General features: G+C 34.3%; 3 protein-coding genes, 1 long non-coding RNA gene and 4 pseudogenes across 4 annotated transcripts in view; 4 read left to right on the top strand and 4 right to left on the bottom strand.

Moving 5' to 3' along the window:
- The window catches only part of LOC120206562, a 1,400-nt gene extending 703 nt beyond the window's left edge, over positions 1–697 (bottom strand). The window contains exons 1-2 of the long non-coding RNA XR_005524128.1: positions 564–697; positions 358–479 (exon numbers count right to left, since the gene is read on the bottom strand). This is a non-coding gene — a long non-coding RNA (uncharacterized LOC120206562). The remainder of the gene's footprint in view (positions 1–357; positions 480–563) is intronic.
- Positions 698–12,854: 12,157 nt separating this feature from the next.
- Positions 12,855–18,731, top strand: LOC120206781 (ARM REPEAT PROTEIN INTERACTING WITH ABF2-like). Its single transcript, XM_039206375.1, has 19 exons — positions 12,855–13,115; positions 13,270–13,427; positions 13,835–14,007; positions 14,090–14,210; positions 14,293–14,367; positions 14,647–14,741; positions 14,883–14,958; positions 15,207–15,314; positions 15,900–16,028; positions 16,122–16,190; positions 16,352–16,411; positions 16,538–16,661; positions 16,802–16,947; positions 17,182–17,245; positions 17,360–17,439; positions 17,817–17,881; positions 17,972–18,089; positions 18,185–18,309; positions 18,396–18,731. Exons 1-19 carry the CDS (start codon positions 12,875–12,877, stop codon positions 18,487–18,489), a joined length of 2,121 nt encoding a protein of 706 aa, XP_039062306.1. The 5' UTR covers positions 12,855–12,874; the 3' UTR covers positions 18,490–18,731.
- A 5,426-nt stretch (positions 18,732–24,157) lies between these two features.
- Positions 24,158–25,427, bottom strand: LOC120206626 (annotated as a pseudogene).
- Positions 25,428–38,299: 12,872 nt separating this feature from the next.
- On the top strand, positions 38,300–39,288 carry LOC120206625 (2-hydroxyisoflavanone dehydratase-like). Its single transcript, XM_039206216.1, has one exon. It carries the CDS (start codon positions 38,300–38,302, stop codon positions 39,266–39,268), a length of 969 nt encoding a protein of 322 aa, XP_039062147.1. The 3' UTR covers positions 39,269–39,288.
- Positions 39,289–43,670: 4,382 nt separating this feature from the next.
- LOC120206780 (cold-regulated 413 plasma membrane protein 1-like) lies at positions 43,671–45,913 on the bottom strand. The gene is made up of 4 exons (XM_039206374.1): positions 45,713–45,913; positions 45,463–45,570; positions 45,310–45,380; positions 43,671–43,978 (listed from the first exon to the last, which is right to left on the bottom strand). Exons 1-4 carry the CDS (start codon positions 45,886–45,888, stop codon positions 43,725–43,727), a joined length of 609 nt encoding a protein of 202 aa, XP_039062305.1. The 5' UTR covers positions 45,889–45,913; the 3' UTR covers positions 43,671–43,724.
- Positions 45,914–58,418: 12,505 nt separating this feature from the next.
- Positions 58,419–59,336, top strand: LOC120206624 (annotated as a pseudogene).
- A 5,571-nt stretch (positions 59,337–64,907) lies between these two features.
- LOC120206623 lies at positions 64,908–67,118 on the top strand (annotated as a pseudogene).
- Positions 67,119–67,224: 106 nt separating this feature from the next.
- Positions 67,225–71,539, bottom strand: LOC120206622 (annotated as a pseudogene).
- Between the last annotated feature and the right edge of the window lie 550 nt (positions 71,540–72,089).

The raw sequence follows: 72,089 nt of genomic DNA, 5'->3' as shown, positions 1-72,089 counted from the left end.
TCGAGAAGAGCTGGTTTGAACAATCGAACGATCGGGCAAAACACGAGTACCTATCATAACCAAAGTCATAAATCAATCTTTGCCATTTTCCTCATTTTTCCACAACCAACTTAATTAAAATAACTATGCAATTTCAAGTTCAAGGGTCGATTCGAAGGTTTTAAGGTTAGAATTTGACAAAACGAATTTCAGATTCGGACTCATGACGTCGAAAAAATGAAATATGACATTTTCGAAAAAGTTTATTTCTTTTATCAAAATCAACAATCAACGTGTCAAAGTCAATGATTAAAGTCAACAGTAAACTCGGTTCGGTCTTTGTTTTCTTGACTGACTCTATCAAAGTTGACTCTTAACTCGATCGAGTTGACTTAGATTTCCAGAAGATTCGCAGGGACAAAGGCCACGCATCGCGGAGGCGCATGGCAGCACGTGTGGAGGGTGACAGGGACATGGACAACAGCAGAACGCTCGGAAGACTGTCAAACATGAAAATCAGTTACAACACCACCAAAATCAACCAAGATTTGGCTGAAATTAAATATAAAGCAACCAAAGCTTACCCCCAATGGTGGTCGTTGGAAACAACGGCGGGAAGGGACAAAACTGATTGGGTTTTTGTCGGAACAGGGCAGGGAACCTAACGGCGATGGCGGTGAGGTGAACAGAAATTGAGATCAGCACGAAATCGACAAAACCTTATGGAGAACCTTGTTTTCCGACGAATATTCAATGCGATCTCCACAGCGAACAACAGGGCCAAACGGAGAGATGGTGGTCAGGTTTTGGTCGCGATGGATGACGGACACAGTGGTGAGGGGGTACACGACACGGCAAACAGAGGCAACAGAATCGATAGTGGAAAGGACGACGAGATTTTTATAAAAAAAATTAGGATTTTGGTTCAAGTTTAGCAAAGAGCTATTTGGTTTTAGGATTTAAAATCCCAATCGAACTGTTTTAAAAAAATATTTTACAATAAACTAACACAAACATGACCTTAGCCTAGTGGTTCAAATCCTTCAACCACACTTATAAAAAAAATTCACCATTTCCTTATTTTCCTTTGCTGACGGATGATGGTCAATCCACACTTATGTCCTGAACTTTTAAGAAAATTCTAAAATTCTCTTAAAACTTCAAAAATTCATATTGGTCCAAAAATTAATTAAATAAATGATTTCAAATTGAATAAAAATTGAGGTGTGACATAAAATATATCATCTTTTCATTTAAGTACCTAAAGTTTTTTGTCAAAGTACTTAAAGTTTCATTTTGGTCAAACTAGGTACCTAAAATATATTTGTATGATAATTTATGTACTAAAGCATTCAATCTTTTTCATCTAATTTCTAAAAGTTGACACGTAACATTAATCAACAGTACTTATTTATGATATAAGCCCAAATTTAATGATCATTTTGTGATAGTTCGATAAATTTAATGACTATTTTGTACTTTTGAAAGTTCAATGACCAAAACAATCATTTAAGAATAGCTCAATGACCTGTGATATACTTCACCAAAAACCCGTAAAAGCACACCACCATACATGATTTTTCGGTCTATTTTTCACTATCTATCTTTGTACCAGTAAATTTTTTTAATTCCGTTTGTTTAACTTTAATGAACAAATGAACGAATACTAATAACTAAACGAATGTAATTAAAAATTTAGTTTATTCGCGTTTGTTCATGTTCGTTTTAAAATGATAAACAAACACAAATGAACGAACTAAACGAACACAAACAAACGAATATAAACGAATGTAAACGAACATAAACAAACAAACATAAATTAATTGAGTTTCTATTTGGGAAGAATTTTTTATTTCCAAATAATATTAGGATCAAATTTTCTTAATTGATTTGAGTATTTTTATTTGGGTTTAAAATTAATTGGGTTTTAAAATATTAATCAATTTAATGTTAAAATTTATTAGGTCTTGATATTTCAAACGGACTGGAGATTAGTCGAATATAAACGAACGACATAAATGAACGAACATAAACATACGGATTATCAAACGTTCATTAACGAAAATGAAAGAACGAACCATTTGTTTGTGTTCGTTCATTTGATTAAACGAACATAAAATTTTGTTCATATTCATTCGTTTAATAAATAAATGAACATAAATGATTTCCCACCGAACGATTTACAAAACAGATCGCCGAACGTCCTAGTAAATAAGTAAATATCCATAGTGAGACTCGTAAAAAATACATTGGAATGAGTTAGTGAAGTATGGCTAATGATTTGCAGGCTGAATATGGACAAACTATTCTAGTATAAAAATGGGAACTTGGCAATCAAACAGAAAAACATTGGTGAAACTTCCAGCAAATATCAGACCTAGATGATAGCTTTTATGCAGAATAAATTGACACACAGAACTGGTGAAATCTGGTATTTTGACCATTCCAGCAAATATAAGACCTAGATGTAAAGCTTGAAGTAAATAAGCTAAGAATGAGTGACATGACTAGTTTAAAATTATACTTACTCAAGATGTTCAGCAAGTGAAGGACCACAAACTATATGAAATAATAGCTGCTCCCTCAAATATATAGCACATATCACATGTCAATCGTACACAAATTTGACCGAAACGATTACTTGAACCGATTTACCTGAACCGATACCTAAAATAGATCGAATTATGACTCAAATTTGACCCGAAATCTGAAAAAAATCGAACCGAAACCAATCCGAATTTGAGCCAAACCGAAAGTAACCCGAATCGAAAGCAACTAAACCGAATATAACCTGAACCAAAATTAACCCGAATTCAATTTGCCCAAATCTGATCTTTTTTATAAAAAATATATCAATAATTCTATATATACTTGATTTAACTTATACCCAACTCAACCTGAATTAACTTGAGATCCAAAGTTGATCCAAACCGAAAATAATTGATCGGATACTGACCTAACCCAAAAACCAACCAGCCCGATTGATCAGACCCAAAATCTTCCTATCTGATTTGACCAGACATGATACCTAAACAGACCCAATTTAATATAGACCGAATAAAATCGAAACCCGAAATAACACGATCCGACCCAAACCTAACCCGAATTAAATCTAAACCAAAACGATCCGAATCGAACTCGAACAGAGTGATCCGTTTGCCACCTCTATACAGAAATCAATTTTTAAATCAAATGAGTTGGATAAACCAAGCAAGGCGAGCTCAGGTTGATTAGAAATTTTACGCTATATTAAACGAAAAAACGAGTTTCTATATGAAACTACAAGGATAGGGCAGTTCTAAATGAAATTAAAGATTTGGTTAATGTATAACCTTCAGAAATTCAACTGACACATTTAGTTTTACCCAAATCTCAGAAATTCCCTCCAGGGTTTCACTCCCCTTGAACTTAAAAGCTCAAGATAATATACATAGATTTTTTTACCTCACAAAGGTTTATTTTGGCAAAGAACCGGCCCCTACGAATAAAGGATCGATCTCTTCGGGTTTGGCAACCAAGGTAACCATTCTGTGAGAAAAATGATTGATCATTTTCGCAGCAGAAATCCTTTCCACAAAAATAAGAATTCTAAACAATTTTATCTTTGAAAATGGTGACTTTTTAACTTAAAAAGCATTTGACAGAAGATTATTTCTTTGAAAAATTTTGACAATTAATTTTTTCAATATGCTCAATCTAGCTATTAAGCTTAATGTTTTGTCATTTCAAAATGAGAATCAATTCAAAGATAACATTATGCAACTTGGCTCTATGAACAAGGATATTTTTCAGGTCATGCCATTCCCATTAATATAGGAAAGAAACCATGTGCAATAGACCTAGTACATGGGTCCAATAATAATAAGTTCAAGGGTCAGATAACGGGAAATTCATCAAAAAGGTCGATAAGACGCAACCTTTTAAGTCTACCACATTCATCTCCCACCATTTTATGAGGCAATCTAAAAAATTGCGTAGCACAAGTAGTATCAATCTGATTACTGCATTTACACATCTAATATACATGTCGGAACAAAATTTCTTTAACCAAATTTCTCCTGCAACCCTTGAACTAGTTTAGTTTTATTAATTAAGCCTCTATACTTTCACGGTACCCAAATAAACCTTATATCTCGATTTGGACTTAATTAACCTTATTTCAAATGAAATGTTGATTATATTAAGAATTTTGTTTAGGCATAAATTAAAGTTAGTGGCTTATTCAGATGCGAATTAAAGATTAAGTACTTATTTGGAAATAAGTTAAAGGTTGAGTTTATTTAGGTGTAATAAAAATATCAGGGCTCATAAAAATAAAGTGACAAAGTTCAAGGGCATATTTAGCATATTGGCCAAATAAGAATGACTTACAGTTCACGAAATCTTCCTATGTCTCCAAGGGATGATGGGATATCTCCATTTAGTTGATTGTCTTTCAAATGCCTTTAACAAAAAGAAGAGAAAAGAAAGTAGCATATCAAATGTAAGCAAAAAAACTGCATCTTAATTCACACGAATTCGTTCGCCCTCTGAACATGTAATTCCAGTCCATTAATAATAAGGGCCAGGCAAGGATCACCGTTCCAATCAAGTGGAGGGTTCCGCAGACTGTTTTGAAGTTCTCTAGAGCTCACTGCAACAAGAAATTAAGATCCTTTTCTTCTTCTTCTTCTTTTATTAATACGAGAAAAATACAAGATAATACATGTTCAAAGATAACTCTAAACTATTTAATATTGAACGTTCATACCCTTGACATTCCTTATTTTTGAAATCGATACCTCAAAGAATAACAATAATTTCTTTATTACGAAGTCGCTTAGTTCATGTATGGAATCCTTTTCAAATAAACAGGGGAAGGAATGAAAAGTTCAGACAAAATAACCGCTTGTTAACCCAATATAAAATTAGAGATAAAAGGTGCCGTGCAATCAGCAACAAACAATAACATATGACCAGTTGAAGCATTTTCCAAGAGAAAAAAACATCAGTTTGATTTCGGACAACAGCAGTAGAAATCGTTAGCAACATACCCTCCCTTGTATGAGGCCGTGCAGCACATCAAAAATGTACCCAGCATTGATTAAAGGGCCAATATTTGAATTGGCAGCAGGACTCTAAGTAATCTTAGTTGGACCGTGGCCATATGGTTGTGAAGACCGCAGCTCCAGCCGAAGTCACTCCCAAATTGCTTCAATACTTTACATCATTTATGCGTATGTCAAGCACTCTTGAGCTTGACCGGATTCAATCACTATATCGGCTAAGTACAAAGCAATGTAATAAGTTTGAGTTTGGAAGTGACACAGTCGGTCATCTCAGCTTCAGGGTTTCTAATCGATCCGTCGAAGGTGCTAGTTCAAATACTTTTGAAGGGGGGCAAATTCCACAACCCAGAAACAGGTGGAGTACTGTTGCTTGCTATAACATATACATTTTCTTCACATGGCTCCTAGTATCGATCAAATTGATCGTCAGGGTATATCATCATAGCACAAAACACTCATATTCAACAATAAAGAAAGTATCTAGAGAAAAAGAAAACTCCCACTTCAGACTTCAGAATTAATTTAGCCAATTTTATTTAATTCTGCCTACCATATGTTTTTGCTTTATGCTGTGCAAAACTAAGAAAAATCATAACAATAAAAAGAGCCTGCAAAAGGAATTGCTTAGGACTTACATAATAACGGGTCCCTTGATCCAAAACTGTGTCTAGCAACCAAACGCAAAGCATGAGAATCAAATTCGTAGTATTGTAAAGCGAATCCCCCAAAATAAGCATCTCCAAGCTCAAATAAACGGGTCGGGCTCCGTATACATCTTCAGAGCATCTTCAAAAACCGCTTCGTAGAACGACTGCCACCCCTTCTGATAATCCTCCGTCGTGTTCACCACCCTCCAAAACGTTCCATCCTCTATCTGATCGAAAACCGGAGACAAATGAAAACTCAATCCGTTGACTCTGCCGTAGTAGTTAATCGTCCCGACCATACCTCGCATCTCTGTAAACGCGTGCCACGTAGCAGAACTTACGGCACAGATTGTTTGAAGAGGGAATGATCGGACGGTGGACAGAGTGAGGAACAGGTCGGGAAACGTTAGGTTCTTCGATGTACCGATGGAGATGAATTCCCCGTCGGGAAGCCATTCTCGGCCGTCGAGTACGGTTCTCGTCGTCACGCCGTAATCAATCAAATATCCTACAAACATAATTTTTAGAAAATCGTTAGAAAAGGATAAAAATGGAAATATTGTAAAAAGGGATCGGGAGAAGATATGAATTACACATGTATGAGTGTGACAAAATCTGGTCTTCATAATCGAATTAATCAATTAAATCAAAATTTAATTCGATTAATCGTTATGATAATTTGATGTTGAGTTGATTAATAGTTAAGAATTTTTTTTAAATTTAATTCAATTTGAAATTAATTAATTAAATTAATTAAAAACATTGAATATATTATGTATATTAGATATATATTTGAAGTTTGAAGGTGGATTGTTACTTAAAAATCTTGTTGTTTGGAACAGAGCTTGCAGCTTATGAAGAACATCCTTGTAGGTGATTGCATGGATCAGGAAATACGTTTTGAAAGTTGTGGATTTCTAAGATGTTGAGTGTAAGATTTATTTCAGCTAAATTCTCAGGAAGTTATTGAAGCTGAAAGAGAAGGCTAAAAGATTGTTATGCCCTGGTGTTAATTGGGTGTAGATTACTAGAAGATGGATATGGGAGAATATTAAAGATAAAAAAGAGAAGGTTTCCTAGCATCGCATTGTTTGGTTTCATGACCATGTTCCTAAATTCTCTATTGTTGTTTGGATCGTTATCATCTATAGATTGCCAACCAATAACAAGCTAGTTCGGTTGGTATTATTACTGATGATGAGTATGGTATGTGTGGTGCTGGTTTGAAATCTCGTGATCATCTTTTTGCGGGGTGTTCCTATTCGATGAGTGTTTGTCTTGTGGATTGAGACATAGTCTTCTTGTTGGGAGGATGCTCTTTAGTGGCCAGTGTCTAACTTGAAGGGTAAGTCTCTTGTGGTGAACATTCTTGAATTGACCAGGATTGGTTTTTGTATTTTTTCTGGGAAGAGCGCAACGCAGGCTGTTCAGGAGTTGTACTCAGTCGATCGATGAGATTATTGAGTGTATAAAAGAGGCGGTTAGGATCAAAATGTATAAAAGTTGTATAGACATAGTAGATTGTGTTAATAGACAGTTGTATATTGATTGGTGATTGTAGGTGGTTGTCTGTTTTAACTTGTTGTTTCGTAGCAGTTGGCTACTCTCTTGGTGTTACTAAACCCGAACATGATATGACCCAAACCGAACTGAATTCAGATCGAAGGTAATTCTAACACGAAATAACCTGATCTAAAATGACCTAACCTGAACCTGATCCAACTGACCCGATTGTCACCTCTACTCTGAAAGTCTTTAGTGGTTTGAACCGTTTGCACTAGAATGTATGGTGACAATAACTACCCACTAATTGCCCCTAAGAACCTGCGCATGGAAACATTCCAAATGATGAGCTTACGAGCTCAGTGCCTCACTAATAATTATATTATACTACATGCATCCGCTAAATGAGATAGCTAGTGGCACAGGTTTGAACATGCAAAGCTACTGATTTTAACTATTGAGTAGGCATCATGTTGTGACTGAGGGTTCTGTATCTCAAAGCTTACACCCCTCTAGCTTTTTTGAGATACCCTTGGGTATCTAGGGTGAGATCCAGAGCTACATCAGAAACGTACACCCGTTAACTTACTCTATTGAGTCTTGGGGCGTTTGCACCCAGTTGGCTCCTGAAGTGCCTTGGCACTGACTTGGATATCCACTGACTGTCGTATTCTTCTAAAGAGGAACTCGGGAATCATGATTGTTTCCCAAGTATCAAACAAGGCTAATTTATGTAATCCTAATTGTTATTGTTTTATTGTTCGGATTTTAATTATTGTTCTTACTTGAAGTCTTATTTGTTGTTATCCTAAGTATATGGGGTACCTCGAATCTGATCCCTTAATCCTTGGGTTATTTATCCAAATATGTTTGTGGGTATCGATACTTGATTAAGGCAGTATCAATACCCTAGGATGAATATCGATACTGGTGATGGGGTATCGATACTTGACTAAGTATCGATACCAAATTTCAATTCGATGTTTTGAAAATACCTAGTATCGATACCCCTATAGGAGTATCAATGCTCCTGTCCAAGTATCGATACTCTTATGAATGAGTATCAATACTACCCCTTTAAAGTTGTCTAATTTTTTTCCATAATAGGTCTTAATACATGCTAAAACACCCAAATTATGAATATACCATGAAAATGCTTCAAGCTTATGCAACCTACCAAATCTCATCTAAATGAGCTACACATGGTATAATTGAGTTAGAAATGAGTTACTTGAGTATCTAGGTTACTGGAAGTGTCAATGGCTCAACCCAAGGTAAGATTTCCTTCCCTAGCTTTGGAGCTCTCTCCAACTTCTCTCACTAGACAAGAATCAAAGTAATGGTTACTAACTGAAATTTTAGGGTTAAGAAAAGTTTAAAAACACTTCTAAAGGTCTAAACTTCCTGGAAATCAGATTAAATCTCAAAGGTTTCTTAAACCCTCACAAACCTAATTTCTAAAACCATGGCCAAACCTTGTGTTTGGGAGCTTGAAATGAAGTGAGAGGTGAGAGGATGTTGATTCTTACCTTAACTTCTCCTTGCAACACTTGGAAATCTATAAAGTTATCTCTCTTAGATTGGCTTGAGGAAGAAGATGAAAAGAAGACAATGAGGCAAGAGTTGGTAAGAAAAAGAGGGAATGGGTTCAAAACATGAGATCATCTATTTTAATGGATATCAACTTTAATTTTTGAACCATGTTCTAAATACACTCTTGGTCCCCTGGTTTTAGTTGCGAACTAAAAACACCCTTTTTATCCATTATTGGGCTCAATCCAAGCCCAATTCCACTTGTTTTTGGGGCAAGTCTTCCTACAAGCTAAAGAATTAATTCAAGGCCCATCTCGGGTTAGCCCAAAACTCCTAACCCGGGATCCGAGGCATTACAAAAAAGATATATTTTAAGTTCAAATTCATTAAGAATCAAGACTCAACTATTTTTTAATTAAATTAGACTTATTAAACTTTTAGGATCCAATCAAATTTTAACTCAAAAAAAAAATAATATTTCTATTAAACTCAAAATAATCTAATAAAAAGAACTTGCAATAAATTTTGATTTCAAATATAGATCAGATTAGCTAAATTTTATTTGTTTCAACTAATATTTTAAAAAATAATATTAATTAACAATTAATAAGATTTTGATTAATTCAATTTTGACTAATTTAGTTTGATCAGTGAACGAAATAATCGATTAAACACTATGTATGTATTTATGTATTTATAAAGTTAAAATTAAATTTTATTAAATTAAATTAATAATATGATTTGAAGGTATTTATATATTTTAATTTTATAAAAAAAAATAAAATTATTATCCATCTCTTAAAACTTTCATTTGAATCAATAAACATATTTACTTTATTTTAAAAATAATTTTATTATGAATTTAATGTTTGATTTAGTTTTTTTTATTAATCTAATGCAAGAATAAGGTAGTATTTGTTCAAAGATAATTTTTAACATTTTGACATTAAACGTTTATGTCCCTAACATACATGGTGCATTTGTGCTCGAACCTAAGACTTTAAGGAATAACAATAATTCATATATCATTAAGATTGTTTTATTCGTGCTTAATACTAATCTTATGGTTTGTTTATTTCCATGTAATTGGTTTTTCAAAAAAATATTTTTCTCATTTTTCAGTGTTTGGTTGACGAAAAACAGATAGTTAACTTAATTTATTTTACTGGTCAACATATTTTCTTTTGTATTTTTTGAAAAATGACTTACCATATAATTTTTCGTAAGTCATTTTTTGAACTTTTCACTTTAAAGCATAAACGCTCAAAATAATAATTTTTTATGTATTAAATATATTATTTTAATATCATTTTAATAAAAATATTAATTATTAACATATATTTATTAACAATTTTAATAATATAATATTATATATTTAATATTAATTTAATATAATTTGATTATATTATAATAATATTCTTATTTTAATAATTAATAATTTAATAATCTCATTTTAATAAATAATTAATATAATTTTTAATATTTTTAATTTAATAAAATATGATATTCTTAATTTTTTATTTATGAAATTATAAAAATAACATTTTAATAATAATATAGACATAAATAATATTAAATAAATTATTTTAATATTTTAAAAATAATAATATTAATCTTTCTAATAAATAATATTATTTATTTTATTCAATATTTAAAATAAATAATTTCTTAAAAATTATCACTCAGAGAAAAATAATTTACACAACTTCATCCAAACACCTTAAACGATTTTTAGAAATTATTTTCCAAAAAATGTTATTCATTTTACAAGAATTATTTTTCGAAATTTGTTTTCTGTGAAACAAGCAGACTCTTAATGGTAAAAAGGAAGATTGTCTTTTTTTAAAGGATCCAAATTTGAGCATATGCATATATAAAATGTATATTTATGTGTTGTCAATAAGTTAATTTTTTTTGAATATATATTATTTTATAATCATCTTAGACTAATTCAATATATATATATATATATATTTAAATATCTAAAATAAATATATATATTTATTAAACAATATATTATTAAAAAAAAAAGATGAAACCACATTTAGTATCTATTTTTTCACAATAAAATCATGGTAAATAGTTAAAATCTAATAATCTTATTAGATTTTCTTTCAGCATGAAAAATTAAATGTTTAATATATTAATTGACCCTTGTATTTTAACAGCCACTTTGGTATTTAAATTTGACAATCGTTCTCAAAGCGGTGTCTATAATTAACGTTGTTTAATATTGTAATTTAACAATCATTTTCAAAGTGTTACCTAACCATTTTTTAATTACCATTTAATACTTAAGTTTCGAAATCTTTTTCAATTTGTTAGGTTAAACCTATCATAAATAAACGGTATTAGTCATAAATACCACTTTGAAAACGATTGTATGTATAATTCGGATACTGAAATGGTATAAGAAAAAAATATAAGGACCACTCTGAGAAATTTTATTAAGTCTAGGGGTTAATTAATATATTAAGCCAAAATAAAAATTAGGATTAGAAAATTACGTGGCTGCTGGCTTTAAACCAGACCTCTCCCGTAGATCGGACATGATTCGGTTTGTGCAAATATAAATATTTAATTAAACTGGTCCAGTGTAGTTCAATTTATTATTTTACTAATAAAAAGAGGGTATTAAAATTTAATTGTAAAATATTTTTGTCAATTAATATTTTAATTTAAGAATGATTATTTGTAGGCATATAAATGAACCGAGCGTTCAGCGAACCGATATTAAAATTACCTCAACCTCTTACCCTAACCCAAGTTGACTAATACTAAAATTAAAACACATATAGGTGAAATTTAAAAATATATGAAGAGAAATATTATTTTATAATTCCAGGTTTTATATATTTTCGTTTAATTATAAATGTTTTCATTTGTTTTATCATTTGAAAATAGTTTTATTCGGATCAAGAATATTATTTAAGCATATAAACAAAATAAATTAAGATTCATTTATATAGAGTTATATTTTTAAATTTTAAAAATCATTTTAATTATTTTTCTTAATAATGTGGGATGATTAGAAGGGCAATATCTGTTTATAATCTTTCTTAAATAATTAATATCACACGCTCTGCAGACACATTTATTTGAATCCAACATTTAAGATCTCAAGAGAAAATAACATTTTTTAATTATTGATGTCCCTTGATAAATTCAAAATTATTTAAATTATTAAATTAGTTTCGTTTTTTTACTAGATAAAGAATACTATATATATATAGCATTTTATATTATCTTTTTTAATAACATGATATGTTTATAAGATAATCTCTCTCAAAAAAGTAATCTATTAAATATTAATAATACATATTTACACCTATCAAACCCGAAACATTTAAAAAGAATAAAAATTCATTTTATAATTAATATCAATATATATATATATAACTTATATTTATTGTTATTAAATTTAAATGAATAAATAACTTAAATTTAATTAAATTTATAACTCATATATAAATATTTCTTTAATTCACAATAAACTAATATTTTTCCTTTTAGAGTTAATTTTTAAGATTTAAGGTTTTATGATTTGTGATTGGTAGTTTAAGGTTTATGATTTAAAGTTTTGGAATTAAATTATATGTTTTAGGGTTTGAGATTTAGAGGTTTAAGATTTAAGTTAAAAAGAGATATTATTTTACTGTGAGTTAAAAGATATTTATTTATGGTTTATAAATTCTAATTTAATTTAAGTCATTTTTTATTTAAATCTAATTTTTATAAATTAATATAAAATTTATTAATTTTATATAGTTTATGTGGATTATATATATATATATATATATACTCAAAGTTAGGGTCAAATTAGTCCTATAAAAGTCAAATCTTTTAAAATCGTCAACTTTAAAATATTTTCAAAGGCATTCAAATTAGGGTCAAATTTGTCATATGATGGTTATCTTTTGAAATTGATTAATCAAATAATAATAAAAAAATTAGAACAAGAAACCAGGAAATAATAATATGGCGGGCCGGTTTAATCTTTCATAAAGGGGGAAAATGAAGGAAAAGCTCTGTTTTTGTTAAATGCCCAAAATACCCTTGATCTAGTCTCTAGCTTTCTCTGTCAAATCACGTTTCCTATTTCTGATAAAATCTTCTCTCACCGTTTTTAGAGTCTTCATTTTCTTTCTTATTCACTATTTCTATATGGAGCTTCAGCGTCCGGAGGAAGAAGGCCTCCCAGAACGAAAGGGGCAAAAACGGAAACTAGAGGAAGAGATCCAAGAGGGCCGTGAAATCACCGTCCCCAACGGCGACTCACGCTGTGCACTCTTGGCCGAAGTAACCGCTCAGGTTAGCGTACTCGAATCCGCCTTCTCTTGGAGCGAATCAGATCGCACCTCTGCCAAGCGTGCAACTCACGTACTAGCTGAGCTCGCCAAGAACGGTAAAATTTTGAAAATCTTCAGTTGCAAATTCCGATCTCATTCTATTTTGAATTTTCTCGCCTTTATTTCGTGTTGTATTTTTACTGATTTTTTTCCCTTCTAAATTTCATGATTAACGGTAATGATCTATGTTTTTTTATTTATTTTTGGAAGAGGAAGTTGTTAATGTGATCGTTGAAGGTGGTGCGGTTCCGGCTTTAGTGAAGCATCTGCAAGCGCCGCCATGCGACTATGGTGACCTAAGTCCGAAGCCTTTAGAGCACGAAGTTGAAAAAGGAAGTGCTTTTGCACTGGGGCTTCTCGCTGTGAAGGTGATTTTAGTGAATATTTCTCCTTTTATAACCAAAAAAAAGAGTAAAGATGGTTGTTACTACCATACTTGTATTTTATATAATTTTGCGTAGTATGAGCTGTAGTTTACGTTTTAAAATTTGAATTATATATTAGAAGTTCACTTGTTTCGTGATATAGATAATTTGAGGAATAATGCTTGATGGCAGCACAAGTTAAACATGGAGAAATTCAAGTTATACTAATCTGTTAATATAGGGTAGAGATGATTTTATTGCTAAACCACTAAATCTTGGCTATATTTTGAATCTGGTATTTTTCTGGGTTTGCATGATTTATGTTCCTGGTATTAATGGAAATATGTTAGTTATTCACTCTTGTTAATCATTGGATCTGGTAAATTCTTTATTGCCTTTGCTGATAACAGCCAGAACATCAGCAACTTATAGTTGATTCTGGGGCCTTGTCACATCTCATGAATTTGTTGCGCCGGCACAAGGATAGTTCTATTTCTCGTGCTGTGATCAGCGTCATCAGAAGAGCTGCTGATGCTGTCACCAACCTTGCTCATGAGAATAGCAGCATTAAAACCCGTGTCAGGTTTGCTAAAATTGTGCAGTTTTAACAGAATTTATTTGCAGCTCCTTGTTTATTCTATTAATTATCTTGATTGGTTTGATAGAATGGAAGGTGGGATTCCACCTCTTGTTGAGTTGCTTGAGTTTACTGATACAAAGGTGCAAAGAGCAGCTGCTGGAGCATTACGAACCCTAGCTTTCAAAAATGATGAAAACAAGAATCAGGTAACAGATCTGCCTCTGGAAGGTGGTGTGGATAAAACTGCCTTAAGTGCTGGTTAATGGAGTGAATACTATGGCTTTGCAGATTGTTGAATGCAATGCTCTACCTACTCTCATCTTAATGCTAAGATCAGAGGATGCTGCTATACACTATGAAGCGGTAGGATTCTTGTTGTTTATGTTACTTAGCTTTGGGTGTGTGGTGTTGGACATGGGGATACGTCAATGCTAAATCTTTTCAAGATTTCCATGCATTTTGGGAGTCCTTCAAGGCTTATATCCTCATCATATCCATGTCCGATATGTGTAGGGCACGGGTGCTTCAAGACAAATAAGGAGTAGGAGTAACATAACTTGGATGCTTTTTAGGCTAATTCCATTGGGTTTTAATTTATTTTTTATCAGTTGTTCCATAAAAAAATTTCCAATTGGCTTGTAGGTTGGTGTGATTGGCAATCTGGTGCATTCATCGCCAAACATAAAAAAAGAAGTTATTGCTGCTGGAGCTCTGCAACCTGTCATTGGCTTGCTTAAGTATGTTTAATTTGGTTTCGTGTTTCTTTAACGTGTTTTACTTCTAACATAGGTTATAATTTTTTTTGGGCTGTTCTTTTGATTTGCATTTTATCAAGGTTTCTCCTTTTTATATTAATCGATTGTTTTATTGGAAAACAGCTCCTGCTGCCCGGAGAGCCAAAGGGAGGCAGCTTTATTGCTTGGACAATTTGCCGCAACTGATTCTGATTGCAAGGTGAAGACTGTCCATTCTCTTCATACTTAACTAGTCTTAAGATGCTTCTTCTTGGATCTATTTGTCAATTTATGATGAAATACAGTTATTGACTCTGGAATTACTGCCCTAGTATTTGTATGAATTTAGCTTTTCACGTGCTGCCCTTTTTCCTTGAGCATTGGTCTCTATGCTTATAATTTTCATTCCCTTCTCCTTAATTTATCCTCGTTTCTCCTTTTTGACACATGCTACTTTGGATTTTGCAGGTTCATATTGTACAAAGGGGTGCTGTTCGACCCTTGATTGAAATGCTTCACTCTCCTGATGTACAGCTGAAAGAGATGTCAGCCTTCGCTTTGGGGAGGTTGGCACAGGTTATTATTGCTATTTCCCTTGAACAATTTCAAGTTGTTATTACTGCTGTGAAAGATGCTTATTGGCCTTGGCCTTCAATCTAATGCTTATCCTTTTTTCTGTGATAATAATGTGATTAATTTTGTCTACTTAAAATATTTTCTTTTTAAATAAAATTTGAAGTTAATGTTGTTTATGAATTCCTGCTAGTTTCTAAGACTAAATTTCTTCCATTACCTGTCAATATACCTGCTTGTTATTTTGGTTTCACAATTGTTGCAAGTCATGTAATTATGATGGTTTTGTCAGATGCATCCCTTCCACTCTTCAAAATATCCTGCCTCTCACAATTTTCATCATGGCTCATGCATGTTTGCATATCATTTTTTTGGCTTGATATCTTAATAAAACTTTGTTCCTCAGCATTGAACAGAAAGGGCTTGTTCTATTGTCTTTGTTTTTTTTCTTGTTTCCGAGGTTTCTGCTTACTTGAAGAGGTCTTTATAGTTGCATCTGTGAAACTTAATAGTCTGCTAAATTTCCTTTCTTCATAAACTGGAATTAGTAGATAACTCTTTGTCAATAAAATATAATTTTGTTTGCAGGACCCACACAATCAAGCTGGTATTGTGCATAGTGGTGGTTTGGTTCCTTTGTTGAAGCTTCTAGATTCAAAGAATGGATCTTTGCAACACAATGCTGCCTTTGCTCTTTATGGTCTTGCAGATAATGAGGTATGGTAGAGTGTGGTAGTTGACAACCTTTAAAAAGTGCCTGGATTTATTTTTTGGTGTCGTGGTACACGTTAATATATTCTTCTCTTGTAGGATAATGTATCCGGTTTTATTAGGGTGGGGGGAGTCCAACGGCTGCAAGATGGAGAATTTATAGTTCAAGTACGTCAATCCTGTTAGATGTTGCCTTTTTACTCTTTTAGTTTCCATGCTACTAGTTTCTTAGTTGCTGCATGATATCCATAAGAAATCAAAACTTCACTAGCTCATTGCTTTGTCTTTAGTTTTCCTTGTTTAATATGATTGGTTTATGGTACTTTCAGGCAACAAAAGATTGTGTAGCCAAGACACTGAAAAGATTAGAGGAGAAGATTCATGGGCGAGTAAGCATTTTCATTCCTATAACTACCCTTTGCCTTTTATATCTTTATGAATTTGGACTGATGAAATGTCTGGCTGTCCAATGCTCTTTATGTTTTAGGTCTCATTTGATTTATTTATCTTTGTAGGTTTTGAACCATTTGCTGTATCTCATGCGTGTTGCAGAGAAGCCAGTCCAAAGACGAGTGGCTTTAGCTCTAGCTCATCTTTGTTCCCCTGATGACCATAGAACTATATTCATTGATTATAATGGTCATTTTCTTTACCGTTTCCCCAGTTACTCAAAATCAGTCATATTCTGTGTTTTGTGCAATTTAAAGCAGCATACTGCATAAATGGATCGCAAATGTTTTGTTGCTTTGAGGGGCTGATTGTTCTCTGTTTTCATGCAGGACTTGAACTGCTTCTTGGTCTTCTTGGTTCTACAAGTGCTAAACAGCAACTTGATGGTGCTGTAGCTCTGTACAAGTTATCCAACAAAGCTATGACACTTTCTCCTATGGATGCAGCTCCCCATCTCCAACACCACAAGGAGTTTGTAAATTGGTTAGAGCGTCATTCATTTCCATTGCCTGAATTAATATCATTCCGAGAAACCGGTGTTATGCCTGGCCATATACTGTTCCATAGTTATTGCAAGACTAATTGTTTCAAATTGCAAGGGTAGATCCACGACATTCTCAATTTCTCATAATTGGTTATGAGGAGGAGAATAGTTCATACTATGGATGTTCAATTTAAGTTCCTGTTATAATATACAACTTAAATGCAGGTCTATTTGGGGGAGCAATACGTGAACAACGCCACCTTATCTGATGTCACCTTCCTAGTTGAAGGTTATACGATTTGCTTACCTAAGGCTCTGATGCTTGCTATGTCAAAATAATTGGTTACATGTCAAAATATAGCTTTTGTTGCAAGTAAGATCCTTTATTTCTCTCCTCTTGCAGGTAGACGATTCTATGCTCACAGAATCTGCCTTCTTGCTTCTTCAGATGCATTTCGTGCTATGTTTGATGGTGGTTATCGGGTGATTTCCCTTTTGCATCCTTTTAATTTTCCAGTTGTCCGTCCCTTCTATTCTCAAGAGGGGGCCCAGGGCTATCTTCATCCTTGGTTTTGGGGCTGGAATTTTTATTCATGTACTTTCTAACAAATGGGAGAGTCCACATTGTATTGCTCAATTTCTGATGATTCTGGAAGAACTCTAAAACTCATTTTTTGGGACTTGGGCCTTTTCATTTATTCCTGGTAGCCTTATATCATTCTTTTTCAAAATACAGGATTTCAAGTACTCATTATCACTTTAGCTTTACACTTAGACCTATAGTTCTTGCTAGAGGACAGAGATGATGATGTCAAGCTACACGAGATTCTTTTAAAAATCCCTCTTGGCCTGTATTGCAGGAAAAAGATGCAAGGGATATTGAAATTCCGAACATTAAGTGGGAGGTTTTTGAGTTGATGATGAGGTATTGCAATTATTTGATCCCAATGTATATACATCGGATTTACATCAATGTATTCTTTTTTAGCATAATTCTTTTTACATCATTGTACAGATTCATATATACTGGATCAGTAGATGTTACATTGGATATCGCACAAGATCTGCTCAGAGCAGCTGATCAATATCTTTTGGAGGGACTTAAGCGACTTTGCGAATATACCATTGCACAGGTGAGCCGAAGAGGTTATCTGTAGATATTCTGAATCCTTTCGTTGCCCTTAAAATCTGGGATTGGCATCTGATCATCGCTATGTTTTCATTGAAGGATATATTGCTTGAAAATGTTTCGAGCATGTATGAGCTGTCTGAAGCTTTTCATGCCATATCGTTGAGGCACACTTGCATCATATTTATCTTGGAACATTTCGATGAATTGAGTGCAAGACCTGGGTATGTACTTAAGATTTTCCATGACCGTGCTCTTCTTTAGGAACTTAACTGTATGTACTTAAGTCGAGCTTCGCGTTGTGTTGCAGGCACTTGCATCTAGTCCAGCGGATAGTTCCCGAGATCCGTGATTACTTTGCGAAAGCACTTACAAGACCAAACACGCATAAGCTGCGGCTATAGAAGGCTGGTCTTTTTGTTAACTCCTGATCTCGAACCAGGTATGTTGTACAGAAAGTAGCAGATCTTATCGAATTTGAAGCCCGATTGATTACTCGTAGTTTGGTTCATAATCATTTGCACGTAGAGCAAAAAGTACTAGTTTCTTCTGATTCATTGTTTGTAGATGTTTGGAGAATATCTTGGATTGTGTTGGCTAGTAGATATCAATGTATCGAAAGTGTTATCGGAGTCGGTTCTCGGCAGTTGCACGTTTCTTTCAATAGCCTTGCCCTTCGAGCTCTTTTTCCAGAAATTACTTCGCGAATGTTATGTTTCCGATTCGGACAAAATTAGGGATGGGTACGGGCGGGGCTGGACTGGACGTGTTGGTTATTCGGCCGTACTGACCTCGACCCTAAACTTAAAACCTTCCACCCATCCTGGATCTGCTCGGAATTTTAGGGTAAAAGCCCATCCCTACATATTTTTTTTTTATTTTGTAAAATAGAGAGATAATTGGAAAAAAATAAAGACATTATAATAATTAAAATTACCTGTAGATATTTAAAAATTACATGTTATGTATGGTAGGGTAGGTGATTTTATTTTTGTGGAGACCATGAGGAAGAAAACGGAAATAATTCATCATATAAATACAAAAAATCATTTAATATGAAAAGGATGTCCACTAAATTATTAGGCGATATTATATTAAAAAACCCCATAATTATTTTTCTTGAAAAATACCCCTAATAGATTTGTTAGAAAAATACTCTTCAAAGTGTTCGCGTAGGATGATCTAAAAAGTATGATCAGATTTTCTGTTTTACGAAAAATGAGATTAGATATTGTGTTTTACAAAAAATGAGTTTTATGCATTTGTTATTGTTTCTAACTAAAATTAAATGATTTTATTTGAAAAAGTTGATAAGTCTTCCGACTTATAAAACAAACGCGAGGACAATTAAATGTGTTTTATAGGACCTGAGAGTAGAGGTGTACAAAAAATTCGAATATCCGATTTTGTGTAAAAAGTATCCGAAACTGGATTTGGGAAAAATCGGTTTTTTAAACCGGATCGGATATTTTAAAACCGGATAATATAACCGGTTTGGAAAAAAATTGGACGATCGGTTTTTTTACCAGATTAAAAACTGATTTGAAAAAAATCGGTTAAAAAATCGTTTTTTTATCCGAAAAAAACCGATATGGGTTTAAAAAACTCGGAAGTTTTTAAGTATTTAAATTTATCGAACTTGGAATTTTTAAGTATTTGAATTTATCGAATTTGAAAGTATTTAAGTATTTCAATTATCGTAAACTTTGTTGCAATTGATGACGATGCAATTTTAATAATATTAAAATCGGTTTTTAAAAAAAATCGGGTTTTTTCAAACAGAAACCGATTACACCATCCGACCCTCTAAATCAGTTAGGATTCGAACCGGTTTTTTATAAACCGGTTTTTTGGCTAGGTAAAAAAACTAGATCAATTTTTATCCGATCCGGATCAGATTTAAATCCGACTTTGTGCATGTCTGCCCGAGAGTCCTACGTAAATAGTTTGAAGTTGTTTTCTAACAAATCTGTTAAGACAACAACAACAACAACAACAAAACCCAATTCCCATATGTATGGGGTAAGGGGGAGGTAGGGTAGTAGGCTACCCCCAACGCCAGGTTGAGAGTAACTTCCGTGGAAGACCTCCGGCAGTCAGAAAATTAAAAATTTAGATAAAATGCAATGCATGTATAAATAAATACATAAATACATAGCTAAACAGTATTCATATGCAGTCATTAAAATCATATGTGCGTCTGTAACGGGAATTAATCCCTGCATAATTATCCCTGCGAAAGAATCTCTGCATATAGACATAAACATAAGATAAGATCCGGCTAAATTTAAAAGAGGAAACATGAAGAGAATGATACACAGAAGTCAACGTTAGCAAGCCCAGTTCTAATCCTTCATAAATACCAATAACAGAAACGTATAAAAAGTATAAGTCATGGAAAATACTACAAAGACATTAAAAGAAGACAGAGATGATACACCCTATAGATGTGACCCACACTACTCGACTACCCTAGTCTTTAGCCTCCATATTTTCCTATCAGAGGTCATGTCTTCGGTAAGGGCTAAATCCCTCAAATCAGATCTCAAGCAGTCTTCCCACTTTCGCCTTGGTCGTCCTTTCCTTCTGGCACCGTCGACTGTAATCGACTCTACCCTCCTTACCGCATCCGACGGTAGTCGCCTAAGGACATGCCCAAACCACCGTAGTCTTCCCTCCCTCAATTTTTCGGAAACAGACACCACCCCCAAGGACATCCTAATAGCAGAGTTTGTCGTCATATCCCTCAGAGTCTTACCACATGTCCATCGAAGCATTCTCATTTCTGCGGCCTCAATCCTCCTTACGTGATCCTTCTTGGTTGCCCAACATTCTGATCCATACAACAGCGCTGGTCTTATTGCCATTCTATAAAATTTTCCCTTAAGTTTTAGAGGGACCTTCTTGTCACACAGAACTCCAGTAGCGGCCCTCCACTTTAGCCATCCCGCCTTTATACGGTGTGTAACGTCATCATCTACACCCCCATCTTTATGTATCATAGACCCTAGGTACTTGAAACAATCCTTTGAGGGAGAACGTGTCCTTCTATGCATACTTCTACATCTTCATCGTTTTGGTTCCCATTGAAGTTTGAACATAAATACTCTGTCTTTTCAATATTGATCCTTAAACCTTTTTCTTCCAAAGCAGTCTTCCAGGTAGCCAGTCTACTATTCAACTCAGATTTTGTTTCAGCAACTAAGACAATGTCGTCAGCGAAAAGCATACACCATGGTACACCGTCTGGTGTCGCACAATAGATGTCGTCCATGATCAAGGCGAAGATGTAAGGGCTAAGAGCCGACCCCTGGTGGAGTCCGATTTCCACCGGGAATGCCTCGGTGTCGCCAACTGTAGTCCTGACGTAAGTAGTAGATCTACAGTACATATCACGAATCGCCCGGATATAAGCAGTTGGGATCCGTCTCGTTTCCAAAGTCTTCCAGATCGTATCGCGGGGAACACTATCATAAGCCTTCTCAAGGTCAATGAACGCCATGTGAAGATCTCTAGACTTTTCCCTATATTTCTCCATAAGCCGTCGAAGTAGATGAATCGCCTCCGTGGTAGACCTGCCTGGCATAAAGCCAAATTGGTTTTCCGAAACCCTAGTAACTTGTCTCAACCTAGCCTCTATCACCCTTTCCCATAGCTTCATGGTATGGCTGAGGAGTTTAATACCTCTGTAGTTACCACAACGTTGGGATCTCCTTTATTTTTATAGATTGGTATCACCGTAGACTCTCTCCACTCCTCTGGCATCTTGGCAGTCTCTAGAATAATATTAAAGATGTTGGTCAACCACTTAACTCCCTCTTCTCCTAGGGCCAACCACACAGTGATAGGAATTTGATCAGGACCGACAGCTTTGTCCCTTCCCATCTTTCTAAGAGCCATTTTGACTTCCTCAAACCCAATCCTACTTGTAGGGCAGTCATTGGCCGTAGTATGATAGTCGGCTAACCCATCAACGATACTATCTCTACATGGAGAGGCACCGTCATTAAATAAGCTAAAGAAGTAACTACCCCAAACCCTCTTAATATCGTGATCTTTCGCTAAAAGAACACCATTGTTGTCCTTAATAAACCTAATGTTACCTAGATCCTTTTTCCTAATCTCCCTAGATTTTGCAAGTCTGAAGATGCCATTTTGTCCTTCCTTGGTGTCTAATCTCTTGTACATTTCCTCGTATGCCTTATCCTTTGCTTTAGCTACCGTTTTCTTGGCTTCCCGCTTTGCCTCCTGGTATCTTTGTTTAGCTCTCGACCTTTCTTCGTCGTCATTGCATTGTAGAAACTCCTTGAAGCAAGTTTGTTTTGTCTTCACCTTAGTTTGGACTTCGTCGTTCCACCACCACGATTCTTTATGTTCCTTGGCCTTCCCCGTCGACAACCCAAGGGTATTTTTGCCAACATCTCTGATGGAATTTGCCATATTTTTCCATAACATATCTGCATTTTTTGAGTTTGTAGTTTCAAAACTTGTATTAGACAAAACCTTACTCCTAAAGTCATCAGTTGTCGCTCCATGTAAGTTCTTCCAGAGGATCCTAGGTTTACCAAGTTTAGCCCTCCTATGAGTGCTCCGCCCGTGGGGTACGCGATACACCAAAACCAACAATTTGTTGTGATGCACATGCCTCTTCAGGGAACACCTTACAGTCAATGCAAGCCCATCGTTCCTGATTTCTAATTAAGATGTAGTCGATTTGGGTACAATGTCCCCGCTATGAAACGTAATCAAGTTCGCATCTCTCTTATTAAAGAAGGAGTTAGTGATCACCAATCGTGAGCAGTAGCAAAATCAAGCAACGTACGCCCCCCATCGTTCCTGCTACCATAACCGAAACCCCCATGAACACCGTCATACCCGTCGGTTGCACTTCCTATATGGCCATTGAAGTCTCCCCCTATGAAAACTCTTTGGTCCTCCGGAATGCTCCTAAGTATATCATCTAACTGATCCCAGAAGCAACGTTTCTCCCCCTCCCCTAGGCCAACGTGTGGGGCGTACACTGAAAGGACATTCACTACTTCCTCTTCTATAATAACCTTAATCATCATGATCCTATCCCGGTATCTGCAAACTTCAACTACATTTTCCTTGTGCCTAGAGGATGCCAAGATACCCACCCCATTTCTAGCGTTATCTACGCCTGAATACCACAACTTGTACCCATTACACTCTCTTGCGCGAGACCCTTTCCACCTAGTCTCCTGAATACATGCAAAATCTATTTTTCTATTATTAAGTACGCCGGTTAGCTCCAGCAGCCTAGCATTTAATGTGCCTACATTCAGCGAGCAAACTCTTAATCTAGTCTCCTTGTCACCACTCTGTCGAGCCCTCCCCCTATACGCCCCATGGGATCTAAAAGAATGACATGACCTCAAGTAATCATCTGTAACCGAAGCTATGAGGAACTATGAAAAAAGAATCCAAATAAGACAGAAGATGCACTAATAAAATGCTAGAGAATTGAGGAGTACTAAAAATCCTAGTTGGTTACTTAATAGGATTTTAAGAAAATTCTTACGCCACAAAAACAAATATTTTATTTGATAATGCAAAATTCTTTAAAAACACTAACAAATCTGTTAAGAGATACTCTTTAAAAAAATTTATGGATTTTTTATATAATAATGCAAAATTCTTACGCCACAAAAACAAATATTTTAATATGGAAATAACATCCAAGTTTTTAGTATAATATTCAAATATCTATAATTTCTTTAAATCAAATCAATTGTAATTAAATGAATTCGAATTCCCAAATTATCAAAATATACCAATTGAATTATGATTCAATTGTCCATTAAAGTTTTGATGCATAATGGTATTATAAAGGAAAATTTGCCATTTAGACCTGATCTAAATTTGGTCTAATTTTATTTGATCATCAAAATTTGAATCATTGAATTTAAATGGACTCGATTTAGATTTAAATTTAAATGGTTGAAATGATTATTCTTAATAATTCGAAATGGAAATGATACAACATAAAATATCACAAACTCAAAGCTTATGATGATGTGGGAGCATAATTGAACCGATTTCTCTCCCATGTTTTTGTGGACATTAAACAAGGAAAGAAGGTAGGCGTTGGATGTGTTTCATAATATTCTCGGATTCATAAACCAAAATATGAAAGCCATGATCTTCTCCTTCAACATCCATCAACTCCAATTCCCCTTCCCACCTACTTTCCTTCACTGCATCATAGCACATAATCCCTCTATCCATCAATAAATCCTTCTCAGCGACACTAACAAGTAGCCTCGAACATTCAAGTCCGGCCAAGCTCGGAGCTCCGGCAACCACCGGATTCATCATCGGATTATCGAAACCCCCGGAAGCCTCCTGATACACCAAGTGCCATATGGTGTACATCGCCAGCTTCTCCCGTTCTTCCACATCCTTAGTCTCGGACCCCACCGGGCTTGAACCCCTGAAATAAGGGTGTGTTTGAAAAGCTCCCTTGATGTTAACACCACCGCGGAGGCCTCTTATCCTGCTCTCATCAGTGTGTTATGAGCAAGGTTGGCACCGGAACTGTCACCGCCGACGTAAAGTCGATCGAAATCGGTGTAAGTGGATAACCAAGGCTCCTTGTTGGAAACGCCGTTGGAACTATGAGAAACAACCCATTGTAGAGCAGTCCAGCAATCATGATAAGCAATGGGGAGAGGGTGGTCGGGGGCTAGCCTATACTCGATCGAGATGACAAGAGCATTGGCTAAACAAGACAAGCAGTTCATGAACTTGGTTTCGGCGAAACAGAAAGCTGATTTGAAGGAAAAGCCGCCGCCATGGAAGTAGACTAAAAGGGGGAGCTTTAGGTGAAGTGGGTGCTTTGGGAGGTAAATTCTGGCTTAGAGTGGTGGGTTTTCGGAGATGATTATGTCCTTTAAGGAGACGTCGGTTTCAGGGTCGGGGGTAAAAGGTGGAACGATGGGAGAGCCGGGCAATCTGTCCAGTGAACCATCTTTGTAAACTCGGATGTAAGAGAGGAGCTCGGCAATTACTTCCTTGCCATTGGAACCATCCTTTTGAAACTGGAGCCCAGCATCCTGAAATTGAGTTGGTTTTGTTCAGTGCAATTAGCGTAAGGCTGTAAGCTGGGCCCTATGAAACTCAATTTATAGGCCGAGTTGATTACTTACTCCCAAACAACCCCGTTTTAGATTCCTATAGAACCTATTTTTCCTTTTTCTCCTTTTTTTTGTTTTGTTTCTTCTTTTTCTTCATCACTTCACAAATCTAGTACTGAACATTTTAGTTTGCTACAGCTCGAGCGAACATATGTTGCTCCTCCTCTGTTGAAGTATAGTTGCATGTCTACAAGCTACGTGCATGGTTGGCAGTTGCAGCTAGTGTACGTGTGTGTTGTGTGAGTTAGCTAGTGATTAGTTAGGTTGACTAAGGCTGTTAGAGGTTGGTTATGAGTTTGTTAAATAAGTCTTTTAAGTTTGCTATACAAGTTCTCTTGTATAAATGTGTTGATGTACTCCTTTGATGAAAATAAGTTTTAGCCTCTTTTCTTAATATTTTGTTAAGTTCTGGTATGAATTACAACATGGTATCAGATGCTGGTGATCTGGTGGCGTGGTAAAAATCTGCTCATTCTTCAGCTGAGCGTACATTAGTGATATGACGCCTCTGATTTCTCCACTCCCTGGTGGTGATGTGAGCAGTTCTGACTGCTTGGGACTTGCTCCGAAAGGGTTCACCAATAAACGATTGAGCGTTGTTTTAGACGATCGGAACTTTCTGTTGGGGAAACAACAAGTGATGTTAACGGTGAGAAGTCATCATCTTGAGAAGTTGTTATCTGGCTCGATTACTCTTCCGCCTGTGACGGTTGTACTTGATGATGGAACGATTGCTGAGAATGAAGATCATGAGGTCTTTGTGGCTCAAGACAATGCCTTGGCCTCGTGGTTGTTGTCTACGGTTAATCCGTCCTTGCTGCCACATCTAATGGAGGCAGAAATGGTTGCTCAGTTATGGAATACCATAAACAAGATCTTTACCTGTAAATCGACGACGGCAGTGATGAATTTGCATTATCAACTCAAAGCAGTTCATCAGGGTGACTTAGGGATGCTCATGTACATCTCTCAAGTTAAAGAGATATGTGATGCTTTAGCATCATGTGGCAACCCGGTGTCCGATCTTGAACATATTGCCACGATCTTGAATGGCTTGTCAGCAGAATATAGGTCGGTCGTCATTGTATTATCAACCAGTTGTGATGCCTTGACATTGAAAGGAGTAGTCTCGGTGCTTATTGATATTGAGACTCAATAGAAGAATTTCACTCGCTTTGACAATATGGTTGTTGCTGCTAATGTAGCACAGGTGAAGAATGTTATGGATGATAGGTGTGATCGGTATACTCGTCAAGATCAAGTCAAGACTGACATGCATGCAACATATAATAATCAGGCTGGTCGGGGTCAAGGGCGTGCCAAGGTTCAGTGTCAATTGTGTGGGAAAAATGATCTCCTTGTCAATTGATGTTGGTACAAGTTTGACAAGTCATTTTCTGGTGTAGATGAGTCAGATGTGAGAAGCTCATACAAGGAGCGATCGCTTACAGCTAATGTGTGTCACTACAATTCCATTGTCTATGCTTGTGGAAGCAAACCGAGTGTACGTGCAGCAAGTCTGGATAGTCAAGATCGACTCAGACCACTTGCAAATATAGCTGTAACAAATTTTTCCCCTGCCTCGTGGTTTGTAGATTCAGGAGCTACTTATCACATTACTTCTGATGCTGCAGAAGTTGTAGATGGTTCAGATTACACAGGTGCTGGTAAGGCAATGGTACTGGTCTTTCAATTGTTAAAGTTGGTTGAGCTTCTGTTCATATCGCATCTCATTCTTTAATGTTAAGTGATTTACTGCATGTACCTTTAATAACTAAGAAGTTGATATCGGTGTCCAAACTTGCTAGGGATAATAAAGTGTTTTTGGAATTTCATGTTGATCATTGTGTGGTTCGAGATGAAAAATATGGTGTTGTGCTGCTGCGAGGAAGAGAGGCTAGTGGCTTATATGAGTGGCAATTTTCTGGCTGGTTGTGGTAGAAATACTTAAGAAAATTTGGCTTATAAGTCTAGTAGTAGTAGTTGTGTACTATGTCATGATCGTTTAGGTCATCCATCTTATAAAGTGTTGTTTCAAGTTTGTAAACAATGTAATGTTCCTTTGCCAGGTAATATGAATAAAGAGTTGCTTCCAACATGTGTTCCATGTCATATGGGTAAAAGCCACAAGCTTCCATTTAATGCATCTGAAACTCGATATGAACATCCATTTCAGCTAGTATTTACTGACCTATGGGGTCTGGGGCATATTGTGTCAAACGGATTCAGATACTATGTATCGTTTGTAGATGCGTTTTCAAGACACACTTGGGTGTACTTGTTGAAAGAAAAAGGGTAGGCAGTTCGAGCATTTCAGTTGTTTCAGCAGTTAGAGCATATATAATTTGGTCGGGTGGTTAAAGCTATGCAGAGTGACTGGGAGGTGAGTTTCGTTCTCTATCAGCTGTGCTTGCACGATGTGGGATTCAACATTGGGTGGCATGTCTTCACATATCCCAGTAAAATAGGGTTGTGGAAAGAAAACATAAACACTTGTTTGAGATGCCATTGACACTACTGGCTCGAGCATATCTACCCTTGAAGTTCTGGTCGTTTACGGTTGTAACAGCAACCCACCTAATGAATAGGCTGTCAATTAAGGTACTTCAAAGGCTTACTCCTTTTGAGAAGATATTTGGGAAACCTCCAACATATGATCACCTAAGGGTGTTTGGTTGTAGGTGCTTCCCTCATTTACGATTGTTTCAGCCTTATAAGCTTACATACATATCATAACAATGTGTTTTCCTATGTTACAGTATTAATCATCAATGGTATCAATGTTTAGCACCTGATGGACGAGTATATATGTCTCATTATGTAACTTTTAATGAGCAGGTATTTCCATTTGCTGAACACATAGACAAGAATGATATGACAGTTTCGGATAACTCGGGTATTGGGGTGTCACTGATGGTGGTTCTTGGTGCTCGACGTATTTGTGGTAATTCCTCACAGGTATGTACAGGTCGTAGTCCAACTGCTCGACAAGAAACTGGACATGCACCAGTATGCAATGGGGAAGTGCGTGAGGCTACTGAAGTTAGGGCCTCCAGTAGAGTGTCGGTCAGTCTACTGAGAGTGTTAGTACTAATGCAGGTGATAGTTTGGAAAATATGGTGCCAGGATAGGTAGACCAGCCTTGTGAGGTGCTGATGGATGAGTCGGTTCAGGTTTGTATCCCTAGACAGTCTGATGGTGGCTCAACATGTTCATTGGTTAATAATGAACATCCGATGGTCACTCACAGTAAACGAGGTATCTTTAAACCGAAAGTGTTTGTTACACAAGTTAAGGGAGTGCTAGTGAGCCATGCATGGTTGGTCAGGCTCTTCGAGAATCAAAATGGAAAGAGGCAGTGCTTGCTGAGTATGATTCACTGGTAAGGAATGGTACATGGGTGCTTGAACCATTACCAGAAGGTTGAGCAGCGGTTGGATGTAAGTGGTTGTTCAAGGTTAAGTACAATGTTGATGGGTCTGTGTTAAGGGACAAAGCTCGGCTTGTGGCACGAGGGTATTCACAAGTGCATGATCATGACTTCAATGACACGTTCAGCCCGGAGGTAAAGGCTACCACAGTGAATATTGTGTTATTGCTAGCAGTAACTCGCAGGTGGACGTTAATAATTCGTTTCTTAATGGTGAGCTTGGTGAAGAAGTGTGCATGGTGCAACCACCAGGCTTTGAACAAGTGGCTAGTGATGGCAGTCGGTTGGTTTGTAGGTTAAAGAAGGTGCTGTATGGGTTGCATCAAGCACTGCGCATGTGGTATGCCAAGCTACGTCATTTTTTATTGGAGCTGGGGTTCTAAGGTACAGCAGTTGATGCGACGTTATTTGTTCGACGAGTTGGTTGAGTTCGTACATTGGTTTTGGTGTATGTAGATGATATTATCATTACAGGTGAATCGAATGGTGTTATTGATGAAGTTGTTAGGCTGTTTGGTAAGAAATTCTCCTTAAAAGACTTGGGTGAGCTTGGTTACTTCCTTGGTGTTGAAGTCAGTAGGTCGTCTGATCAATTAGTGTTAAGTCAACGTAAGTTTATTCGCGAGTTGCTGGAGCAGACAAGTATGCTTAATGCTAAGTCAGTACCTATGCCAATGGTGGTTTCACCCAAGTTAACATGTGATGCTGGGAAGTTACTTACAGATGCATGCATGAATAGAAGTGTTGTTGGTTCCTTGCTGTATTTGAGTCATACAAGGCCAGATATAACATTCAACATTAATCGAGTGGCCCAGTATATGCATCGTCCTTGTGATGGTCATTAGCTTACTGTTCAGAGAATGTTGTGCTATTTTAGTGGGACAGTTCACTATGTCTTGGTGTTTAGGTCGGCCTCTACGTCTGAATCTTACTGCTTGACTGCGTTTTCTGATGCTGATTGGGCCAGTAACGTTGATGATCATAGGTCAGTCTCTGGCTCGTGTGTGTTCCTCGGATGTAATTTGGTTTCGTGAAGTGCAAAGAGGCAGAAGACTGTGGCTCGCTCGACAACAGAGGCCGAGTATCATAGTATTGTTGATACAGTGGCTGAAGTGGTTTGGATTCAGTCATTACTGTCCGATATGGGTGAAGCAGTTGCTGCAGTCCATGTAGTGTGGAGTGATAATACAAGTGCCATTGCCATGAGTGCTAATCCGGTGTTTCATGCTCGATCGAAGCATATAGAATTAGATATACATTTGTGCTTGAGAAAGTGGCTTGTGGAGCTGTTCAAGTAAACTATGTGCCTGCAGATCACCAAGTTGCTGATGGGTTGACAAAACCCCTGGCAAAGTCTGCACATGTGTTGTTTCGACAGCAAGTGCAGATGTGTAACATCCCAATTACCGGGTAAATGACTAAATTGTAAGAATTTATAAATTTAGTTGGTGAATTAAAATAAAGTGATAAGTCAAGTGATTTATGGAGGAATTTTATGTGTTGGGTATGATAGTAAATATAGAATTATAATAAGGGTAAAAGGGTCATTGAGCAAATAAAAGAATAAAATAATAATTGTGGGTATTATAATACCCATGTGAATGAATTGAGGAGATTTTCATAGACTTATCTTCTTCATCTTCTTCTCTCAACGTGAGACACCCAAGCTCAAGGTAAGAATTTGAACCTTGGTCATTTCTTTGATTTTTAGTTTGGAAATGGAATTTTGGATGTTATATAAGCTAAAGGAAAACTTATATGACATTAAAACAACAAGATAAATGTTTTATAGATAAATTTGAGAAATGGGTTTTTAGATGAAATTTCGATATGGATGAGTTTTTGAAGTTTGAATAAGATTTTTGACTTGTCAAGAGGTTAATTAAGGAGTATGGAGTGTTAGAATTGATTAATAACATGTTTGAAATTTGGGTATGATTCTTAGTTTTAAGAATTTGAATGAAGTATGGGAGATTTTAAAGTGTTGAAATGATAGAAGTTAGTTAAAATGGTTGTAGTTAAGTTTAGTGGTATGAAAGGAAATTTGTATGAGACAATTTAGTGAAGAGTTGATGATTTTTGGGTTTGAAAAGTAAAATTTACAGATTATGCAGAGGGAACCGATACCCTCTAGGGGGGGAATCGTTTCCCCCTAAAGAAAAGTTGAAGTTTGGTTCATTAAATTTGTTTAAGCTATTAGACTTTAATGATAAGGTTTAGGCTTTTGATAATTGTCTCAGAAATTATGTTTATGTAGACATTGAGCCTAAACAAGTTCCAGAACAAGTGACAAGTAAGAACAATCGAAGGATTAGAATCGAGTCAAATTAAGTAAGGCTAAGGTGAGTGCATATGCATAACATGATTATAGAAATACATTCAGTTCTAGACTTGTGATAAGTCTAGATTTTATATCTTGACACATGAATAATAATATGTGACTAATATGACTTCTATATGTACATTACTATCACCATATGTTATGTGTGTTATATGCATTGTTTTACCTTATTTATGTATTACATGAAAATATGAGACCAGTTATGCAGCATGGAGTTATATGATTACATAAAAAAAATGATATGAGCTATGTGATAAAGGTAAGAAGTTATATGTCTACGCGATATAAACTAAGTGAAATATAAAAGCCCATGTTATGTAGATGAGAACTATAGGTATAGTTGGCGTGCCAAGAGTAGAGGGTCTACGCGGTCCTTCGGGACAAAATTCTACGTGGTCGTTCGGGGATATATATGTATTCTTTGGAACATGTATGAGGTCTTTTGAGACACCTACTTGATCATTGGTATATGTATATGATTCTTAAGGAATTTCTATGTGGTCCTTAGGGATATATTATGTGACACTTCGGTGCATTTCTACGCGGTCCTTCGGGACAAATTCTACGTGGCACTTCGGTGCAAATTTATACAAGCTGTGGTGACAGCATAGTGCACAACCTCACAGTACTCATATACCTCGGGTTCTCAATATTGTATCAAGGGCTATTGAATATATTGAACTTATTATATGAATTCATGATGGTTAAATTGAGGAGATTATTGGTAAGGTACATTGTTATGCAGCTTACATGGATTGCATAGATGTTTTCATTACATTTCATTTTATTATGGCATCATTATTATATTCCATTGTTATTATTATTATGCCTCACTAAGTCTATGACTTAGCGTGTAAGTGATTTACACATAGGTACCAAGAATCAAGAATAGCTGAATATGAGTGGCAAAAACAACAACACTGCTAGAAGATCAGATCAGAAGTAATTGATAAAGTATGTATTTTGATTGTGTATAATATGTTGGCATGTAAGAAATGTAATAAGTTGTTAGTACGAACGCTCTGATCGTATTTTCTAATGTTTTGAACGTATTTATGTAAATGTAAATGTATAATAATGAACGGTTAATTTTTACGGGTTTTATGTACGTTTTACGGATGTACTGTAGCAGTACTATAGTAGTACTGTAGCAGGGGAATCAGTTCCCTATTTGCAATCTGGAAATATCTGTGTAATCGGTACTGTAACAAGTTACTGTTCACGGTACTGTAACAGGTTACTGTTCATTACTGTTCATACGTATTTTACTGATCACAAATACGTTTTTGCCTCAAGATTTTATAACAAATATAATTCAATAGTTTATTATCGTATTTTCTTAAAATAAGTTCAAATGTTTTGTTATTTTGTAAGGAAAAGTGTTTTAAAAAGTCAATGTGACATCTCAGACTCGTATTCGGGTCGGGTACGGGTTGGGGTGTTACAAGATGGCAGAGAAAGAGATAGGTGAGAAGGACGGGGAGAATGTTGAAGTATAGTTGCATGTCTACAAGCTACGTGCATGGTTGGCAGCTGCAGCTAGTGTACGTGTGTGTTGTGTGAGTTAGCTAGTGATTAGTTAGGTTGGTTAAGGTTGTTAGAGGTTGTTATGAGTTTGTTAAATAAGTCTATTAAGACTGTTATACAAGTTCTATTGTATAAATGTGTTATGTATTCCTTTGATGAAAATAAGTTTTAGCCTCTTTTTTATAATATTTTGTTAAGTTTTGGTATGAATTACAACATCCTCGCTCAAATGGAAGTTTCGATCACCAATATTTTAGAGGCCATTCATCAAAGAAATAAAGTATTTTTAAAGGTGATAAGTTGAAGTTTTTAGGGTTTAAGAGAAGGAAGGTTATGGAATTTATAATGAAAATGAGGTTAAAGGCTTCTGTCATTAGAGGTGATGAATTGAGTCGATGGTTGTGTCATTAGAGCGATGAGTTGAGTTGATAATGGACCTAATTGATTGCAACTATCATTAAAAAAAACTGTTAAGTGAAACATGTCACATTTATATTTTTTTTGAAATTTTTATTTTTTTAAAAAAAGTAAAATATTATTAAAAAAAAGAAAACAACTTTAAAACATCTCCCACCTCGTCTCATACTCATGACATTCCTCATCCCCCTCCCATCGTGTGCCTTCCCCGTCTCCTGCTTTATTTCCCTCCCATCTCTCCTTCCCGTCTCCCTCCCCGACGACAGATGAACAAACCACGACGACAAATGGACAAAGAATCTTTAGAATCATCGACGATAGAAGGAATTACGGAATCACTGCAATTACCCATTTTTTTGTAGCAATCGTCACTTGAATCATGAGGGTTTGGCCGTTGGATGTTTGGGTAGTCGGGCTCTATTAACTTTCCTCGTTTTTTCTTTGGCACACAGAGAGAATTGAGGAAGAAAGGTAATTCATTCCCTTAGATGCATTACAATTTATAAAACACCAACACCCACACACTGGCTGCCAGCTGTAAAGATGCTTAGTAACAAATTAAAATCAATCTTCTAACCACATGCATAAGTCACATCACACAGATATCACACATTTAACGTGCATACAAATATCCCATGCATTCAACATGCATACATCACCATAGGATAACATTCACCCACTTTATCATATTTCAAAATCCAAACCATCAACAACATTAAGCTTGTGTCAAAATTACAAAAATTGAGGCTTAGTGAGAGGCTTTGTAAAGCCATATGCAAGTTGATGCAGACCAGGGACATAACAAACAAACAAAGCTCCACTAGCTACTTTTTCATGAACAAAGTGAACATCAAGTTCAACATGTTTAGACCGAACATGTAAAACTGGATTAGCACTCATGGCAAATGCACTTGTATTATCGCTCCAAATAATTGGAACATCCACACAAACAACTCATATATATCCAAGTAGACAACATAACCATGTCACCTCATAAACGACATCAACAACCCCTCGACTTCAGTAGTCGACCGAGACACCGATTTTTGTTTGCGTGAAGTCCAAAAAATAAGATTACCACCAAGATAAACGTAATATCCAGAAATCGATCTACAATCATCTGAATTACTACCCCAATCAGCATCAGAAAATGTACGCAAACGAAGATCTGATGTAGAAGCTCGAAAGACTAAACGAAGATCTTAAATAGCGAAGTATTCGCTCCATCGCCAACCAGTGTTCTTTAAAAGGATAATGCATATATTGAGTAACTCACCCAACACTAAAGGAGACATTCAGTCTTGTTTGGCTCAAATAAAGGAGAGTACCCACCATACTGCGATACAACTGAGGATCATCAAGGGGAGGTCTAGCATCACGCAAAAGTTTATGAGTAAAAACCATATCAACCTTTTCAAGTAACTCACGAATATATTTCCTTTGACTCAAGAGCAAAATATCATCATGTTGTTTAACCTCAAGTCCAAGGAAGAAATTTAACTCTCCAAGGTCCTTCAATGAAAACTCACGACCAAGAGAGGTTACAACCTCCTCAATCAACTCGTCGGACCCTCCCGTGACTATAATGTCATCAACATACACCAAAACATATATATAGTAGCCACCACTTTGCTGAATAAACATGGAAGTATCAGCTCGAGTCCCTTTAAAACTAATACTCAATAGAAAATCTTGAAGTTTAGAATATCAATTACAAGGAGCCTGCTTTAAACCATACAACACCTTCTCTAACCTAAACACAAGCTTGTCCCCATTCAAAAACTCTTGCTCAAAGCATGAAGGTTGTACCATAAACACGTCCTCAACCAAATCTCCATTAAGAAAAGTTTTATTGACATCAATTTGTCGTAACTTCCAAACATGTTTAACTGCCAAAGAAAGAACAACATTAATAGTAGATGACTTCACCACCGAATTGAATGTATCTTGAAAATCATGTCCTGGAACTTGAGAAAAACCCTTTTTCACCAACTGCGCTTTATATCAAGCAATCAAGCCATCCAGATTCTTTTTAATTCGAAATAACCACTTACAACCAATATGAACCCGATCAACCGTAATTGATATCAGAGCGAAGTGAGGAAGAAAGATAATTTGTTACATTAACTACAACTTATAAAACACCAGCAGCCACTCACTAGCTGCCAGCTGTAAAGATGCTTAGTAACAAATTAAAAATAATCTCCGAACCACCTACACACGCCACATCATACATATATTACATATTTAACGTGCATGCAAATAACTCATGCATTCAACATACATACATCACCATAGGGTAACAAGCGCCATTAAGATTTCGACCGATTGACGACGGTTGTGGCAACAGATGGTGGTGAGGGTATTAAAATTAGGATTTTTCGGGATTTTTGAGATTTTTTTATAATTTTAAAAAGAATTGAGTTTTTTTATAAAAATAATAATTTTAAGGATTTTTGAAATATTTTTTTTGAAATTTTATATGGCTGACAGTGCTAGATAACGATCAAATTTAATGGCATTTACGATACAGACACCTAAAAGTGTAACATTATAAACGTTAGACACCTTTTTTTAACGAAATTTTTTTTAAGTACCTAATGTTAATTTTAGATAAAATTTCGACACATTTTTATATTAAGCCATATTTAATTAATGATTGTTTTGATATGAGATATTGCGCAATAAGGATGACAAGTGATAGGGGTGGCCACTAAAATGTCCAATTTCATACAAACAAATATATTTTTGTACAATTAAATGTGTATTTTTTATTTTTAAAATTCTCATTCAAAATATCTTATTAGAAAAATCAACAAATAATAACACTTACATTTTCTTTTTTACCCTTGTATGTCTCATTTACTCATATTAAAATAAATCTATCAATTCTATCAATCACCTTTTAATGATAATTTTAGCATTTCTCTTAATAAAATATGCTTTCCAAAACTATGTGAATAGTTAATATAAAACACAAATTATTAGACAAAGAGAATATAAAAATATTAATAAAATATTAGTTGACACCTATGTAGCATCTTTAAAATTAGGGGTGTTCAAATCGGTTAATCCGGTTAACCGATCAAACTGAATTACTCAAAATTCATTAACCGATTTTTTTTCGTTAATCAAATCGAAAATTTTCAAAAAAAATAACAAAATCGAAGTAAATTCGGTTAATTGGTCGGTTAACCGAATTAACCGAAATTTATAAATAACATAAATTATATATTAAATATCTAATATTTCTGACTTATTTGGTTAATTCGATTGGTTAATTTTGTTAAAATCGAAGTTTAAAAACCCCTAAAACTAAATAATATATATAATATATTAAATATTTAATAATTTTGGGTAATTCATTTAATTAATAGATTTCGAACGAATTAAGCGATAACCAAAGTTTAAAAAAACCATTAACCATTAACTCACTGAACCCAAAATTAACCGATCAAAATTTTAGTTTAGTCGGTTAATTCGGTTTTAACCCAATTATAAGCACCCCTATTTAAAATTAGTAAAAATATTTACCCTTTTACTAATACTAGTTGAGAAAATGGAGAAGTAATAAAAAAATTTAATGTCTAAAATTTAATGAATAAATTAAAAATCTAATTTTAAAAATCAAATAAATTTAAACCAGTTAGGTTATGACATATCAAAAAACTTAATAGATGTATATAAAGTTAATCTTTTTAGAAGGGGTTAAATTAATCACTAATTTCAAATAAAAACTTAATTTTTTTAATTTATTACTTTACGAAAACAATTATGTTTAAGAAAAATTATACGAAATGAACAGCTCAATTGGAAAATCGGCTTATTTACTTAAATATCACAAATTTAAAATTTATTGAGTGACATCAGTGATTAAAAGAAAATTTATTATTTAAGAGATTTTGAGTTCGAGTAATTGCGCCTACAGAATATATGTACGTTGTTAATAACTAAAAGAATTACGATAATATATTATTTTGTAATCACTCCAAATTATTTAAAAAAGTTAATACTTATTTTAATATTCTTTTATAATTAGATTTTAAAATAATACCTTTTCGATATATATATATATATATATATATATAATATCTTTAAAATACACAATTTATAAAAATATCTTCTCCTAATATGACAGTCCAATCAACAATTTACTCGTATCAAACGAAAAAACAATTTATATAAAACATTTTTAAAAGGAAAATACTTGGTCAGGGTATACTTAAAATTTATTTGAGATTTACATAGGAATTTGCAGATTGTTTATCAGAATGACGATGGTAAGATTCAAACTTAACCTTACAAGCTCAAATTCTTAAATCTCAACTACTTATGTGAACCTCGTGAGAAGGAAAATACTTTTCTAATAGATCTATGTCTTCTGTATATGTAATCGAAAAGAGTGCTAATTCAAAAATAATCATAAATAAATGTTAAAACGGATATTAATTTTTTTTTATAGATGATATTTAAGTAAACAGGCATGGGAAGCCATACGTCTTCATTTTCATACCAAATGAACAAGTGTAGCAGAGACACTCAGGCGGTCCCCTTTTTCATGCCCAAAAAGAAGGGATCAACGTGCTTCTGCGTGGAGGACATGCACATTTCCATGTCTTCATACCACAACTAAACTTTCATGAGATTATAACACAAAATAAAGAATTTAGTTAGATAACGAGTTTTTTTTAATAATATACTGTGGTAATCATATCAACATACGGTCGTGACCAAAATTTGGACTGTATTGGCTGCTAAATAATTGGTATTGTTTTAGGTAAAATCATCAATTTATTAATATTTTTTTGGACGAAATTATTATCTTATGAATTTATTAAATGAATTGATTGATAAAATATGTGTTTTCTTAAATATTATGAGTTTGAATAATAATATTTGTAGGTATATATATGTATTATTAATAACTAAAAAAGAACTTAGACAATTAAATTGTTGATTTAATTGGTAAACAGTTTGATATCGTTTAAGTAAGACTTGAGTTTGAGTTATTGTGTATGCATAAAATTCATGATGAGAGACTCACTCATTAAAATCAGGTGGACGATGCAAATTTATATGAATAATCAGGATGGAACATTGGAATCGAGAGGAAAAAAATTGACAAAATTATCTTATGATTATTTTAAACTATTAAAATATTATTTTATTATGAATATTAATAGCAGCCTCCTAGTTGGCGTCATGACAGGCTCCTTCAAATAATAATCTTTGAATCTTTTGACTGAAGGCTCAAATAAATTATTCAAGGTTGGCGCAAGCTTCAACTTCGGCCTATAAATTGCGTATCATAGAATCGGAACAAAACACCAAAAATTGTTATCATGGGTTCCCATCGCAATGAAATAGCCACCGAGATCCTCCCTTTCATCCGAGTTTACAAAGATGGCTCGGTCCAGAGATTGTCTGGCTCTCCTCTGGTCCAACCATCTGCCTCCGACCCTGAAACCGGCGTCTCATCAAAGGACATCATCGTATCTGAAAACCCACCAATCTCAGCCAGAATCTACCTTCCAAAACAGACACTCGACCAAAAGCTCCCCCTTTTAGTCTACTTCCATGGCGGAGGCTTTTGCTTCGAGTCGGCTTTCTCTTTCGTCGAAACCAAGTACATGAACCGCTTGTCTTGTTCAGCCAACGCTGTTGTCATCTCAATCGAGTATAGGCTAGCCCCCGAGCACCCTCTCCCCATTGCTTATGAAGATTGCTGGACTGCTCTACAATGGGTCGTTTCTCATAATTCCAATGGCGATTCCAACAAGGAGCATTGGTTATCAACTTACGCCGATTTCGATCGAGTCTACGTCGGCGGTGACAGCGCCGGTGCCAACCTTGTTCATAACACACTGATGAGAGCCGGATCAGAGGGCTTAAGCGGTGGTGTTAAAATCAAGGGAGCTTTTCTAACACACCCTTATTTTTGGGGTTCAAACCCGGTTGGTTCCGAGACTAAGGATATCAAAGAACGGGAGAAGCTGGCAATGTACACTATTTGGCAGTTGGTGTATCCGGATGTGGCTGGTGGGATCGATAATCCGGTTTTGAATCCGGTGGTTGCCGGAGCTCCGAGCTTGGCCGGACTTGGATGTTCGAGGCTGCTTGTCAGTGTGGCTGAAAAGGATTTAATGAGGGATAGAAGGATTTTGTATTATGATGCGGTGAAGGAAAGTGGGTGGAAGGGGGAATTGGAGTTGGTGGATGTTGAAGGAGAAGATCATGCCTTCCATATTTTGGTTCACGAATCTGATCATGCTAAGAAATTGATCCAACATCTGGCTTCTTTCCTTGTTTGATGTGTAGGACATGGAAGAAAAACCAAAGCCTCACTCCTACATCATGAGATATGCACTATAGATTTGTTTGAGTTGCTTTACTCGAAGCTTCATAATAATATTGAAAACATCTACGGTAAACTATACATTTAGTAATCTTGGTATCAAAACTTTTAATTTTTTTAAAATCATGTTTAACGTTTATTTTTTATTTTATTTTAGTACTTTATCGTTAAACTAAACACGCTTAGTACATAAATCATAAGTTTTGGTCCGTTTTAGTACCTAAATTTTTATTTTTTTTTCAAAACTTAACATTAAATTTTGAACATGGTACTAAAGTGAAACAAAAACTGAACTTTAGGTATGGTTTTGAAAAAAATTAAAAGTTTATGTACTAAAATGGACGGACCAAAATTGATAGTTTAATTAGGAACTAAACTCATAATTTACCCAAAATTTTAAGATAAAGTATACAAATAATCCTTCAACTATTGATTGTTGCTTTATTGAGTTCTTTAACTATAGGCTTCTGTTTTATTGAATCTTTTGATGGCTAAAAGTTGCAAAACAATAATTTGATTATTCATGTTTCAAACTTGACATTTTCCATTAAAAAATTAACGATCATTATGATAAAATCATATTTTAATGATATTTACCGGTACTGTCGTTGTTTTCAAGCACTAGTTCAATTGCATAATGTTTCTAACTCGACGACATAATATAAATTGAGAGTCAATCCATAAAATATATCTCAAACAGTTTTAGGATCAAATTTTATCATATCTCAGTCAACAGATTAACATCCAACTCAGTCGACTGCCAATTTTCTAACAAAAAGGGACGAGTTTAGAATATATGAATAGTCATATGATAATTTTATAACTTTTAATAATCGGATAACTCAACAAAATAAATGTTTTATAATCATAGAACTATTTTATATTTAACTTTTGATAATCAGAAGACTCAATAAAGTAGCATTTTATAATCAATTGATCATTTGTATACTTTTCTCAAAATTTAATCGAAATCTGTCTTTAATTCCCATAATACATTAACCGATTGCGGTGCATGGTGCGTGTCAAATAGGGGACATGTGCTGTTCCTAAATGCAAGGCAAGCTGGCGGTTGCAATTGGGGACATCAAATCCCACTCCACGGATGTACCGAGGGTTGCTGGGAGGATCACACCCTAAAAATTTAAAATTTTCTTGTATTTTAAATATTTTTTTATATTTTATATGAATTATTTAGTTTCGCACTCATGGGATTTTACAATCTCTTACCTGTAACGTCTCAAAATCGGGTCTAGCAGTTAGGGCCGATTTCGGATCGATTTTCGAATTTTGGATAAAAAAAAGTACATTAACTTTACCACAATATTAAAAAAGAAAGAAAGAAAGAAAGAAAAATATTAAAATTTATATTTTGGTTTAGTAAATATTTTGGAAAGGTTTTAAGTGGTTTTATATATTTGATTTTAATTTTGGAAGTTAAATTAATTGGTTTGGTGACTAGATTGAAAAAATTGGAAATTGTAATTTTAGTGACCATTTTGTAAATTACCACAATATCCAAAGTCTATGAAACAATTTTACCAAGGCTTATATTTAGAGTTTTACTCCTAAACTTAAAGTACTTTAACTTCTCCTTTTTTACCACAATTCCATCTAAATTCATTTTAATACAAATTACATTTTCTTAATTACTTGTTTTCATTCCCGTATTCTTCATTTTCTCTCATTTTCGCAATTTGGTAACTTATCTTAACTCTCATTTTCTCTTAACCTAACTGATCAGTTCCTTTTCTTTTTTTTTCCCTCTTCTTCATTTCTAAATTCACTGTCCTTAATCTTGTTTTCAATTCTCAAAGATTCTCTTTTCTTATCTTGATCGTTTTAAGGCTTGATCACAATGGAGTTCCATTGTTGATCTCATTTTCAATCCATTTTCAGCAAGGTAAGGATCTTCTCCTTGGTTTTATTTCATGATTCGAAGACAAGTGATTTTGTGTTAATGATTTTGTGGAATTATTGATTTAACTGACAAGAGTTCAATTGATTTTCGGTGTTAATTAATGTGCTGATTTCTTGAGATGATTTTGAGATTTTCTTAATGAAATTGAGTTGTTTTTGGAGTGATTATAATCATATTAAAATAGTTTTCAATTGCTATTGATTTCTTGAAATAACGTGGAATTTCGGTGTTTTTGGGAATCCGGGAATATAGGTTTGTGAATGTTGATTTTTGTGGTTTTAATTGGATTAGATGTTGATTTTAGTTGTTGATTATCATATATTGTAAAGGAGAAGTGATGCAAAGATTTTCAGTAATTTTGATGTTTTCTCTCTGTTTTAGAAACAATGAATTCTGCTCTATTTTAGAATAGATTGTAATGTGTTATTTTTCTTTTCAAGGTCCTTATTATGTTAGTTGTTGGGGAGATTTTGTGCTTGGTGTTTGGTGAGCGTTTGGGAGCGTTGGGAGCTTTTTCGATTTTCGGATAGCAAGGTGAGTGACTCATTCTTAGAAATGGTTATGATTCAAGGTTGAGGTTTGTCTAGTTGACGCATTTGATTAATTCTGATATGTTTATGTGATTTGGATAATGATGTTGTTGATGGTATGAGTTATGTTGATTTGTATGTGATGACACGTATATCGAAAATGTGAATATGAAATAGGAGTTATGTCGAATTGTGTACCATGCGATATATCGGGAATGTGAAAGTGAAATGTGATTGTGAAATGTGAAATGTGATTGTGAAATGTGAAATGTGAATGTGAGAAGTGAATGTGAAATGTGAATGTGTGGTATTGTGTTGTAAATGATGCATATGATTTTGAAAGTGTTTTCCGAAAATCTATATATATTCTGAATATGTGATTGGATGAGATGAACTTTCTCACTGTCCATATGTGAGTTGATCATGATCACCAATTCTGATGTGTGGTCCAAAGCGAATGTGAATATATTATTGGACGAGTTGAACTTTTCACTGTCCACATATGTGTGTGATCATGACAACTATCCGTAAGTGTGTTTCACAATTTATTTGAATCAATTTGTGAAAACTATGCATTATTGACAACCAATCTTTGTACACTTGGATTAATTGGCTATTGTTATTAATAGGACATTTGGATATGAAAGGCATACCTTGGAAAGAGTACTCTATGTGTTTTGTATAAGTGTGTGTGATTCGGGATTATGCAGGGTTTGGTTGGTACGTTGAGCTTTGGTCTGAGAAGATACGAGGTTTGGTTGGGCGTAGAGCTTTGCTCTGTAATTCGTGATTTTGGGCCTATGTGAATCCGTAAACAAAATGGGAGTTGTATGGAGTCCGTTTATCCAATGTGTTACTTGTGTTTCGAACAAAGGCCATTAATCTTAAAATGAAAGTATGTGTGTTTTGTGTGTGCCTTGCCAAGGAATGTGATTGTGCATGAGTGCTTGTAAATGCCACGACTTGAGTAATTATGTAACATTGGTAAATTATGGAAATTATGTGCATTTAGAATATGTAATTGATCATTTAAGCATGTCGTGATGTTACTGGAGCGATGAGGTAAGAACATATTAAACATGAGCATATACGGCCATGCTTCGTCTTGACTATGTGCATTGTCTTTGAATGATTGTCATCCACTGGGATTTATTAGCTCACACTCGTTGTTAACACTTTTCAGAGTAATGAAATCGAGCGGAGGTGAAAGATTTGGCATCGGGAGTGATCAAGCAAGGCAAAGGTTCAATAAAGTGTATGTGTTTTCATAAAGCTAAGTGTGGTAATGGGGTGATGTTTGCGACATAGGCATATATGTGGGATTGATGACTTTTAATGTATGGACTAGACTTGTAACACTTGCTTTATACTTGAAGATTGATGATGGTTTAATATGTTGATTTGAGAATGTTATGCTAAGAACTTGTTTAACTAAAGCATGTGAATATTCAAATGGTTTGCTTCCGTAAAATGCGTATAATGTGGATGTGGATCCGTCCAACACGATTGGAACCTAATGTACGCTCAGGTATCCGATTATTTTTTTGTTTCAATTATGTATTTAAATTTGACTTTCAAGTTTAATTTTATACTTCAAGATTTTTTTTTGTTCTAATTAGATACTTCAGTTTAACTTGTTAGTTCAAATTGATACGTATGATAAATAGTTTATTTGAACCAAATTGAATAAGAAAGTATAGTTCAAATATCAATTTTAACTAAAAACCAACTCCAAGAACCTAATTGGATAAAAAAGATCAAATATCAAATTGAATCTTAAATCAAATTTAAGTGCCTAATTGACAAAGAAAAAACTTATCAAATTAGACATCAAAACCAAGTTGAAGTATCAAACTATATATATATATATATATATATATATATATATATATATATATATATATATATATAAAACTGGAAAAAAAAGGAAACACAGAATCCAAAAGGCAGGTGGGCATGGAATCTTATAGGATGTGAGTGAAGAAAGCCCAAGCAGGGTAGACCAGCAGAAGAATTATGCCAATTGTGTTTGATATTCCATTGACTTTAGTGAATGAATTCCGAAAGCCACCCGATGCCCTGATGTGCTCCTGAAGCAGATAAGCAGCAATGGCTAGGCATATCACCACACCAATCCATCCGTCCCTTATAGTGCCGGAAAACAAGCTCGGCGCCACCACGATCAGCAGTATCAAAGCGCCCGGAAGTTCAAGCCAATCTGGGAGGTCAAGAACAAGGAAGCAATTTGTATGTCTTAATTCCACAATGATTGGACGGTTGAGATTATAAATAGAAATGATTTTGGGAATTTTGTAAATTTTAGATTTTGGGTTGAGTTTTGCAAGTTTTAAATAAACTTTGGGAGGATCTAAACCGATAAAATAGTAAAAGACGAGGAGATGGGTTTATCGATGTCTTGAGTTGTCGGAGAAGACACCAAAGAATAGCAATTTCAACGACAACGTGATACAAGAATTAAATCGTAAAATTTTCATCTTTGAAGGAAAAATATTAAATCAAAAAAATAAAGGGAAAATGACATGGATGACGTGTCAGAAAAAAAGAGAGTCAATATCAGCGCACATGATTATCATATCACCTTTCTGTTTTTAATCAAGGATCATGAGATAAAATAGGAGCAAATCGAAAGCTCAATGAGTAGATTAAGAAATTTTAAACTTTAATGATCGAAATAGAAATGAGAAAAATTTAATGATGAAATTTATAATTTATCCTATATATAAGTGTACAAACATTAGATCCTAGACAGTAACTTTGTACACAAGATCCCTTCAATTTTAAATCCTTACCAAACAAATGGTACCCTAAATTTTTAGGATAAATTATGTGTTTAGTACCTAAATAATCGATTTTGATCCATTTTAACACCTAAACTTTCAATTTTTTAAAACTGTATCTGACATTTAGTTTTTATTTTATTTTAATACTTGTTGCTAAAAACTTAACGGCACTATATTTTTTATGGGTAAATTATATCATTCATCACTCAACTATCTTCTCACTCCTTTTTTGACACTAAAATTTAAAAAATTTCAATTTAACTACTCAACTTTCAAATTGTTCATATTTTAATTACTCTAATATATTTTATTAATGATTTTCGTGACATGGTTTTTTTTACTATTGTACTAATATATAATTAAAAAAATTAAAAGTTAGAGTGATTAAATTAAGAGTAACTAAGTTAAAAAAATTAAATTTACATGACCAAAATAAGAGTGAGAAGATAGTTGCGTGATTAATGATGCAATTTACCCATAGAAAAGTTGTCATATGCAAATCACTCGTTAAGTTTTTAACGGTGTGATACTAAAATTAAACAAAACCTAAATGTTAGGTATGATTTTGATTTTTTTTTGAAAGTTTAGGTACTAAAATAGATGAAAACTGATAGTTTAGGTACTAAACATGTATTTGTCCAATTTTTAAGCCGATTCAAACGAAATTCGGAACATAAATCTCAACATTATTTTTCATAGATTCGGATTCTTCATAGTCATGTCCAAACATGGGATTAGACATTTATACCTGGGAAACGTCTAGGGAAGAACAAGCGCAGAACAACAGCAACAAAAGCAATCCATTTTCCAACTTCTCCCCTGCAGGGACCAAACCAAGAACTGTAATAAAAATCGAAAAGCAGAACACAATGCTTGACCTACATTAACTTCATGGATTCACCTCAAGATGTTGAACAGTAAGGAAGGAAGACTCAAGAAGATGTATGGGATCAGCAGTGCTGTAAGTATATTAGTTTTCCAGTTTGTTCGGTCCAATATCAACAGGTAACTGCATCAACCACAAGCAATAGAGTTTAATATTAGGGCTAGACTATCAGTGAATGTAATAAACTGAATTGGAACGATCATCCTATAACGAATCTCTACGACATTCGATCTGTATTAATCGACATGAGAAAAGAGTGGCATACATGGCAGCAAAGGAAGCAATCCACTGAAGAAGTGTAGTACCAAGTCCCCAGGAAGCCAGTTTGATGGCATGATTAGTAAGGTTCTTGGCTGCAAAGACCACATCTTTGAAATCAGAAGCGATGAGATGAGTTGCCTCTTGCTCACTCCTCATAGCCAAATAACTCTTCTTCCCCATCCTTGTTTTGGTTAACCAAAAATACCCAACTAAGGAAGAGTTCACACAGACACCACCAAATGAGTGGGCAAATATAGAGCACCTAACACTAGTTGTCTTGTCTGTTTTTTGACATTTTGAGTTTCAAAAGCAATCTTTGTACGTTTGCCACGTTTTATTCATTTTTTAGGATAAATTAACTATGTTCTAATTATTGTTTTGCCTGTTACATTTTTACAAATTATAAAATGGTCATGAAATTTAACATGGAAAACCCCTTTTAAGGAAAAAAATATGATAGTTTTATAATAGTTTGATAGAAATTAATGATAAATTTATAATAATTTGATAAAATTGTTAGCCATTTTATAATTTCTGAAAATGTAATGCCTCAAACAGATATTGAACATAATTCTGTGACCCTATGACATACTTTACCCTTTTCTTTAAGCTCCCATTAATCACCGTTTACGCGTCAGCTATGCCAACTCACCTCTCGTCGTGATCCTTCTTAATCTTATCCTTAATTTCATATTTACTTGGGCGGCGTCGGTTGATGTTGAGGTTTTTTAAAATCAATAAAAAAATTATTATTTTATTAGAAAAATGACTCTTAATCATATTATTTGAAAAAATATCTTCAAATGGCCCACGTATGAATACTTTGTGTTATGTAGAAATAGAAAGTGAGGTTAGATATTGAGTTCTGAATAAAAAAAATCAGTTTCATTTTTTCTTTCGCCCATGTTCTTTTACGTCAATAAGGTGTTTATTTTTGTAGAGGTAAAAGGTCTGCAGTCTGCGGACCACATCTGCAGGCATCTGCAGCAGAAGAGGTGGACCAAAAGTCTACAGTCTGCAAGAAGAAGACTGTTTGTTTTTTAATGTATATAGACTGTTAAAATGAACTGAAATATAAATAAACTGATTTTTTTAACTTAAAAGAGTTTTGCAATACTGAGATTTAAATAATTTTAGTTTTACAATACTGAAATTTAAATAATACATACAACTACAATAATAAATTATTTAAAATAAATCAATCCATATTTTAAAATAAATCAATCCATATTTTAAAATAAATCAATCTATACAACTACAATAATTTTCCTATGCAATTTAATCCTAACAGTATCTTTTATCTTGTCAATAATATTACCAACAATATTGTTAATCCCTCTAAATGGCTTACAATTTCTTACACCCCCCATCCACAACTATTCCCATTTTATTTAGTCGATTAACAGTTAGAAGTTTGTTGATCACAACCATCCAAGCAATGATAGAGTGATTAGGAACATTCATCGGAAACCACAAAAACTTTTGCCAACTAACCCTCTCATGTTTATCCCTTATCTAATTCCATACCCAACAAGTAGAAACCTTATCCCCATCAGAAACCTTATCAAATATTAGTTTAGCCCCCTCCCTCAGCTATAAGATTTTCCTTACCCCCAACTAAAGTGAGGTATGCATTCCACTTGGCAGAAATTAATGTCTTTAAACACATACATTTTAATACTCAAATCCGATTAAAACGAAATCCGGTGGGTTTGGGCATTACACGGGACCACCGAAGTGGTTAACCCAAAAATTTTCTTAAAACATTTCATTTTGAAAATCATAGTTCATCGAGTTTAAATAAAATGTAATAATAGTAATTAGGTTTACAAACTGGGGAGCTCCTAAAATAAATGTCAAAATACAATAATCTAAGAATTATGACTCAATTACAAAATGGTCTATGAAAATACATGCCTACTAAATGATCAAGACATACTTTGTGGTTGCTAGTTTCTGGAATCTGACTGACTAGCAATAAGCTCCCGAATCTAACACCTACTAACCTACGAACGGAAATAATTCCAAAAGCTAAGCTACGAGCTCAATGCCACATAAACAACTCCACTATACTACATACATCCATTAACAACGAATGCTTAGAAAGTTAACTAATGTCATGACAAGATGCGATAAACATAGATAATAGCATAGGGATATGTAGCCATGCATCATACAAATTCATAATATGGGCTTGCCATTAAATTTCGGAAGTTTCTTAGCACTAATACTAAAATGTCTCAGCACTATTAAAAAAGAACATCTGCACTAATACATGCAAAAGTGTCATAGCACTGGGAAGAGAATTCAGATATCTCTACTTACATATTCGAATAACGAATGCATTCGCTCAAGTGACTCGGGTTTCCTCGTCGTTTCCTGATTGTCAAATAAAGGCTAGTTTTATTCCACATAATTTAGTGTTGTTCATAAGGGTTTTGATTAATGTCCTCACTTATAGTCTTATTTTAGAGCCCTCGATGCCCCCATAAACCCTTTTTTAAGCTTACAAAATTAGCAAAGTTTTCTGCCAAAATTAGTTCGTAAGTACTGATACTGAGCCTGTCAGTATCGATATTGGCCTTAGGGTATCGATATTGGCCTTGGTATCGATACCAAATTTAGCTTCGATGTTTCATTTTAATTCACAGTATCGATACTCTGATGGAGAATACTGATACTCTCCCTATGGTATCGATACCCCATGAGTATCGATACCAAAATAGTATTATGATATCCTTAAATTATCATCGGTATCGATACCACCCCTTGAGTCTCGATACCAGACCCCGAGTATCGAAGGGGTATCGATATTCACCCTCAAATTTGCCTTATTTTTACCTTATACGAAGAACAATATCAGTATTGATACCACCCCTTGAGTCTCGATACCAGACCCCGAGTATCGATACTTCATGAAGGGGTTTTGATACTCATCCTCAAATTTGCCTTATTTTTACCTTATACGAAGAACAATATCGGTATTGTTGTTACAGTACCGACAGACTTGAGTGCCATGTTTAGGCAAGAAAAAAACATCCTAAGTCCCCTCACAAGACCTTTAAAGGCTACTAAGTGGTTGTTAAGTCTTATGGGGTTTAATAACACCAAAATGAGCCATTTAAACACAACAAGAACACCAAATATGCATATTACCATTAAGACCCGTTTTAAGCACATAAAACCCAACAAGCATGCAAACAAGGCTTATAACATGCATATGGTAAAGGAGGGTTATTCATGTGTTACCTCACCCAAGCACCAACTTCTCCCTTGCTCTTGACTTTTGAGAAATTCACCAAGCTCTTTGACTAGTGTTTATTTTTTGCTATATTTTATGATTAAATACTCTTCGTCTGTTCATTATTATTGCTGATTTGGACATTTTTACATGATTTCTGTGCAGGGCAATGACGTTTGGAAAATGTGCTTAAAATGATAAAAAAAAATTACATTTTTTGTTATAAAATCAAGGCTGGAATAGTGGGCATGAATTTGGGCATGAAATGCTGACATGGTAGTGAGTCGGTAGCTTCTAGAAGGTCCAGTCAGTAGCACCCACTCAGGGATTCTAGAAGATGGATGGACAGTTGAAGCATTTCAATCATTTTAAATTTAAGTTTAGGAATTGTCTTTTTAGGATTTAAGTTTAAAAAATATCTTTTATTTTTTTAGCCTATCTTTAGGGTTTTTAGAAGGCTATAAATACCCCTTAGGGTAAGCCTAATTAATCATTCTATACATCTCGAATTAGTTTGTTCTTCTCTTTCTTTAAGTTTTATAAAACTTTTTTTTTATTTACTTTCATTTATTTACTTTTACTTTTACTTTAAAGCTTTTATTTTTAAAATGCTAAGTATGATTTTTGTCATGCTTAGCTAATTTTCTTTTAAGCCGAGCGCTAAAATAATGGCTCTATCTCAATGTGAGAATTGAAAAAGTACTTGAATAACTTCGGAAAATCTCTCTCAATTTCTTGCGCTTATTTTCAAAATCAAAACAATTTTCAAAACCAAAGATTAACGTTGGTCAGGATGTTGCGAATAAACGTGTAGGAGGAAAGATTGGCTTATTGAAAGCATAATCAAATTCCAGGGAACACACTTAGCAAACTGATTGCTAAGAGGGAATTGAGATCGGAATCTGTTATTATTGAAACAACATAATCTGAGTTGATCTTTTCCGTACTTAATTGGTTCTTGATCTACAACAATTGACGTTAATTAGATTAATTTCCAAAGTTGGAATCAAATGTTGCACTTGGGCATTCAGTATACAAAGCATAGTCACAAGAATTGATCCTTGTAGACAAGTAACCGACATGAATCTTTAAGTAAAAATCATTTTCGATGATCCGAGGAACTGAGTCAAAACGACAGCCCAAGGCTGATTTTACCATATTGAATTTACTTCTTTTGAATCTTCTTATTAATCTTCTTTACTTTTCAACCTTGATATTTTATTGTTTTTACTTTATTTTACTCTCTTCATCTACAAAACCCCCCATCATCACTAAAAAAGTACTCCATCCACTTCCTGGCTCAGAGATTAAATCAAACATAAATCAAGGAGTTTTCTTAGTCTCTGTGGGATTTATCCTTACTTCTCCTTTACTACGTTTAATTTCCTTTAAATATTATTTGTGAAGAAAGGAATTACTTTGACGCGAAAACCGACATGTGTCACTCTTTCACTAACGAAAACAAACAAAAGGATTACAATATCATTTTAAGCCTCTAAAAGGATAATAACACGTTTCTAAACACTTACGAACTACTCAGAATCATTTCCAAATGTTAGAAAAAAAAACCTCTCTAAAACTCATATTTTTCACCATAGCCAAAACTTACAATGATAAGCTTGAATTGAAGCTCTAAGCAAGGTGGTTGTATTTCTTACCATCAAAACCCCAAATGAACTTTGCAATACACTAAACCTTCCACCTTTGAAACTCTCAAGAGGAAAAGGAAGAGGAAGAAGAAGAATAGGATAGGATAGGAAGAATAAGACAAATGGTGAGGAAAATGAGAGGAGTATTTTCAGTTTTCCCTTCCCCGTTTACGTCAGGAAACTTAATTGTTGGTCAACTTTATTTTCAAACCATGGTTAGTTTACCCCCTTGGTCCTTCCTCTTTTATGCACAAATAAAAAATATCATTTTTAACACTTTGTAGGCTTCCTACAAACTCAATCCTCTTATCTTTGGCCCAATTGATCTAAATTAGTCTTAAGCAATTACTCGAAGCCCAACGATAAAATCCGAAACTATTAACTCGGTTTTCGGAGTGTTACATACACTTTCACCCAATGAAACCGGACTTGAACACAACAAAACATCGATCTTCTCAACATGGTTGAGCATGTTTAATTGTGTCCACCCTAAATTCGTTATAGAATATAGATTCTTCACTGCTTACTGTCAATGAAACTTATCTTAGACACAACAAAATGTTGATCTTCTACATGATTTAACCCTAAAAAAATTTATGATCAAAAAAATATTCTATAAACAAAAGATTCAACGAAAAGTATTATATATATATATATATATATATATATATCAGGGACGGAGTTAGGATTTTAGTTCAAGGGATAAAGTATAATTAACAATAGAAAATGGAGAGTAAAATAAAAATAAATCAAAATTTAAAGGCCTAAATAAGTAATTATTCCTATATTTTATGACTTATTTGACTAAATCAACTGATAATTAATAATAAAAACTATATTTTAATTGAGAAGGTTTGATTCATGATTATTATTATTGTTATTTTTTAAAAGTATATTAATATCATTTTATTTTTTAATTAAGTAATTTGAGTTTTTATGATGATTTGAATCGCATACTTTTCGATCAATTTAGAATACTTGTATAATTTTAATTCTTCTTTTTGACTACATATCTCCTCTTTTTATAATTAAATCCCTCAATTTGCATTTTATTCAAATTAATCCTTTGACAAATTCTTATAATTCCTTTCTCCTCGATGATTCTTGACTCTTCTATACTCTCATCAATATTTTATCCTCAAAATAACTTTTTAAACAAATAAAATTATTAATATATTATATAATTTTAGATGGTATTTAATTTATTAAAATAACAATATAAATCTTACTTACCCATGTGGAAAGAATATAAAAAAACATAGGTATATAGTATATGGTTAGAGAGAATCATTTAACTCGAAACCAATCACTTCCATAACATTACAAATAATTACATTTAAATTCGAACAAAAATCCAAATAAATAGATTTGATTTGACTGGACACAAATTTCATAAACTCGACTTGATTAAAAAAATTAAATAATAATTGAATGATAAAATTCATAAACTCGACTAACTTAATTTTTTTACACTGTTCAACTCGATTGAATATTAATCTCAAATATTTAATATTAATACCCGATGGATGAGAAGTATACCCCAAAGTTTTTTGTCACCGTCTGTAAAGCTAACATTGGATTGTGATGTTCATGTTCATTATAATGTAAAAGGTTGTTTCATGGCCTCAATGCATTAATTTATTTGACCAGTGGTTTTGTAACATGTTTTCATGGATTAACTATGTTGTCTCTGCCTATCTTGTTGTCCTTTGTTTTAGTTTAAAAAATTAATTAAAATAGGTGTTAATGGTTGTCCAAAAAGCTTAAGCAAGGTGCTTTGTACGTGCTTACTTCAGCTGTGAATTGGATTCTCGTCTTTCTTAAAAGGTCATTAGTTTAATAATTAGGGTTAGGGCAAATATAACTTTAGGCTCCCACTTATGCCAAGCAGACATGACGTACTCTTTGTTAATGGTCCACGTTACTTTTATTAAAATAACAACAAACGATCATATTATTAAAATAATATTTTATACTGCACGAACCAACTTAATTCAATAATTAAATGAATTATTATTGTTCCTGGAGGTTACGAGTTCGTGCACCAACAGCTACAGCAGCGTGATTGAATGTTTATCGTCAGATGATTGAGGGTATTTAGAACATATACTATTTTGTAATCATCTTAACTTAATAAAATTAAATAAATAATTATAAACTCTCAAGCCCTTAGTGGCTCCGTCCCTGTTTACTATTTGAAAACATATATTATTGTATCAAACTTTATTTCGAAGAAACCTTTAAATTAATATTTCATTTAGATACTTCAACTAATGATGGAAGTGGAATAAAAGTTTATGTGCTTATTATTTGTTAGGTATGACTCATAAATATATCGGTAAAGAGAACAGGAGATGCCCCGCGGTACGGTACAAGGTTAATTATGTAATTATGTACCAGGTTTTTTTATTATAAATAGAGATGTAACTTAAACCTATGAGACATTGAATAAAACTTCTAACGCCGCCTAGGCACCAAGGACGTAAGCACATTACCGAACCTTGTTAAAAATTCTTGTGTTCTTTCGTTTTCTTTTTCGATTCTTCAACATTATTAAGCTGGCATAATTCGTAATATTTTTGTGAACAAGAAAAGGGATGTTTGCTGATGCAAGAAACTCCATTCCCCCTATCTGTCACAAAGGGCATGGAATTAAGAAATCAGAGAGATTCTGATGTAAATATTATGCTCTGTTCCTTTTAAGCACACATAATAAATAAAACTTGCTTTTTGGTCCATGGGAGGCTGAAAAGACTGCTCATTTACACCTCCCAAAGGCTACTAAGGTAATCAATTTTCTAAAACAAAAATCATTAAACTTCTAAAAACAATTAATTTGATCCTCAAATTACGATCCTCATTGTAATTTGATCTATAAACTTTTGAACATTCACAAAATTTACCCTTCACAAATTTTAGGATGAAAATTCACCCTTCACAAAATTTAAATTAAAATATGATCTAATCCGATCAAATTTTATTAAATGTAGATAATTTGATCCTCCTCACTAGAGAATAGTAAAGGACCACATAGCTATAATAGATACTCCGTTGAAGGTTGTCTTTTCCAAATGCCTTTTTTTTTATATTTTTCACTAATTAATACTTCTTGGGAATTGATGTAATGAGGCCAACTTGACAAGTGTCTAAAGTTAAGGTGTGTAGTAATGGTGGATCTCCTTTACTAAATGGAGTAAATATCTTTGCATTGCATCCACTCTTTACATGCTTTCTTTGCCTAATAATGAAACCAAATGCTTGCAACCAACCTTTCTTAAATGCTCTAAAATCCCTTGCGTCCATAATTGAATTCAATTATGTTTAGGTCCTTTAAGTTTGAAAATAGGTTAAATAAATCTTATCCTCATGTTTTTTGGATACAATAATTATGAGATTTTTAAACTAAATTCTCCTCTTATATGTGATCTCTAAATAGAGTCTGGTGATTATAAGATAATATTTTGAAAATAGGTCCCTTACATGTGATTTTTTAAACTAAATTCTCCTCTTATATGTGATTCTTCTAAATAGAGCTTGGTGATTATAATATAATATGTTTATAATATTTCTTAATCATTGGTAACTCATCCTACATACGCAACCCAGAACCTCAAAAGAAAATAATATTCTTTTTGACCATGAAACCATTAAATAATTCCATATTTAATTTTTTAGACTAAAATCTCTCCTTACATGTGATTTTTTTCTACAATAATTTTCTCACTCGAGTGGATAAGTTTTGAGACTCTTGGTGCATTAAAACAAACAAAAAATAGATGCAAATATGTAAGAAAAAGTCAGAAACATATAACCAACGAAAATGACAGAATTCCACACATTTACTGCTTGTATTGGAAAGTCAGAAACATATAACTTGACCACAAGTTTGCCGGAATTTCTCATCTTTGACCATGTGTAAAATTCACTTGGAAAAAAAAGTAAATGTACACAAAATATATTCTGAAAATAAGCATGACTCGACTAGACTCGACTTAGAATTTAGTTAAACTACATGATCTAAGACTACTAAGACAAGGGACAATGATATAAATGTGTGTACAAAATTTGTGCTTGTTCATGCATGTGCAATAAAAAAAAGGTAACATGTGAAACTTATTATACAGTGGATGGGTACATAGTGGTGATGATGTTCAAAATCACAATCAGGAGAACTAGTTTCCTTTGTTTTGCTCTTAATTTCTAAAAACTCGACAAAAGCATAAAATGTGTTAGAATTTGTGATCTGAAATTTGTTTATGCATTTTTAGGGTAGGTCACATACATGGCCTAGTGTTGGTTATTTTGGTGATTTTTATAAATCGAGAGGGAGGGGTTCTACATTTAGCATATTCACAGGTAAGCACCTAGCCGACAAAACTAAAGGGTGGGTTAGTGGAGAATCATGTCATTTATGGCCGGACATGGTTTCCTTCTTCAACGAAAACCATTGTTTAATCGAGTTAGATTTGAGTTTAGAATAAAAAATATTTAATATAATTATTTCTTAAATATTTAGGTATAATTATAATAATATTACTCTCTTCATATTGTTTTAATTAGTCTCTATTTTACCTAATAAAAATGAAACTATATATATTGTGTCAGGTCGGGTGAGGGTTTTGTCTAAATTTCGAGCCAAATTTGAGTCTGAATGAACCCCTCTAAATCCAGTTGGTTGGATTAAAAATATTGTGACAGGTCGGGCGATGGGAGGAAGGGTGTAATACTGAAATCAAGTTTGGTGGATTAAAAATATAAACAGACCGATCCATGCTCATCTCTAGTGGTGATCAATTAGGTTAGTTTTAATAAAAAAGATTAATCAATTAGTTAGGGGTGAGCATTTGATCGAGTGAAGTCGAGTTAAAAAAATTTGAGTTATCGAGTTGACGAGTCGTATTTTACCACTCGAACTTAACTAAAATTTTTCGAGTCAATTCGAGTAGAGTTATTCAAATTTCTATACTAATTTCATTATAATTATTTATAGTATTATCGCAAGAATTTGTTCCAATTTTTTAACTTTCTTTAACCATATAATTTTTATTAAGCGAAGATGTTTATAAAGTAGTATATGTTCTAAATAATCTCAATCATTTGACAATGAACACTCAATCACCCTACTGCAGCCGCTGGTGCTCGAACATGTGACCTCTAGAAACAACAACAATTCCTTTAACCACTAAGATAAGTTGGTTCGTGCTCTTTAGCCATATAATATATATATTTCACATTATAATGTTATTTAAATCCCAAATACATTATAAAATTATAAAATATATTCATAATATTATACTTTAAAGAAGTATTTTGATAGTAAAATATTGATGAGATATAAAGGAGTAAAAAATTAATGGAAAGAAAGATTTGTAAACAAATATAGTCAAAATACTAAATTGAGTAAAACGCAAAGTTAAGGGACTAAAAAAGAGTATATTTTAATTAATAAAAGCAAGAAATAAAATTACATAAGTATTTTATGGTCTTGAATCTGAGTCTTATAGATATAATAAAAACTTTAACTTATCTTCAAAATAAAATTTGATCTAATTCGATTCGAATTTTAATTAAAATCCGGGAGGAAGAAAAACAATTAAATTAAAGATTCAATCACACCATGGAAAACAACTGATATAAGTCATCCATCAAGAATGAATGGTAACTGTGGAAAATGTGAACATGACCTATGTTTGAATAACTATATTGTGGGGACTCGTAAGGGCTAAAAAAAGTGTACTTTTTAATATTTTTGTAAAATGTTATTTTTTTATTGGAATTGTTAATTTCTCTTTCTAAAATAAATATTTTGATATAAATATTTTTAATATAAAAATAACATTTTAAGTAGCATCAGATATTAATATTTTCGGTAAAAAAATAAAATTTTAAATAACGCTCTACTAAAATATTTTTAAAAATATTAATATTTTCGATAATATATTTATTTATCCTTATTAGGATGTATTTTCTTATACATTTCCCTCACCAGGATTTGCCATGTATTTCAATTTCCATAGTGTGGGTCGGAGGGCTGTCGGTCCAAACACCTTTCAAGGGGATATTAACCTTGCCTATTAGACAAAACTGCCCTTCATCAGGCAGGTGTGTTGGACACAGAGGGTAGTGGTTTAGCATGAACAAGTGTTAGTTTTGGTCAGCGGAATTCATGTCCATTTCGGTAACTTTAGCTGCTGGAAATTCAAGGGCTAAAAAAAGTGTACTTTTTTAAATTTTTTTTGTAAAATGTTTTTTTTATCAGAATTGTTAATTTTTTAAAAAAAATAAATATTTTTAATATTAACATTTTCAATATAAAATAACATTTTAAGTAGCATCATATATTAATATTTCTTGTAAAAATAAAATTTTGATAACACTTTACTGAAATATTTTTAAAAAATATTAATATTTTCGATAATATATTTCTTTATCCTCATATTAAGATGTATTTTCTTATACATTTCCCTCACCAGGATTTGCCATGTATTTCAATTTCCATAGTGTGGTCGGAGGCTGTCGTCCAAACCCCTTTCAAGGGGATATTAACCCTTGCCTATTAGACAAAACTGCCCTTCATCATGCAGGTGTGTTGGGGACACGGAGGGTAGTGGTTTAGCATGAACAAGTGTTAGTTTTGGTCAGCCGGAATTCATGTCCATTTCGGTAACTTTAGCTGTTGAAAATTCAAAGGCTGTGGGCTGATGGTACGTATTATTGTTCTTCCTCCTTTAGAATGTAATCAACTTGGGTGTCTGACTCATGAAACATATGAACCATACATGAAACAGCAGTCTTTGGTCCCATTGGTTTTGTATAATTGTCCTTTTAATCCTTCAATTATACAACTTTTAGTTAATAAAATGATGAAATTCCTCGTTGGCCTCCTGCTTTAATGATATGAAGATTTATACTTGGCCCTTGGTCGAGTTATAATAAGTTCCAAGTTCTTTAAACAAAGTTTTAAGCTCGAATTTTATGAATAAAAAATAGTTGAGTAAAATACATAAATTGTATTTTATTAAGTTTTTCGACTATTAAAAGTTATAAAATGGTTACCCGACTATTTATTATATTCTAAACTCAACATTTTTCATTAAAAAAAATCATCGGTTGTCTAAGCTAGACGTTAACATGATGGCTGAGATATGATAGTCGTTTAAGATTATGAGATCATATTTTATCATATCACAGTTAGCAGGTTAACATTTAGCTCATAATACCATTGATTTTTTAACGAAAAATGACGAGTTTGGAATATGATAAATAGTCGGGTAACCATTTTATAATTTTTATAATTGAGAGACTTAATAATGCAATACTCTATAATTGGACACCATTTGTATACTTTGCCTATTAAAATGATCTCTAGTGTCTCCTACTATGAGAGAAAAAGAAATGAAATAAAGAAGGTAGGTAAATTTAGAGGATGGGCGGAGGGGGCGAATCGTCCTTAAAATTTTAAAATTATTATATATTTTTAAAAAAATTATATATTTTCTATTAAAAATCAATTTTTATCTCCTAAAATTTTATAAAGTTCAAATTCATTCCCCTAAAATTTTATAAGTTCAAATTCCCTTCCCTAAAATTTTAAAAATTCAAGTTTACCCCAACATAAAATCTTATCTCCATCCCTGAATAGCATGTCTACATACTTAAATTTCTACCCCCAATGAGATAATTTTGGTGAATAAATTCATTGGTGACATTCAAATTCCACTCATTTTCTTTGTTCTCTTTTGCCTGTGTGTGGTGGCATATTTAACAATTGTATAAGCCAAATGGTTCGAGTACTACAAATTCACATCCCCATTCCCTCATCTCCCAACACACTCTAGTTTGTGTTTTCCTCTGTATTATGGCGACCATCGTTTGCCGCCGCCACCACAACCAAGGCCGGCAGTCGTGTCTCGAGTCGCATATGATCGAACCGAGAGCTTTGAGGCTAACGTTATCTTCGTCGAGACCTCATCCTCCCCATCGTCTCTCGAGTTGGCAAGTAAGTCATTTTCCGTTCGTTCGAGTCCTGAGGCGGGTGGCTGGAGTTTCTCCAAGCTCTCTTCGACGGTCCTCGGCCGTCGAAAGAGATCGAAGGGAATGAAAATACTTATGTTCGTTTGTCTTCTTGGAGTGATAAAAGATTGGAGTTGTGCACGGAGAATTTGGGTAGCGAGACAGGCAGTGACGATGTCCTCGAAGACGACTACGACGTTTTTTCGTCATCGTCTTCATCGAATCGACAAAGCGAGAATCGTTCGACACTGAAACAGCACGAGTCGCGACGGGTATTAGGTGATAAGAAGGCAATCGGTGGCGATTTCCCGCCTCCGCTGACGACGATAACCGGATCGGAATCGATTCGAGTTCGGCCTCTCCGCGAAAACGGAAGGTTGGTAATAAAAGCCGAGAAGGCCCCATTTAACAACTCTGTCTTCCGAGCTGAACGAAGCGACGGCCGCCTTCGACTCTCCATTTTCAAAGATTCCACCTCCTGTATTGACTATAAAGAAGAAACAACAACCCACACTGAAAATGAAAACGATAATAATAAAGATGGTGAAGAAGGATTTGAAAACGACAGAAACGCCATAGCCGTAGAACGCGAAGAAGAAATGGGGACGACGAAGTTCAAAAGGAGGGAAGTCCGAGGCGGCTGTGGAGGGACGTGCAACAAAGAAGGTGAACATGAAGAACAAAATGTGGTTAAATTGTGGTTTTCTGGGTGGCTACATCCATAGTTTTGTTCTGGATTTGCCCGTATGATATAACAATTTCCCTCACGATTCTTAGTTTTTTTATGTTTTAGTTTTAGTTTTAGTTTTTTTTTTTTTGTGGAGGGTCTATTGAATTCCTCTGTTTATCTTTTAAGGAATGTGTTTGTCGTAGGTAGGCAGTTATTGTCGTTATTCCAGTACTGTCTCTCTCTCTCTCTCTCTTACATTTAAAACACAAACTTCATTGCTGCTGCTTCCCTTGTCCTCAATGGTTAGGTATTTGTCACTCAACTTTTGACAAGGTTGGAGCTGGTAAAGATGGTAAAAAAAATGCTTAATATAAAAATAAGTCTTTAAACTATATCATTTTTTTTTCAAATAGATATCTAAACTATTTTTTGACTCATCCAAGTGTCTAACATTACAAACGTTACTCATTTAGGTGCACAGGCCGTCAACGACATTAATTTTCCCGTTAATTGATACATGATACAATATGGTACTTTTAAATTTGATTAAAAAATAAAAAAAATAAAATTATATTTTTGAAGAAAAACATAAACATTTTGAAATAACCCCAAAACTTTAAAAACCTTCATTTCAACCGTTAAACCCACGCCAATCGTCGCTCTTTTCCGTCGACAAAGCTCCACCCGACCTCATCTCCCCTCGGCGACTAAAACCTCCATGAAATCGTGATCGATCGACGGACAATCGACGTTTTATACCCCGCGAACTCTAGGATGAAAATCGTGTTCCCACGCGATCTCGACTGCCAATCAACAACAACTACGACGGCGTATGACTAGAATGATTGCAAGGACTACGTTGGCAGCAGTGGTCGTGGCCAAAAAGGGTGGCGGAGCCGAGTTAAGGATAAGATTTGAGGATTTTAGGTATTTGGGACTTTTTATAATTTAAGAGAAATTAGGATTTTTTGTAAATATAATAATATTTTTAAAAATATATTTTAAAATACCAGATTATGACACATGTCACTTAACCGGGGAAATTAACAACATTGACGGCACAGACACCTAAATGGGTAACGTTTGTAATGTTAGGAACCGATTGGTCAAATAGTTTAGACACCTATTCGAGAATCGAGGTATAGTTTGAGCACTTATTTTGGTATTAAATCTAAAAAAAGGGAAATCAGAGGGAAAAATGAAAGAAACAAATAAATAACACAAAATTCAAGTTCGAATCGATATTGTTGTATACTCGTGTAAATTGTGAGTTTAAGTGGATTTAGGAGTATAATTTCTTTCTTCGGCAAAAAGCCAATGACCTAAATTCAGATCCATGTACTCGAAATTAACCCCAAATCAACAATCAAAATTAATTACCAATTAAATTTTTATTCTATAAGAATTCTTACTTAAATAAACTTAATCAACAATAATCTTCATCATTAGAATTATACCAAAATCTAAATTAATTAACAATTAGAATTCGAGTCGATAGATAGTATTCTTCAAACTAACACAAATTATATCATACAATTAGTCTTAAGTCAATAAAATTTTAAATCGTTACATTTTTAAAATAAATGTATTTAAACACAAATAATATTCAAGTCATTAAAATAAAATTCTCTGTTACACAAATTATATCATACAATTACTCTTCAAGTCATTAACACAAATATATTCTCTGTTACATTTTTCAGGTGTCTAAAATTAAAAAAAAAAATCGTTAAGTGACACGTGTCACGTTTATATTTTTTAAAAATAAAATATTATTTAAAAATATATTTTTTTAAAAATATGGACATGACACATGTCACTTAACCGAAGGGTTTAACGGTAGGCACCTAAAGTGTAACGGAGAAAACTTTAGGCGCCTATTTTTAGCGAAAAACTCTTTAGGCACCAAAAATTAATTTTGAGTATAGTTTTAGACACTTATTTTTATATTATTTTTTAATTTTATAAAGAAAAGCACTAAAATGTAAAAAAAAATCATAAATATTCAAACTCTTTATCAAACAGTCTTTAGTCTTATTAGTGAAATTGACAATATATTAGAATAATTATCTCCTATGATATATACAATTTTAATTTAAGACTTTGAATAACATTAAGCTCGTCATCGTTGGACCTCACAAGCATTAATAGGTCATATTCTTTTTCTTCTTCACAGCATAGATTAGCATTATATTTTGCATTAAATTAGCTTCTATTTGTTGTCTTTTTATGTGAACAATTGCAATTCACACGTGTGTAGTATTTAAGCTATTAGTTTTGATATATTTTAGTATTTATTTTTTAAATTTTTCAAAAATCATACATAACATTAGTTTTTTTGTCATTTTAGTACCCATTAAAACTTAACGTTAAGTTTTTTTAAAAAAAAGTAAAAGTTTAGGTACTAAAATTGATAATTTTGGTACTAAATGCGTTAAGTTTTAACGGCGGAATACTAAAATGAAACAAAACTAAACATTAGATATGGTTTTGAAAGAAAAAATAAAAGTTTAAATACTGAAACGGGCTAAAACTAATAGTTTAGGTACTAAACGTATAATTTACCCAAGCTTTTATGTGAACAGTAACAAAAATTTTGCGTAAGACACTCATTACTTTTTCAAAATTACAAATCACACACTAAACTAAATTTCAAATAATTGATATCAGAGACGGAGGCACATAGAAAGTGAGAAGAAACTTTTGGTATTTTAGATCTCTATCAAGTTAAACTTTAATTAAAGTTTTATTTCTTTCAATTTTTGAAATTAAATAATTAATGAATTTTTTGTTTTAAATTTAGATAATTTATCCCTTTTTTTTAATCATAACTTCTTCCCTAATGATACATAGAAGACATTCAACAACTTCATGATCAAATTGATTATTCTTTAAAAAAAACAAAAATAAAATGTTTTGCACATATCATTCTTGCCCGTCCAGCTCAGTTGGTAGAACACAAGGCTCTGAACCTTGTGATCGTGAGATCGAGTCCCACGGAGGGCATTTCATAATTTGGAGGTCTCCACGGAAGTTGCTCTTAACTTGGCGTTGGCAGCCTACTATTATATCTTCTCCTTATCCCATTACATATGGGAAAAAAGGGTCAGTTAATTTTTTTATTCTTGGTCATATATTTTGTTGGTGGTTATGGCGTCTAGGGGAGGATGATGGCTTTTCCATCAATGCGGTGGATACTTTTGTTGCTTACGCCACCAACTAAGTTGACCCACAAGCAGGACGAACGCAAGATTTTCGTTAGGGAACGAATTTAAACATTTTACTTGAAAAATCAAAATAGGTTCAAGACGGATGAAATATCATCAAACATTGATCATAGCAACGCACATACAAGAGATCATAGGGGCGAATGCACTAAGTTATTTTAGGAAAAATGTGAAATTTAGTTTAATATATTAAAGCAAATAAAAAAAAAATTTCGTATACCCATTATTTTTAAGAAAAGAATATTAAATTTTGACTCTCGTTCTTAAATTTCTGGATCCGTCACTGCAAGAGATACGTCCAGAGAAAGAGATTATATATAAACCATGGCCAAATTCTTCTTCTTTCTCATGCAAGATCACTTTATATGTTTAGCATTTCTAACAAAACAACAACAACAACAACAACAAAACCCAATTCCCATATGTAAATTGACTCATTGTGAATAGTTTCATTAACCATGTACTATTGATTACAACATGTTTAATTTATTTAGTTGGTTTGTGTTATAACCTTTCAAAAAGGCTAGTTAAGTCAAGGATAAAATTAGGATGAAATATCAGGAGAGGCTAAATTTTTTTATAGCAAAATAATATAGATCTATTAAATATATATAATGGTTTATAAAATTTATTCTATATCTCATTTTTTTGATTATTTTTCTTAAATATTATATCTTATTTTGAAGGTTTAATATAATTTTTAGTATCTAAATTATATCTTAAAATATGATTTGGCGCCTAAAGAATTTTTTTTGCTAACAATATAAGAATAGGACCCTAATGTATCTAATGTTACACTTTAGGTGACTAAACCGTAACGACTGTTAAATTTAACTGTTATCTGACACATGTAACGCATATAAAATTTCAAAAATTATTTTATTAAAAAAACTTAATATTATAATTTTTATAAAAAAAAAATCCAAAATTTACATCTTCTATCGTCGATCAGCCATTGTCGATCCGTGGTCGTCACCATTGACACCATCAGAGTCGTCTCGCCGCAGTGACCAAAACTCATTCCCCTATCCACCGTGTCTCAACCGTCGTGAAAAATATCGTGAAGGGTCGTCGGATTTCTAGATTTTTCGTTGCTTTTTTCTAGAGATTTTGACGGCTACAGTCATTCGTATGTAACACGATCGCCATTATTGAGTTCCTCGTGCTACTCTGAACAAAATCCGATCGGTAGTGACCCTTCATCGTCGGATGTGGGGGATGTGAGGGAGAGGGACAACACGGGGGTTTGAATTTTTTTTAATTTTTTCCTTTTTTAATAATATTTGTTTTATTAAAAAATATATAAAAATTATAACAATAGGCATCTAATGGTGACGGAGAAAACGTTAGGCGCCTACTGTTAGCAAAAAATTCTTTAGGCACTATTTTGACGTATAGTTTAGACACTAAAAAGTGTATTAAGCCTATTTTAAATTAATAAAAGTAATTAACTTTATTGAATAAAAAGAAAATAGAAAAAAACATATGACGAGTCTACAAAAATAAATGATGAGGCACTAGATTTCTTAAGTAAGGTCAAACGTTCGAACCATGGCGTTTGCAAATGGAGCAAACTGGGTTGGGAAGATCGCCCTTGCCTCTGCAGTACCCAATCTGAATTAGTCGGTCAATAGATCGAATACCAATGATTAATTCAAAAAAAATGTATAGTAGACTGAATGACACTAACCAATTATTTCCTCTAAAATCATCAAAGTGCATAAATTAGACAATAAAAATTAAAATGTGAAGGAAATAATTAAAATCTTTCCAAACAACTTAAAAAAATACATATACAAACAAATAACAGTATCAACATATATATATATATATAACAATAACATATTGACGATCTGATTTTATCATAACTCAACCGTGATCTATCTTTGATGATTGTGAGCATCTACCAATAATAGAAAATTCACCTGATAATCCAAAACAGAAATTGATCAACGGGATAAGTATACGTAAAAAAAAGACGATGTTAAATTCAACTCTAAAAAATATTATAAAAAAAGAAGAAAAATCCATGTTTTGGTGCACATTCTTGCAACGGACGTGAATTATGAGGCCTTAGCCCTTCGACATATGCCCATCCTCTCGACCAGCTTTTACACTTTGACCGTTGGACTGAGTTCTCCCGCCGAGGTTTTCCGATGAGTACATGTCAGCCCATAACATTGCCCACATATATTGCCAAAATTATAACCATGGCATTGATCGAATATTATTTGATATCATTCTAGAGGACTGCAATCCATACTAACAAACATGTACAATTGGATGCAATTCACTCTGGATAACGATGGCCCAACCTTCCAAATATCATGCACTCCATGAAAACAACCCATCCCTTTCCCCTCGCCCTCCATAGTCCTCACTAGTCTTCACTGGCTTTCGTCTCCAATTTTCTCCTATAAGAAAATGACGGTATCGGCTGACGGCCGGTTATCGCTCTCGGCCACCGGCCAGCTAGGCAGCACGTTGCCGATGACCGCGAGGAGATGTCAGCCTGTCAATGGAGAGTTCATGGGGAAGAAGGTTAACATGACCCCAAAGTACCAAAGAGTTTGTACTAAGAATGTGAAGCAAACTATTAGCACGTCACTCACTGCTAATATTGCAGGGGAGTCCAAGGTGCTTGTAATCTGTCACACTTTGGTATTTGCCATCATTACTCAATGATTAACTAGTGGGGTTATCATTTATCAATGCAGCCGAGGGACCTAGAGGTGGAAAAGAGGGACCCGAGGATGGTTGTGACGGTTTTTCTCGGCGGCGGAGCCGGTACACGCCTTTTCCCGCTCACTAAACAACGTGCAAAGCCCGCAGTAAGTTTCCGTTACCTTCCTAGTCACATGTGTATATGAAGGCAATAGGACCAGGGCATCATTTTTGGCACTGTGAACTTTGTTCTTGTAGGTTCCAATTGGTGCTTACAGGCTGATCGGTGTTCCGATGAGCAACTGCATTAACAGTGGGATCAATAAAGTGTACATTCTCACACAGTTTAACTCGGCTTCACTTAACAGACATATCTCCCTTACAACTTCGGCAACGGGATCAACTTCGGAGACGGCTAAGTCAAGGTCAGAGCGTCACCGTTCGTTTACGCACAATGATGGTTGATTTTCTGTCTTAGCAGGCATCTAACTGAATCCTTAGCAGGCATCTAACTGAATCCTATTGCCTCCTACCAGATACTTGCAGCCACACAACCCCAGGAGAGGGAAGAGATGGTTCCAAGGGACCGCAGACGCCGTCCGACAATTCCACTGGCTGTTCGAGGTATACATTTGTAGCCTGCATGATCGGAATTCGATAATTTCATCGTTATCTTATCGGTTTATGAGTTAACCTCCTCTAGGATGCAAGAAATAAAGAGATTGAAGAAGTGCTGATTCTATAGGGGATCACTTATATCGAATGGACTACATGGATTTGGTTCAGGTCATAAGGAACCACATATATTAGCAATTTTTCAGAATATCAGATACTGAGATTGATCCTTGTTTGATTGCAGAACCATAGGCAGAGTGGTGCAGACATCACCATTTCCGCCCTTCCGATAGTCGATAGGTAACATCTTCGAATTCAACTTCTCAAAACTCGTCGTAAGCTTCCGGCTAGTACATAAGTAGAACTATCGTGTTTCTTGCTTTGATCGCAGCCGTGCCTTGGATTTTGGACTAATGAAGATAGACAACAAAGGAAGGATTCTTTCCTTCAGTGAAAAGTCCAAAGGACAAGAATTGAAAGCAATGGAAGTAGACACAACAGTTATAGGACTTTCGAAAGACGAGGCCGAAAAGAAACCGTATATTGCCTCCATGGGAGTATATGTCTTCAAGAAAGAGATACTTTTGAACCTTTGAGGTACCGACGAAGCACTCGAAATCATCGATCGTGTGCTCTACTTATAGGAACACAAATTTATAACACTTTGATCTTAATTCAGGTGAAGTTTTCCAACTGCAAATGACTTCGTATCAGAAATAATCCCTGCCTCAGCTAAAGAGTTCATAAATGTACTTAAAATTCTTCGGTTTTTCGACATGTTTGCATACGGAAAATGTTGCCGCACATGTAAAAGGTTCGCGTTTCTCCGAGCAGGCTTATCTCTTCATTATTGGGAAGATAGGAACTATCAGATCCTTCTTTGAAGCAAACCTTGCTCTCACTGAGCATGTAAGTGCCTCAATTGCCTTATGTCCTGCCTTTTACACTTCCTTGCAACATACGCTTTTCACCTCCGCAGCCACCAAGGTTTAGTTTCTACGATGCAGCGAAGCCGATGTTCACATCAAGGAGGAACCTACCGCCGTCGAAGATCGACAATTGCAAGGTCTGAAAACCTCGGTCTCGACTTAAAGATCAACGAATTATCACATCAACTTGTCTCATTTAATGTCAGGTCGTTGATTCAATCATCCCATGGGAGTTTGAATAATTGCTTCATAGAACACAGCGTGGTCGGCATCAGATCCCGAATAAACAGCAATGTTCACCTAAGGGTTCGTTCCAAACATTTCATCCGACCGAGCCCTGACGTCCGGTGCCGACATACAACAATTATGTCGGCATCGGACACACGTAGCTCGGCTTCATAACTAATTAACGTGTTAGAAAATTGATTTCCGAAGATAATGTTGCAACTTAAGAGCTCGTTTTGATCGACTAAAGAAACTAAACACTAACATATTTCATTTAAAGTTCGATACAAGCATATATTCTTCGACAAATACTGCAATGGTGATTGAAGAATATGCCAAGAATCAGTGTGATATTATATTTGTGATGATCATGCACCACCAGCCATATCCATATCTGTAACCCCATCAATTCCCTTAAACGCGACCTGTAATTTTCTTAAACCGGACGACCTTTTTCCGTCCTTGTCGATTGTACGGTTGCATGGAGGACGTCTTTGGGGATTTTCCATGAGATCATAAAGGGGTACTTAGATTCGACCGGGTCATCTCTTCCAAAACCGGAGGAGCCTGCATGTATAGATTCTTTCCGCGATATGTGATCGAGGCCTTTGTTATCAGCAGCTTAGGGTGCTCCTCTAGCAAATCGATTAACTGCTTTGATGCAACAGGAAAAAAGCAAAAATGAGATTGGATGCTAAAATTTACACAATCAAACAACTTCATAGATTTCGAAGAAAGGTTAACCTTTCCTAGGGTAACTGTAGTATCCAGCCCAATGAGAACACCTGGACCGCAGACGAGACAGTTCTCGTCCTTCACGAATTCAGTCACTTTTGTATGAAGACCTTCAACACCATTATACCTACAAAAGCAGTTCAACAGTAGATTCTAAGGTTGTAGATGATAGCAATAAACAAATGGATATCATTGTTCTAATGCCAGAGATGATAAGCTTGGATATGGATTTCATCGATTTACGGCAATAGGAAAATTGACATTTTTGCGTGGTTTTGGAGAGACTATCCTCCCTCCCCAAGGTAGCCAAGATTCAAAGATAATTGTTACTATCATTGTGGTTATAGTCTATGTATGCACAATAAACAGAAAAATAAATATCGATTCCAACATATCTGAAGGAGATTATATGTCAAAGCCATTCAAGCATTGCCACCAAATCATCACAAGTTGCAATAATAGAGAATTGTACGTACGTAAGATAGTTTTAGACCCTAGATGTCTAAATTGGTTGCGAGGGTGTCTCAACATGCCTTAGTGGACCCTTAGAAGCCCGATGCTAAGAATCAAGAGAAATAGGGCTGCGCTAAACCTTACGTAAAAACCTTACCTTACGACTGCTTCGAGAGCGGATAGAGCATCCTCTTTTGGGCATGAATCCTATTTTCATCAATCCGAATAGAATAGTAAATGCCGTTCTTCGGCTGCTTCCTCCTTTCATGCTTCCTGCTGCACGAGATGAGACGGATGGACTACGAACAAAAGGGGCGCTAATCTCATGGGCGGAAGTTCCTTGCCTTGCCGCGGGATTTCCTATCATCTTTTCATATAGTCATCAGAGGGATATCTTGAAATCCTGGTCCAGTTGAGGTTGAAGGTGCGAAAGAAGTTGTTTCCGGTGCGTCTTGTTACGGGATCGGTTCCTTATAGATTAGATAAAGAATAGCATAGCACTTTCAGGGAGAAAGAGAAGAACGCCAGGGTCCGAAGGAGGCTCGTTCATCAACGAAGGCAAGTTCATCAATCGACCAGAAGAAAGGGCAAGCCAAGGGCAAGGGTATGAAATAGGTTCATAAGCTCGAGTAGGAGTTGCAAGCCGCATCCGTAGTCTATCATTCTAATTCTGCTTCTCACTCTACATGGAAAATGATCCCTGCTAGCAATCTCTTATATAGTATGCCTCTATCTCTATGAAACATAGAGCCTTTCTTTCTTAGTCAGATTCTTTCCTGACTTGAACCAAAGCAACTCTTTCACCTCTCCACGGACACTATCACTAAACCATAGTCAAAGAGGAGAAGACACTCCCAATGTGACAATTTATACTTTTATAGTCATTTGCTATTACATAGTTGAGAAGTATCAAAATCTCGAAAAGTAGCTAAGAAAATGTTAAGAAACCACATTGACACGCTGGCAACTAAAATATAAGCTATTTTCTTCAGGAATCAAATAACACCAGATGTAGTAGTGGTACAGTGATCAAGCATATAAATCACAAATCCCAGAATACCTGAGTAAGAGAATAAGTAACTCCTGGAATGCCGAAAAACTCAGCTCTCTTGACAGCCTGTGATATACGAATGTATTAGTGAAAGAACGAAAAAAAAAAGCAAAACAATTTTATGGAAAACAATGCTAGAAAGATCCATATAATTAACCTCATCATAGACCCACTTCATGTGATCTGGATTATCTGGATCGAAAGCCTTTCCACTGTGAACCTATAAGATGGGAGAACAGAATTGTCAAGAAATATGAGAATCAACTGATATGTTATCTATTTACGAAAGCAGAAGCAAGACAAATTACTACCTCATCCCATTTAATTAAGTGAGCATATTCGATACAATGAGCTGCATTTCTGGGGGTTTCTGCTATGGTACACAGGAAACTTCACTTGCGGTGGAAATAACCAGATTGTACACTCAAAGCAGGGTGTGACCCCGGGCACAATCACCCTAGCATGGCCCTTGAAACCTTCAGTCCCACCATCTACTACAGGCTTCATTGTTTCTTCTCGTGGATTGTCATTGGAATCATACTCTTAAATAAAATAGGCACATTGAAGGGTTAGCCACTTTCAATAAAGAAAATCGTTGTGACAAATAAATGTCTGGCTCATTGAAGGAAAGAGATGTAGATGACAAAAGATAAGATACCTTTTCAGAATTCATGATAAAAAAATGAATACAAACAGGTCAAATGGTATAATTACCAGACACCTGCTTCTAATAATCTTAAACTTCAAATGATCAAACTTACCTCTTGTGTACTAACATTGGGCCATGAAAATGAACCTAGAGGTTAGAATATTATAAAATCCATGGCACCAAAAAGGGAAAAGAAAAGAATCAAATGGAATGGTTACCAAGCACCAGGTTCTAATCATTTTTGTACTCCAAATTATCAAATTCTCTCCCTTTTTCTGGCCATCAATTCGCTAATCGCTCATCCTTCAACCTAAGTATTAAGGGATTAAAAAAGCCTCGAGCAATTCAAATATGTTGAGAAACATGCCACAGTTCTAAGCTCTCATTCTTTCCAAACCTCATCATATAAGCATAGGGACTATATGATATATGGCTACTTATAATCTATTACCCTTACGTGCCATGATGATGAACCTATAGACAAGAGTATTAGAATTTTTGCTATCCCTCACTCTAAGATACATTCTTAGAATTCCAAAATACAAAAACCAGAATTTTGAATGCACTTGGCCAAATATAATAGCTATAAAAACCAAATTTCTAGTGAATAAAGTCACAGCTTGTAATAGGTTAAAATAACACACCAAGGAAGCTACAAGACACGGCATTAATATAGCTCCGAGCCTCAATGGAATCAAGACCGAGGGCAATGATATTGAAGTCACTAAAAAATTGAATATCTTTATCCTCAATTCGGCAAATATGGGGAACAATATTTACACCACTAATTCTTTCCATGACGAGCTTTGCTGCGACCTCAGCCTTCGGCTTACCAACATCTTCCAGCCTACAAGTATTATTCACACCAGAAATTACAAAAATTCCCAAATACAAATTAAATAGCAAAGAAGAAGTAGACATCTGAATTGTAGAGCCACCAAACAGATGAACGAGATCGTAAAGCAAATAAAATGATGCCAATAATTAACTTGGCATGAAAAAAATATATACATAACCAAAGAAATTTCTGATCTTTTCGCAACACAGCCATGTATCTCTCTGTGCTCGGTTTTTATTTTGATAAATGAGAAAACCTCACCAGAATATTGCTATGAGATTCCAAAAAAAAAAATCCTCTCTTGCCCTAAGAACAAACAGTAGACTTCCAATCTTAAATATATTTAACTGCTAGCTATTTTCCGTTTTTCTGTTTCGATAGTCTAGATTGATTACAAAGTAGTATATATTCAGAATTCTCCGGTTTTAAGTAGATAATCAATTTAATCACAATATGGCAGCAAATTCAATCAACAATTAAACACCCAAAATAAAACACAATAAAAGAAGAAAAACCTAAAGAGGAATTGACGGTTGAGATTGGCGACTTCAATCCGATCCATGTCGATGACCTCAAGGTTTTTAAAACCCGAGAGAGCCAAATCCTTAAGCAGCTCGCAACCCAATCATCCTGCTCCCACCACCAAAACTCTCGCGTATTCTTGCAAATCATCCCACCACAAAAATTTAAAGATTGCAAATAAAGTGCTCGTAGAAATGACTGAGAGAGAGAGAGAGAGAGAGAGAGAGAGAGAGAGAGAGAGAGAGTTATACTTGGACGCCAGGCTCGAAGGTTGGGCCAACAAGGTTTCCTGGACGGAGCAGGAGCTTGTCGAGGTCTCTTGATTTACTGGGAGGAGCTGCATCCGCCATTTTTTAGGTTTTTTCTGGATGCTATGGCTTCTATTTCGAGAAACAGAGATGGCCTTTTTTGTTTCTTGTGAGCTTAGCTTGGTTTCTACCCCACTCTGATCATCGGATGGTCTTTGGCGTTTGGGTTTCACGCTTCTTCACTGTTCAGTCATCCTGCAGAACTCTCTCCTTTTTCTTTCTTAGTTAAATATATTTTCTAATTAAATTGCCCATTTATTTAGAATTAATTTTTGGGTACTACTAAACCTACCGAAAAAATAATAAAAAATTTAGTCATGTTGAAAACAACAATTAGTGGACTAACCCTTTTTCAGTTTTATTTTCCCAGGCCCTACTAGACTACACGTGGCGTTTTGTTGCTGACTTTGTTTATCATTTTACTATCATTTCACTATCATTTTACTAAAAAAATATAATAATAAAAATCAAATATTCATTGATTTAATTTAATTACCAGATTAAAACTAGATTGATGTTTGATTCAAATCATATTTGGACAAATTTAATTCAAACTATCGGGTAGGGCTTTTTTTTAAAAAAATTGGGTTCG

This window comes from Hibiscus syriacus, unplaced genomic scaffold, assembly GCF_006381635.1.
Source record: "Hibiscus syriacus cultivar Baekdansim isolate YM2019G1 unplaced genomic scaffold, ASM638163v2 tig00013960_pilon, whole genome shotgun sequence".
NCBI classification, from domain to species: Eukaryota; Viridiplantae; Streptophyta; class Magnoliopsida; order Malvales; family Malvaceae; genus Hibiscus; species Hibiscus syriacus.
The sequence above is the reverse complement of the archived record's forward strand: the minus strand, read 5'-3'. Positions and strand labels throughout refer to the sequence as shown.

Bases quoted from the DNA above. Each gene is read 5' to 3' on its own strand.
- LOC120206781 (XM_039206375.1), top strand. From the start codon at position 12,875: ATGGAGCTTCAGCGTCCGGAGGAAGAAGGCCTCCCAGAACGAAAGGGG. The intron at 14,008-14,089 runs GTTTGCTAAAAT...TTGGTTTGATAG, and splicing joins AGCATTAAAACCCGTGTCAG to AATGGAAGGTGGGATTCCAC. The intron at 14,742-14,882 runs GTATGTTTAATT...ATTGGAAAACAG, and splicing joins CCTGTCATTGGCTTGCTTAA to CTCCTGCTGCCCGGAGAGCC.
- LOC120206625 (XM_039206216.1), top strand. From the start codon at position 38,300: ATGGGTTCCCATCGCAATGAAATAGCCACCGAGATCCTCCCTTTCATC.
- LOC120206780 (XM_039206374.1), bottom strand. From the start codon at position 45,888: ATGGGGAAGAAGAGTTATTTGGCTATGAGGAGTGAGCAAGAGGCAACT. The intron at 45,381-45,462 runs GTGAATCCATGA...TGGTCCCTGCAG, and splicing joins TTACTGTTCAACATCTTGAG to GGGAGAAGTTGGAAAATGGA. The intron at 43,979-45,309 runs GTATAAATGTCT...TTGACCTCCCAG, and splicing joins CTTCCCTAGACGTTTCCCAG to ATTGGCTTGAACTTCCGGGC.